Here is a 72,089-nt window from a genome sequence, read left to right on the forward strand (position 1 = left end):
ACTCCCAAGTCATGCAGTGGTGACCAGAGCTAGGATTACTAACAGGATCATTGCTTTAGTGAATAAAACCAATTTATAATGAAAATTTAATACAACAACAAGAAAATCAATGTTTATGATGCCTGGGGATGGCAGTTCTCTTAAATCAGGCAGGCATCTGCCTGGTACCTTTGTTTGTCTCTAATGCGAGGGTCAGATTCAATTCAGGTTATGCCTAAATTGTCAGGAACTCAAAATGAAAGGGACATATTTAAATGAGGATTATGGTACTTTCAAGTTGCTCCTGGTGTCTCCCTCAACTGGTCAGGACCCCAATTCCTACCATTTCAGAATCAGTTCCTATGACTCTCACCAAAAGTCTACACTGCAGGACAGGGCGGCAGGGCTGGGTGTCTGCTTTCCCCACACCTGCTCCTGAAGCAGGAAGGCAGTGTCCCAAGGAACCTGAAAGTCAGGGGTCTGGGGAGATGAGCAAGCGTGGGAAACAGAGGTCTCCTCTGGAGTAGATGGGTCTAAAGGTTGGAACAGCAGGGAAGAAGCCCTCACCCATCACCTCCCAGAGGCCGGGTCAGCCACGGCCGAGCCCACACCACCTCCCAGGGGCCGGGTCAGCCACGGCCGAGCCCACACCACCTCCCAGGGGCCGGGTCAGCCACGGCCGAGCCCACACCACCTCCCAGAGGCCGGGTCAGCCACGGCCGAGCCCACACCACCTCCCAGAGGCCGGGTCAGATACAGCCGAGCCCACACCAGCCTCCCCTCGCACCCCTCTCCCCAGCTCACTCTGCTGCAGCCTCAGAGGCCTCCTTCTGGGGGCTTGAACATCAGGGTCTTTGTGCTCACTGTCCTCTGCCTAGGAAGCCCTCCTTCCCTGTTTCATTCCTTGGGTCTCAGGGTGACTGTCTCGTCCCCAGACGCCCTGGGAACACAGTACAGGCCCTTGGGTTGGGCCTCCGCTCATCACTCCCACCTCCCTCTGTGATGAGGGGCCTCTCTGTGGATTGCCTGGTTTAAGGACCATGTTTGCAGCTAGAATGTCAACTCCAGAGGGCAGGACCCTGTCTGTCCCACTGTCTTCTGCAGTTCCCGCTAAGCCCACCGGCCGGGATTTCCAGCACCTGCCACAGGAAGTCCCGACTCATGCCTACGGCCCTCCTGCCGGCAGGAGCATGGTCTCAAAGACACTGGAAGTTTCTGGAGCAACAGGGCAGAGTGGACCTCCCGCCGGCCCTGGGAAACCTGGACCAACAGCATCCGTGGCCCTGCTGCCTGGGCTGGATGGAAGACGGCGGAAGAGGAGAGAGCAAATCAGACCACTGGCAAAGACGACCCCGCTGCTGTCTGCACAACTGGAATGGAAGCCCACGGGCTCCAGACTTCTGTGGGAATAATAAATGCTGGCTGCATGTTCCAGAAACTCTAGAGTGTGTCCGAGTGATTAACGAGGGACAGTGGACCCTTTGTTGTTTCTTGGCCTCTGTATTTAAGACCCAGAAGGAAGCATTTCCATAACGCTGATGCTGCTCGCACTGTGGGCTGTTACAGTCCATCATCCCTTCGAATTCTCCAGAGACTTTGCTGAGGGTATTTATCCCCCTGCTCACCAGCCTGGGTCCGTCTGGTCTCATTCGGCGTGCACGTGTCTTCCACCTCGCCAGGACAATCACACTGGCTGTGGCATCACCGGAGGAGTGGCGGCTCACCACGGCCTCTGTTCCTGCATCAGCACAGTTAAGTGGGAGACAGCAGCTGAGAGTGGCACAAATCTGGCATTTCCAGAAAATGCAAAGCAAGCAGGCCTGGCCGCTCTTCCCTTGTCCTCACCCTTGCCTGGCTGGAAGGTGCGGGCTCATCCTGCCACAAGTCGGAAGAGGCCCTGGCGGCGAGGAGTGCGTGAGCCAAACACCAGGGCCTTTCCTCGCTCGTCAGAACAGCCACAAGCTACTTACCCAGACGTGGAAGAAACGGCTTGAGGGGCCACTCAGGATCCTCATTTCAGCTCAGGTGAAAACGGAGGCTGCCTTCTCTGGATGCTGGAGCATGAATACAATGTGATGTTGTATTTCAGCTGGTGATTGAAGCTGGATGGAATTCTCAGCCTTTGTTTTGTTTTACATCTCAGCAGAAGCTATTTTAAAAGCCTTGTCCTGAACTATGGCTGAAGTTTAGGGAAGCAGAAAGTAGGAAAGGGTGTTGCTCCCACCCGGACAAGAAGAAGAAAAAGCTGCAGGACTGCTCTCCTTGAGTCTGTGGGAACTGAGACTGACCCGGAACCTAGAGGGGGAAAGAGACCGGCGCCTGCAGGCAGAAGAGGCCCCGAGCACCTGCCTGGGAGGTTGAAGTGAAAATGGAAACGTGCTAGCCATGGACTGCGGGCTGGTGGGAGACTCAGAGGCACACACAGCAGCAGACCTGGGGCTCCACACCCGCAGGTTCCAGGCCTTTTCTCTGGGAAACCCAGCCGGGGCCCACAGGGAGAACTGGGGCCCATCCCGAAGCAGCGCTGCAGTGGGGAGGGCTGGGCTGCTGTGGAGACACCACCCAGGGCAGATGGGACCACGGCGCCAGTGCTGGGAGCCCCCGGGGATCCCACTGCAGATAGGGAGGGGAACAAGGAAACAAAAACAGCTCTGCCCTGAGAGAGGGGAAGGGTCACTTGGGATGCCAGACCCCAGATCCCATTTTACAGCTCCCCACTCCCATAAGGCCTGACCAGAGCATCAGAGAATGTGTTCCCACATCCCACCACCGTGGTAAGAAGCCACGAATAAGATGATCAGTGGACAGCAGTTGCTCTGAAGCGCAGCATGGAAGGGGGACCCAAGGCAAAGAGAGAGAAAATGCAAAGTGTCTCTGGTCTCTAGAGGAGTGGGAAGTCCCCAGTGGAGCAAGGTAACCATAGCAACAACAAACTTCAAACCCAACCGGGTTCCTGACTAGGTCAGCACAGGCCCTCACCCTAGGCGCCCAGAAGGAAAAAATTCCACAAATAGTGAAACAAAATCAGCAAGTCTAAAATGGCTGTACTTGGATTTGTAGATGGAGAAGAGAGAATGGGACAAAAAGAATATTTGAAAGAATGATCACTGCGAATTTACCAAAATTAGTGACAACAAATCACAAACCTAAGAAACTAAAGAACACCAAGAAGGATGAACAATGACAGCACCAAAAACAACACCGAGACACACCACATTCAAACTGCTGAAAACCAGACAGAAAGAAAATCCTGAACACAACCAGAAAGGGGGTGAACGGGAAGCATTCCCCATGGAGAAACAGGGATAAAAGTTATGGAATACTTCTCATAGAAATTATGCAAGCTTTTTTTCATATGTTTGTTGGCCACGTGTACGTCTTCTTGTGAAGTATATGTTCACGTCCTTGGCCCACTTTTTAATGGGGTTATTTGGTTTATTCTGGTAAATGTGTTTAAGTTCCTTGCAGACTCTGAATATTAGACCTTTGTCAGATGGATAGATTGCAAACATTTTCTCCCATTCTGTCAGTTGCCTGTTCACTCTGATGATAGTTTCTTTCGCTGTGCAGAAGCCCTTTCGTTTAATTAGATCCCATTTGTCAGTTTTTGCTTTTGCTGCAATTGCTTTTGGCATTTTTGTCATGAAGTCTTTGCCCGTGCCTATGTCCTAAATGGTACTGCCTAGATTTTCTTCTAGGGATTTTATAGTTTCGGGTTTTACATTTAAGTCTTTAAAACTCAACATCACTGATCATTAGAGAAACGCAAACCAAAGCCACAATGAGAAACCACCTCACACCAGTCAGAATGACTATTGTTAAAAAGTCAATAAACAACAGATGCTGGTGAGGTTGCAGAGAAGAAGGAGCACTTTCACGCAGTCGGTGGGAGTGAAAATTAGTTCAGCCATTGTAGAAGACAGTGTGGCGATCCCTCAAAGACCTCGAGGCACAAATGCCATTTGACCCAGCAATCCCATTACTGGGTATGCACCTAAAGGAATATAAATCATTCTATTTTAAAGGTACGTGCATGTGTATGTTCACCACGGCACTATTCACAATAGCAAAGACATGAAATCAATCTAAACGCCCATCAGTGATAGACTAGATAAAGAAAACGTGGCACATATACACCACGGAACACTATGCAGTCATAAAAAGGAATGAGATCATGTCCTTTGCAGGGACATGGATGGAGTTGGAAGCCGTTATCCTCAGCAAACTAATGCAGGAACAGAAAACCAACTGCTGCATGTTCTCACTTGTAAGTGGGAGCTGAATGATGAGAACACATGGACACCTGAGGGGAACAACACACACTGGGGCCTGCTGGAGAAGGGGTGAAGCGGGAGGGAGAGCACCCAGAAGAATAGCTAATGCATGCTGGGCTTAATATCCAGATGATGGGACGATCTGTGCAGTAAACCACCATGGCACACGTTTACCAATGTAACAAAACTGCACATCCTGCACATGTTTGGGGAAACTGAAAAGTTGAAGGAAAAAAAGAAGTTATGCAAGCAAAAAGACAAGTAACATCTTTAAAGTGCTAAAAGACTAAAAAGCTCTCAGAATTCTACATCTATTGAAAGTATCCTTCAAAAATGAAGGAGAAAGAAAGACTCTCCCAGGTAAACAAAACTGAGGGCATGCACTCAGCAGACCTGCCCTATGAGAAATGGTGAAAGAAGTTCTCCAAGCAAAGGGAGTATGATATAGGTCAGAACATGGAGCAAAAAAGGTATAAGTATCATAAGAATGGAATAAACGAAGATAACATATCTATTTTTTCTATTTTTAATTGCTCTGAAAGATCAATGACTAAGCAATACTAGTGCTATGGTTGGAATGCTGGTGTCCCCTGTACAACTCATTTTTTGAAATCCTAACCCCTGAAGTGGTGTCATTAGGAGGTGGGGTCTTCCGCAGGTGATGAGGTCATGAGGGTAGAGAAGCCTTCATGAGTGGGATTAGTGCCCTCATAAAAGGTACCCCAGAGAGCTGCCTTCCCCTTCCACCATTGAGGACGCAGTGAGAAGCTGCTGTTGGTAAGCCAGGAGGTGGGCTCTTACCAGATGCCAAATCTGCCCATGCCTTGATCTGAGACTTCCCAGCCTCCAAAACTGCAAGAAATAAGTGTTTGTGTTTAGAAGCCACCAAGCTGATGGTATTTTGTTAGAGCAGCCCAAAGAGACTAAGACAAATAGTACCAATGAATTGTGTGTACAACATGGAAAATGGAAATGCATGGGAACGACAGTGGCACGGGGATGGCAGAGCGGGGTGGGGACATCCTGCCATAAGGTCTGCACGATGGCAGAGGGCTTGGGGACATCCCGTTACCAGGTCCGCATGATGGCAGAGGGCTTGGGGACATCCCGCTACCAGGTCCGCATGCTTCCAGTGAAGCAATAGTATATTACTTGGAGGTGGACTCAGATTATTTAAAAAATGAATATTACAAACCACAATTCACAACCAAATGTTTTAAAACAGGTTCTACATAATATCAGCTGAGAAGATGAAATGGAATAATAACAAATGTACCATTAAACTCAGGAAAGGCAGAAAGAAAGGGGAAAAACAGAACAAATGGAAAAATACAAGACAACTGACAAGATGGTAGTTATTACTCTCGTTCCATCAATAATCCTTTTAAATGTGGGTGGTCAAAGCCACCAGTTAACATGCAGAGAATGCCAGACCGGACAGAAATAGGCAAGCATCAAATACAGGCTGTTTACAAGAAACCCATTTTAAACATGAAAACATACATCCGCCAGGAGTAAACCAAGGAGAAGGAATACTATGCTAACACCACCTGAAAGAAAGCTGGAGTGAAACATTGATTTCAGGCCAAGTGGACTTCAGAACAAGGAGATTCTACACTGACAAACAGGCACACGTGCCAGGAAGTCAGGACGATCCTAAATATCCACTGCCTAACAACAGAACTTCAAATTACATGAGGCAAAAACTGCCAGGACTGAAAGGGAAAACTGACAAATTCACAATTAGAGGACTCCTCTATTCTGCACTCTTGGAAATTGGTAAAACAAGTAGGCAGAAAATCAGTAAGGCTATTGATGACCTGAGCAGCATTATCAACCAACCACCTTGACTTCACGGACACTCCAGGACACTGCAGTCGGTAACTGCAGAATGGGCATCGTTCTCCAGTGCACAGAGGCACTCGCAAAATCAGGCCATCCAATGAAAACATGTAACTCATTAAAGTATGTTCTTGAGGCATAATAGAATTCAAGTGGAAATCAATAACAGCAAGACATCTGGAAAATCCCCAAATATTTGGAAATTGAACAACACATGTCTAAATAATCTAAAATCAAAGACGAAGTCTCAAAAAAATTAAGCATATAAATATACATAATAAGTGAATATATAAATAAAAACATAAAACATGAAAACATGTGAGTTGCGTTTAAAGCAGTACTGGACTTTTAGACCATCACAAGCACAGAGTAAAAAGAAGAAACTGTACCATTATTCACCAAGGCTGCAAACTCAACTACCTTCTCAGCTTCACTGTACCTCGAAGGAAGGTGCGGCAGTCATTTATTCTCCCGAAGCAGAACTTCAGAATCACTTCATCTTCTAAGGTAGACCCTCGAGAGAGCACACAGTCCTCTTTTCAATGGTAACCTGCCGTCCTCAACAAAGCAAACCACATCCGATGTGCCCACAGGTAGAGTCTGGGTTTGGACAGTTAGTACATTTTCTTCTCTGAATGGCTTACTATAGAATTGATTTTTTTTTTGGTAAATAAACAAGGATGTGATTCCTAAGCAGCCAGCACCCCTCCCGCTAGAGCATGGGGTGGGACTGATCTGTCCCAGCTGGACTCTGGCTGTGGAAGGACACCCTTAGATTTTCTGGCTTTGCTGGCCTTCCCCAGCAAATGGTTGTCACTGCATAGAACATTCCGGGGCCACGTGTGGTGCCTCAGACACACAAACCCAAGAAAGGCTAGTAATTAAAACTCCCCAACAATAGGGCTGAAACACACTCGTCATCTTTAAGGAGGAATAACCTGTCTTGGAAGGACAGTTGTCAGTTCCTTCTGTCAAGAAATAAAGCATCTGTTTCCACCCGAAGAAAGAAGATGCCTTCGATCCAGAAACTTCGCTCTAGCAGAGACTGCACAGTGGTGGCCACGGACATCTTGTAGTGTCCGAAGTATTTTTAGGGTCTGAACGGTCTGTTGTAAAATCTCTTTGAAATTGCACCAACTTTTAAGAATCAGATTTCAGGTCAAAACCTGGATTTCTGGCTTTGCTTGAAAATTCAGAAACCTGACAGCGCCAAGCCTGCAAGGAGCAGAACGAACCCAGCAGCGGCGGCCGCTGTCCTCGGTCAGGTGGGCTGCGGGTTTGCGCGCCCCCAGCACATACCGCCATGGCCTTCCTGGCCCTGTGGGCCTGCTGGCCGCTGACCGGGGCTACAGCGTCTCTCCTCCTCCACACACCCGGGGGATCTGGCTCCTCAAGCCCCGCTGAGCCGTGAATTCCGGACACCGTGCAGCTGGGCTCCGGCTGGACCTGCCCCTCCACCAGCTCCCCTGCTGCACTGGCCAGGACCATGCCGACCAGCACAGCTCCTGCAGCTGCTGCCTGGCAGGGTGGCAGCTCGGCCCCAGAGCTTTTGAGTGACTGGAAAAGGCATCCCTCCTTCTGATGGATGCAGCCCTTGGGCCCCTCTAGGGCTGGGGAGTGAAATTCGAGGGACACATGAAGGCCACCCCCACACCATGCCCAGTCTCAGGCTTCCGGTGAGCAAGACAGAGTCTTCAGGGTGGGAGCCGCTTCCAGATTTTTCTTTTTGAGACAGGATATCACCTTCTTGTCCAGTCTGGAGTGCAGTGGTGCAATCTCAGCTCACTACAGCCTCCACCTCCCGGGCTCAAGCCATCCTCCCACCTCAGCCTCCCAAGTAGGTGGGACCACAGGTGCACACCATGATGCCTGGCTAATTTTTGTGTTTTTTGTAGAGATGAGGTCTCATCATGTTGCTAGGCTGATCTCAAACTCCCAAGTTCAAGCCATCCACCTGCCTCAACCTCCCAAAGTGCTGGGATTACAGGTGTGAGCCACCACGCCCAGCCTGCCTTCAAATTTTAAATCTCCCTGGTGATGACCTCTGCACACGAGCCCCACAACTGTTGTCCCAGGGTTGATGGATATTAACACAGCGTGACCAGGGGGCTCTGGGGGTGAGAGCCCCCATTACCCTGGAAGTAACGTCTCCACAGGAATGACAACAGGGGCTCTAGACAGGCTGGGAGACATAGGGGTACTGGGTTCTTGGCGCTGGGCCCCACGCCGTGTGGGTGGTGAAGGAGCCAGGCAGAGCCACCTCAGAACCCCAGCTGTCACTGACCACGGTCACAAGTAAAAGCCAGATGACCAGGGCAACGTCTGAGACAGGGACCTATTCTGCCCAGGTCCTGTGGTTCTAGAAGGTTTAAGTCAGCAGGGAGAAAGGGAGAACAAGGAACAGCAGACTTGAATACAACTTCCCCTTCCCACCCTCTGTCACAGAACATCCCTCAAACCCCCTCCCAACTGACCACGCTTCAGCAGGAGTTTGATGACCGAGGGGCCTGGAGTCTGTTCTGAAGACATGTCGTTCCTGCATTTTGGTGGACAAGATGAATGGTCCTCCCAGACCTCCAGGAAGCGCGAGGACCTCTCACTGAAGCCTCTGACGCTCTTTAAAGGGCTGGGTTGGTAAAGCGATGGCAGGTGATCCTCACACAGCCCCTGGGAGGCGCTGCAGCCCCTGAACCGGCGGAGCTGAACCACACAGCCCCAAAAGCATCTCCTCCCCGCAGCTGACAGCGATTCACTGAAAGAAAAATCACTCACGCCTGTAATCCCAGAACTTTAAGACGGTGAAGCAGGAGGATAGTTTGAGGCCTGAAGTTCGAGACCAGCCTGGGCAACATGGCAGGACTCTGTCTCTATAAAAAATACAAAAATTAGCCAGGTGGGGTGGCACACGCCTGTGGTCCCAGCTACTTGGGAGGCTGAGGTGGGAGGACCACCTAAGCCCAGGAACGCAAGGCTGCAGTGAGCTGTGATGGCACCACTGCACTCCAGCCTGGGTGACAGAGCAAGACCCTGACTCTAAAAAACAATACTTTAAAATTTTTAAAAAGAAAAATCAGCCTTGCTCAGAGCTCTTTGTAGGTGCCACTGATGGAAGCTCAAATTCCACAATCCTTTCCCTTTGCAACAGTCACTGCCTCGCAGGCAGATCTCGCCTCAGAGCAGGTGTGCGCCTTGCCCTGGACGTGCGCACTCCACCCATTTGGGTCATGACCACATCCAGCTAATCAGAAACTCCTCCGGCGGAGGAAGCTGTCCTTGTTTGTGGCTCCCCCAGAGAGTGGCTCAGCCCCTGAGGGTGTGGCCAGGCCCTGACTGACGTGTAAGAGGGAACCTGGGCTGAGAGACGGCTGCAGCCAGGACCCCGCCCAGCTGGTGACCTCAGTGCTGTTCAGGGTCCCCTCCCATACAGCCCACTGCTGCCTGTGGACCCTCAGAACACAGGGCTCCCAGCAGGAGACAGGGCGTGGAAGGGAGCCCAGTCAATGCGGCCAGGACAGTGGGGGTCATGTGCACACAGCTGGCACCACCCCGACCTGCCCACATCCCGAACAGCAGCAATGATGGCCTCTCATTCTCTGTCCCCCTGCTAACTCCTCAGCCCAGAAGATGCCAATGAGCCAGATGTGGCCCCTCGTGTGTCTGAGTAGAACTTCAGGGAAGAGGGAGTAAACCCAGTCTCTAAGCGCCTGCCCCTGCTTCACGCCTCATCAACCACCAGGGCCCATGGCCTCGGTCAGCGCCACCAGCCGGGAGCAGAGGCAGACGAGCTTTCCTGTTAGAGCTGGGAAAGGAGCAAGGGAGGTAGGAGAGGCAGGGCTGGTTTTATAACGTTTATGAAATACACACGTGGAGGAGGCGTCTCAGTCCATTTGGGCTGCCATAACGAAATCCCTCAGACTGAGTCATTGGAAACAACAGAGACGTGTTGCTCACAGTGCTGGAGGCCAGGAAGGCCAAGGTCAAGGGGCCAGAGGCCTCCATATCTGGTGAGGGCTCTCGGGCGCCCTCTCACTGCATCCTCACAGGGAGAAGGGACAGGCGCTTCAGCAGGTCTTGTATTAGGCCGTTCTCACGCTGCTGTAAGGAAACACCTGAGATGGGGTAATTTATAAAGAAAAGAGGTTTAATTGGCTCGCAGTTCCACAGACCGTACAGGAAGCATAGTGGCTTCTGCTTGGCTTCTGGGGAGGCCTCAGGAAACTCACAATCGTGGCGGAAGGCGAAGGGGAAGCCGGCATATCACACCAATGGAACACCGAGGGATGGGAGGTGCCACACATTTTTAAACAACCAGATCTCATGAGAACTCTGTCACGACAGCAGCAGCAAAGGGCCGGTGCTAAACCACTCATGAACAATCCACGCCATGATCCAACCACCTCCCACCAGGCCCCACCTCCAATACAATTCGATGTGAGATTCGGGAAGGGACATGGATCCAAACCAAATCAGGCCTCTTTTCGAAGGCCACAGATCCCATTCAGAGGGCAAATCCCCACGACCTCATTCCCTCCTGAAAGCATCACTCTTCAGAAGCAGCAGCTCAAAGGACAAGACCTCCAAAAAACCCAACTGTGCTGTGCCTCAGTCTAGGCCACAAACACAGGCCGGGGTCCTGCCCTATGGCCCACGACTTTGTGACTTTGGTGATCTGTTCACCCACTGGCAGAGACACATCACAGGCAGCTTTTCCTGTGGACCAGTGTCTAGCTCCCGGTACAGCCACTCTGGCCCTGATGCAGGGTTGCTGTGGGAGGTTTTGGTTGCGGGCACAGCCCAGAGACGCCCCTCGCTCTGACACGGCCCCAGGCCAACCTCAGCTCTGCCCTGACTGGAGGGGCCGGGATGATCAGCATTTTTCATGTATCTGTCAGCCCGTATGTATATACTATTATTATTTGTCAATTAAAAATAAAATATTTTGGTTTGAGTGGGAGTTGAAAGAAAAAACATTAACTTTAATTTGAAAATCAGAGAAGAAATGGGGTCAGGAACACAAGACCTACGATAAGGAGGACGTCAGGACTGGCAAGGCGCCCCCCTCACTGTCCCTGGGGGTCCTCCGCAGGCCACAGACGGGGCAAGGGAGCCTGTCAGGCATTCTCCGCACCCTGCGGCCTCGCTCTGGGAGTCCAAGGCCCTCAGAGGCACGGATGTGGAACCACAGAGCGGACAGGGCGGGCTCTGCTGCTGGCACCTCTTCTCTGCACAGCGACCACCCCCCCTTTTCTGTGGTTGGATGCTGACCTCACAAGGGGGTCATGTGATGCAGGTCTGACCAATCAAGCAACTCCATCCCATTCCCAGTGATTGGTTCTGGGACAAACATGTGACCCACTGTGGCCAATCAGAACCAGGCTGGGACTTGCACAGGGAGTGCTGGGAAAGAGCCTCCGTCTCTATCTAGGACCCTCAGAGCTGCAAGGGGGGACCAGTCGCCCTCAGGTGTCCATGCTGGGAGAGACCTGGGATGGATCAGGGCCCAGATGGGGGCTGGGCAGCGGGTCAGAGCCAGGACAGGAGGTGCCACAAAGTGGGGGTATGGGGTCACAAGACCAAGCCAATGCAGAAGATCAGCCCAGGCTGAGCAGAAACACCTGCTACCTCCACTGAGCCTGGAGCCCGCCGCCCCTGATCCCCCACCTTCTCAGAACTTAAGTCCATTTTACTTATGGGAGTTGAAGCTGATCTGCTATTCTTTAAAAGCTTCCTCTCTGTAACTGTGTCATTTGAAGAATATTACACAAATGGAGGCATTCACCCTGCAGCATTTTGAGACCAGCCTTTTGCACTATTCTCTTGCAATCTGTCCAAGTCGTTATGTCATCAGATGGGAGCCGTCCTGGTGCTCACAGTCAGGCGAAGCTGTTCTCCTGGTGAACCCACACTTTACGGAACACCTGAATCACACAGAGCCATCTGTGACATGATGAAGCAAGACAAAAACAAGAACAACTGTGATCATATCAGATTACAGACAAAACACGAGCATGTTCCAAACCACAAAACAATCAACGTTCCCTCTATCTTGGCCAGTGTGAGAGACTGCAGCCTCAGCACCAAGCACAGCCGCAGGCTTGCTCTTAGCTTCTATCTAAGAATTGTTAAGATGCCTGTCTTCATCCATTTTCTGTTGCTATAACAGAATACCACAGATTGGGACCAGGCACAGTGGCTCGAACCTGTAATCTCAGCACATTGGAAGGTGAGGTGGGCGGATCACTTGAGGTCAGGAGTTCAAGACCAGCCTGGCCAACATGGCAAAACCCTGTCTCTACTCAAAAAAAAAAAAAAAAAAAAAAATAGCCAAGCATAATGACGGGTGCCTATAATCCCAGCTACTAGGGAGGCTGAGGTGGGAGAATAGCTTGAACCCAGGAGGTGGAGGTTGCAGTGAGCTGAGATTATGCCACTGCACTCCAGCCTGAGTGACAGAGTGAGACTCCGTCTCAACAACAACAACAACAACAAAGGAATACCACAAACTGGGAAATTTATAATAAACAGAAGCATATTGGCTCACAGTTCTAGAGTCTAGGAAGTCCAATATCAAGGTGCTGGCATCTGGTGAGGACTTTCTTGCTGTATCATAACAAGGCAGAGAGACAGAGAGGAGGTAAACCATCATAATAGCATGAATCCATTCATGAGCTGAACACCTCTTAACAGTCCCACTTCCCAACGCTCTCACATGAGTTTTGAAGGGGGCAAACATTCAAACCATAGCAATGCTTAATCACAGAAATACCCCCCACTTCCTAACAGCATCTAATTCGAGAAACTCCACTTCGCAAGTCACTTAACACAGGTCCCAGTCCTACGCTAAGTCCTTTTGATGCTCTCTTACTGAGAAGTCCACACTTCCCCAAGGTATGTGTTCTCCCTCACCACAATAACATCAATAAACTGAGTTTATTAAAATACACACCAAGGGGCTCTCCCACACTCACATCCTGCCTCCATCTCTCTTGGGAGCACCAGGTAAGGATCCAGGGAAGACAGCCCCACTAGCATGTGACCCCTCTGTGTCTCTGACCCCTGGGGTTCTGCATCCTCATCCAGGCTCTCAGCGATCCGAGCAGCATTTGAGAAGAATTCTCCTCACTGGCTTTTAGGGCATCTGGCACCCCCAGACCCCTCAGAAAGTACATGCTCACATCATGCCTTTCCTTGGAAACACCTGTCTTTCCTTAGGGAGGCGGGGGTGATATTGCTCCCAGTCTTTCCATCCTCTGAAGAACTCTCCTTAAATCTCAAGTTACCATTCTCTGAAGTTAAAATTCATGGGTAGAGCAGGTTTCACTGGCTCTGGATGTGTGTTTATTGAACCTTCTGGACTCAGGTTTTCCGAAATTCCCCACCTAGAATAAGAGGCAGTTCATGACTGGAATCTCAGAGGCCAAACCCACATTTAGCCCCAGCGCATCTGACTTGTCTCCCTCACACCCGACCACACTCAGACGTCCTCCCTCCATCGTCTACCTGTGAGCTGCCGTCTGCCTCCCCCAGATACAAAGAAAGACTGCAGAGGAGGGTTGCTTCTCCTCTATCCTGGGTGAGTCTGCTGCCCCCAGGAGTTTGCACCCTGGGTTGGTGAGTTTATAGAGCAGCCATTACCAATGCTAAGTGTGATCAACACCAGATGTGTTGTTATTTGTGTAAGGAATATTAGAAGTGGGTATCTATGGGTGAAGTTGCTAACTTATTACAAATCATTACAGGTCTTAGAAAAGCACTTCTGTTAGCGATGAGGGGACTTTCTAAGATATTTTGGGATATGTCCCCAACCCTGAATGTACAGGTAGAGGAAACACAGGCCTGCTGGCCTGTGCCCACGGTCCCCACATGGCCCTGTTCAGCCTGTGGATCAGAGGATGGCTGAGCATGGTGCTGCCTAAGAAGGAAAGACCCTGCCCCAGGACTTCCCTTTTCCTTCCTCTAGCAAACGCTTCCGGCAGGGTGACGCTGGGTCAGGTTTAAAGAAGGAGATCAGGATCTTCCTGGGCTTACAGAAGAGTTTGATATGGGCCATTCTGTGTTTGCCTCCTAATGAATGTCCGTGTATACGTGGCGGAATTGGTCCAGAGTTGCCTTATCATAGATTTGTATGCGAACACATAACCGTCACCACTTCAAATTCTCTGGATGTAACTACTGTCCGCCAGAAATAATCTAATAGTTGTCCAAGGACAGATTTATTCAGGCCCTTTAACAACTGTCTCCACTCCAGGAGGGCTTCCTGCGAGGCCGTGGCCAGCGATTCAGCCCCATGAAACACGCCGGGACAAAACTGCATGTGGAGATGGGATTTTGTGCCTCCAGTGAGGGGAGCTTCTCAGATACTCTGAAAGAGGTTTCTGGAACTGGGGGAGGATGGATGGCAGATTTAGTTTGAAGTGAAATTAACCAGCAAGAGTTGATGGGATGTGACTCCCGGAACTCAGGCAAGAACGCCAGCTCCTTACAATTTCATTTCCAGAGCATCAGAACTGCCAAGAGCCTGGGGTTCCCTAAGGACATCTCATCTCCCTGGATCTGGGAATAGCTTCCGGATGCCTGGGCTCTGGACAGGTGTGTGGTGCAGTCCTCACTAGCCCACGAGGTGGTGTCTCCACGGGGCTGCCTCAGTTTATTCCCCCAGTGACCGCTCACTGAGCAGTGGGCCTGTCCATGTCACTTCAACCCCATGTGCTGCATCATCTCACCTCATCCCCTGCTGCCCCCGAAGTGGGCGCTGTGACCACTCCATCCTGCAGATGAGGAAGCTGAGGCCCAGAAAGCTCAAGTGGCTGCCAGGAGCACTCATGGGCACAGCTGCCTCTCTGCCCGCATTCCTCCCATGACACCTCCCAGACCGGGAGTCACTAAGTGCCTCCAAACAGATGACAGCACCTGTAAGACACCCAGAGCAGGAGAGAAGAAACCTCTCATCTGAGGATGCACCGTTGAAAAGGAAAATGCACCACAAGTCTGAACGGTACCTCTGCAGAGGCGCGATTCAAACCAGGCTCTCTGGAGAGTGGGATGCTTCTGCAATGAGAGAGATTGTGCTTTCCAGCATTTCATGCAGAATTTTAAGTCAACGAGAGGCTTCTGATGGATACTCTGTCCTGTTCAGAAACCCAGTGAGCTTCCTGAACCCGGCTGGTGCTGCCTGGCTTTCATGCTGAGTGTGGGGAAAGGCTTATATTAGAGTCAGACCCTGGGACTCAGGACTGTGGGTGAGCCCAGCATCCCCACGCTCCAGATGGGAGAAAAGGGAACAAATGCTGTCGAGCTGTGTTTGAGGAGAACATTCTTCTTGTAATTAGTCCCTCAACTTCTAACAGCATCCAGAATGAAAAGAACAGGCCAGAACAGTGGTCTGCATAACACGCTTGTTTCAGTGCGCACTCAGACACTGCCTTCTGTCAATGCTTCACCTTCAGGCAACCTGCACCAATGCAGAAAAGACTAGATTTCTCCCAGTATCATTATTCAGCTGAAACGTTGTCTCATCCTGAAGCTGTGAAAATGCCCAACTTCCTTTCTCGTCTCCAGCACTCTCAATGAGTCCTTTCCGTTTCCACTCGATGGTTCCTCAGCTTGGCTGAAACCAGCAGCAGCTTCCTGAAGACATTGGAGCTAAAGCTTTTTTTAATTTTCCAAAAAGGAAGGGAAGTAATCTTTCAAGAGCTTGAACACCTGACCTGGCCCTGCCCCACCATCTCATTCCCTTCCTGATTCAACTGTGGCCCTATCAGCTGCAGTTTCAAAACGGCAGCACAGACCTCAGACCCCATAGATTCCCTTCCCTTCTAACCAAGTACAGACCCCAGACCCCATAGATCCCCTCCCCTCCTAACCAAGTAACAGTAACCACCTGCCTGGTGCACAAGAGACTATATCATGTGTGCATTCATATAGTCACACGACTGTGATTTACTGGGCAGCTTTTTTGTACTAGGCACTGTGCTGACTGCCCAAAAAAGGGCTACAGGGTCATGATATTGGGCTCCATGTGTGACCACAGCTGTTTCTGGGAAGAGCAGAGCTGGAGTAGTTTCTCAATCCTTCTAGTCCTTATTGTCCAGGGCCTGGGAAAACCCAGCCTTATGCGCCACCCCCACTCCCACACGGGAACAAGGCACTGGACCCAGGTCATGAACATTCAGACCCTGATGTGATCTTACCCGTGGAAGTCACAGCCATCGGGGGTTGGGGGTGATCAGAAAACTCCTGCTTCCTTATCTAAGTGCCTCTCTGTAGCAGATGACATTGAAATGATACAGACTGAAAGATGAGAATCTGTAAAAAAACAGAACAGAAAATTATGTTGGTTTGTTTCAAGTTGCCTTTCAATCATTCTCCTTTTTTCTCATTCTGTGTTGAGAATGAACTTAACACTTGATAGATATAGACACTAAGAGCTAATACACTATGTGCACAGAGCAAATGTGAAATAAGATACCGCTCTCCAAAGAGCTTAGAATCTAATCAGATAGATAAGAAAGACACAGCCCCACACAACACAAGGGATAATGTGCATGACAATGAACGACCTGGGCCAGGTGTGGCCCTGCAGTGATGGAGGAGGGAGACCAGCTGGTCTAAAGACATGAGGAGGAGGTTGGAGAAGACAAGATTATCTGGAACTTGAAAAACGATGAGCGTCTGTTGGTGTGGCTGGAACCGCATGCAGTCCCCCTTCTCCTACAACTGAGCCTCATTTTCCTTGGTGAGCCACCCATCTCATCATTCTATGTGTTTAGCAGGGCTGATCATTTTCCTGGATCTAAGATGCTCATGTGACTCACACCTGGCTAACTGCATCATCAAAATCCTTACCAGAGACAGACTCAGGGACAGACATGTAGGCTTGGGTGGACCAGTGAGACTCTGTCCTGAATTTCATTGAAACTATCAAAAAAGAATAATTCTGGGCTTTCTAGGAAGATGCAAATACAGTTGGCCTTCTGGGTCTGCAAGAGTCTGCCATCTGTGGATTCAACCAACCACAGGCAGAAAATTTTCAAAAAAGAAAAAAAAATACAACAATAAAAATCACAAATTTTTAAACTATAGTATAATAACTATTGACATAGCATTTACATTGTATTAGGTACTATACATAATCTGGAGATGATTTAAAGTATATAGGAGGATGTGTGTGCATTCTATGCAGATCCTATGCCAGGAGGATGTGTGTGCATTCTATGCAGATACTATGCCATTTGCATAAGGGACTTGAACATCCATGGAATCTGGCATCCTTGGGGGCTCCTGGAACCAATCCCCTGAGGATACTGAGGGACAGCTGTATTAGTGAGACTCAGATCCAGGCAGCTATCTTGGTATCACTGGGGACAGCCAAGGCACAAATGAGAAATCAGATCTGTGAGATGGAACAAGACAACATCTCAATACTGTCACTTGAGCCCCTAGATCTAGCCATCCCTGAGGCCATCTCTTCGGATATTTTTGTTATATGAGCCAATAAATTATAGTTTTTGCAAAAGCTGCTTTGTGTTTTGTTTCTGCCACTTCAGACTGAATTAAAACCAAATAAATCTGCCTGATACTTTGCAATGCCATGTAAGAGTCTGTTTGAGGATTGAGAGTTGGAAGAAAGCTCTAGTATTAAGAATAAAGTTTTCCAAACTTGATCTGGATCACCCCCAAGAAAAGGCTCCACATTTAGAAACAGCCCTGGGAACTCTGGCCTAACCACGGGGCGCCACTTTCTCCGCCAGAGAACACCGTGTAGCTTGTTTATGGGCTGATGTGTCTCATGACTCTCAAACAAGGGCGTAGGAAGGTGGCGTTTCCCACCACAGGTGCTGGGGGAGCTTGATCTGGCACACACACGGAAACACAGCCCTGCCCGCTTCCCCACACCATTATGAACTTTGAGGCCAACCCTTCATGAATCTGATTCTAAATCTGAAAACACACTCCTGGCTGCTTTGGAAGTGGGGCATCGTCCACAGGGTCTGTGTGTGGTGCTGCCGCCCTGAGCCTCTGCTCTCTGCTCCTCCCGTCAAGGAAGGCCAGGAGTGAGGTGGGGAGATGGCAAAGGACCAGCTCCTTTCTCTAACCACAGAGCCTCTCCCCCAGGAGGATGCTCCAGAAAAGCAGCTCCCAATGAGGAAATTGCACATCTTGGATTCCTGGATTAAGGAGGGGAGCCGAAGAAACCAACTGAGCACGGCCAGGCCGTGCAGCTCTGGTTGCCATCCCTGACCAAGGGTCCTGCCAACCCAAGGGCACTCACCCTGGCAGAAGCCTCAGCCTGGCCCCTCCAGGCGGCAGGAGGAAAGTGAGGAGACAGGAAGGTTGCTCCTGGCTCCAGGGCCTGGAGGCCTCAAAGCTGGAGTTCTCCAGGGGCTTCTGGTGGCAGAGTCAGCTTCAGGCGACCTCTTGAGTATCAGATTTAATGACCTGGAAAAGAAGCTGCCTGGAGCTTTCCTGGCCAGAAAACTGTGCTTGCTTTAATTGTTGAATGGAACAACTACATTACAGAAAGTCTAGGGAACAGAGGGGAAATGGTGCCCAAATACCAGCAGCATAACACAATAAAATGTCATCTTGCTTATTGCCTTCCAGGGTATAAGTGTTTTATGATTGCCGTCCTGTTTTTCAAAAATGTGGCAACTTTTCTAACTGCTTGACATGAAACCATTTTCAATTTTATTGCTTTAACAGCAGCATGATTAATGAGTGCCTGTCAGTTCAATGAACTGGTGTCACCCCATCTCAGGAAATCATTGGTAAATAACTTGATAAATAACTTCTCCAACTTGATGGCCAGTGGAAGGCTCAGGAGTCCCAGCACAGGGCCTGGAGTGGACCTACGGCTGCAGCCATGGTGCAGTGTGAGGAAACTGGTTTCAGGTGCAGAGCTGGTACCTGGGCAGGTGCAAAGAGCTGAGCCCGCAAGTTTGCCTCATCAGGAGAAACTGATGCCCCTGAGGCCCTGTAGTCCGGCCCCGAAGTCCGTTGTGAACACACTCCAGGATTTCACACACGCAGCCTGGCACCAGTGACAGGCTCTGGAAATACTGCAAATAACACGAGAGCACAGAGGTCTCCCTCTGCAGAGCAAAGCAGACCGTGAGAATCGGCCAGCACCCGTTCTTGACGAGTACAGACATTAAGCCTTCACTTAACAGGGGACTCTAATGGGTTCGAGTCCTGCAGAGTCTCTAAGCTTGACCCTCTCTGGAGATTGAGTACGGCACCTCCAGACCGTCAGGGCATAGAAGACAGGCGTGGACCAGGACCGCATGCTCGCCGACTACAGCTGCAGGTCTCACCACTGCGAACATGAGAATGATGATAGAGACCACCCTGCGCTGCTCACATGTGGCTTATTTTTTTGTCTCCATCTGTTCCAGGAATTTATTCTGTTCTCTCTGTCTAAAACACCATCCATCCTGTGTAGCAAGGAAAATTTTAGGCCCTCTCAAGTCCTACCTTGATTTAAAATATGGACTTGTAATAAAGAGGAAAATGAAATGCAGAGATTCCTGGCAAGATGCTAAAATGTCTGGAGCTAAAACCTGAGTTGTCTGCGTAATAAGCCAACTTAGTGCCAGATCAGAAAATGTGCGCAGCCCATACACATTTCCCAAGCTCTAGCCACAGAGATTAAAGGTAAAGATGGAAAAGAACATTCTTTCATACCAGGATTTCATGACCATGAATTTTCCCCACTATCTTCCTAATTCGGGGTCTGCAGACACACTGAAAGATAATCTTTGTAAGGATGAATGGCCAGGCCAGAATGTTAGTGGCCTGTGTGTTCAGGAGGCAGTGACATGATCCTATTTGATCCCAGACTGTGAGGCAAGACTCCCTGGTTCAAATCCAGGCTCGAACACTCCATAGCTGGGTGATGCTGGGATGAGTGAGTTCACCTCTCTGAGTAAAATTTAGCTGCCTCATTTATAAAATGGAATGACAACAGTCCTCACTGCAAATGATTATTGAGGAAATGAAATAAGTTACCTATCATTCTTGGTTCGCAATATGAACTCAATGAATGCTAGTGGGAGGATGATGGAGGACGAGGAAAAGTCTTGTCACAGATACAGTATTTAAGATAAATAACTCTTTTTTTTTTTTTTTTTTTTTTTGAGACAGAGTCTCGCTCTGTCGCCCGGGCTGGAGTGCAGTGGTGTGATCTCGGCTCACTGCAAGCTCCGCCTCCTGGGTTCATACAATTCTCCTGCCTCAGCCTCCCGAGTAGCTGGGACTACAGGTGCCCACCACCATGCCTGACTAATTTTTTCTATTTTTAGTAGAGACGGGGTTTCACCATGTTAGCCAGAATAGTCTCAATCTCCTGACCTCGTGATCTGCCAGCCTCGGCCTCCCAAAGTGCTGGGATTGAAGGTGTGAGCCACCACACCCAGCCTAAGATAAATAACTCTTAAGGTCCCTATTGATGTCTGGTGGTTTGATGAATTGATTCATTCAACAAGTGATTATTGGAAAGATTAAATAAAATGATGCATGCAAAGTTCTTAACTTAGCATCCTCTAAATTAAAGTGTCCAATAGATGTTCATTGTGAATATGATAAAGATAATGGTAATAGTTATAATAATGATGGTGGTGATGGTGATGATGATGGTGAGGGTGATGGTGATGATGATGATGGTAGTAGTGGTGATGTTGGTGATGATCATAATAGGATGATGAGTATGGTGGTGATGATGGTAATAAGGATGATGCTGGTGATGATGGTGACGATGCTGATGGTGGTGGTGATGTTGGTGATGATTATCATGATAGTGAAGATGACAATAGTGGTGGTGATGATGGTGATAATGATGATGGTGGTGATGATGGTGATGATGGTGATGGTGGTGATGATGGTAGTGATGGTGATGATGGTAATGATGATGGTGGTGGTGACAATGGTGATAATGATGATGGTGGTGATGATGGTGGTGATGATGCTGATGGTGGTGGTGATGTCAGTGATGATTATCATGACAGTGAGGATGACGACAGTGGCGGTGATTGATGGTAATGATCGTGGTGGTGATGATGGTGATAATGATGATGGTGGTGATGATGGTGATGATGGTGGTGGTGATGATGATGGTGATCGTGGTGATGATGATGGTGATCGTGGTGATGATGGTAATGATGATGATGGTGGTGATGATGCTGATGGTGGTGGTGATGTCAGTGATGATTATCATGATAGTGAGGATGATGATAGTGGTGGTGACAATGGTGATAATGATGATGGTGGTGATGATGGTGATGGTGGTGATGATGATGGTAGTGATGGTGATGATGGTAATGATGATGGTGGTGGTGACAATGGTGATAATGATGATGGTGGTGATGATGCTGATGGTGGTGGTGATGTCAGTGATGATTATCATGATAGTGAGGATGATGATAGTGGTGGTGACAATGGTGATAATGATGATGGTGGTGATGATGCTGATGGTGGTGGTGATGTCAGTGATGATTATCATGATGGTGAGGATGATGATAGTGGTGGTGACAATGGTGATAATGATGATGGTGGTGATGATGCTGATGGTGGTGGTGATGTCAGTGATGATTATCATGATGGTGAGGATGATGATAGTGGTGGTGACAATGGTGATGATGATGGTGGTGATAATGGTGATGATGGTGGTGGTGATGATGATGGTGATGATCTAATGATGATAATGGTGATGATGATAGTGGTGATGTTGGTGGTAGTGATGATGACGGTGATGGTGATGATATGGCTGAGGAGGATGACAGATAAGAATGAGGAGAATCCAATAGATACATCTAAAATAAGTAACTACCTGTGTGACCCTGCTAATCACAGGTGGATTTAGATAAATTTGTCCATATTTATCAAGAACTCACTAAGGACCAGGTGCTCTGCTAGGAATTTTTTCATCAGAGAGGCTTCCACATGTGCACAATAACTCAGGTATAAAAGTATTCTCTGTGGCCTTGATGGTAGCAGCAAAATAGCAGAACTGTCCAAATGCCCATCACTAGGCAAGCGATGAAGACTCGGAGGCTCTTCTGCATTCTTAGCTGCCACATTCCATCAGATCCCAAAGGCAACACCAGAAGCTCCTCTGACATTTCTTCCCCTGCATCTCCCCCTGTGTCCAGTGAGGCTGGGCCACGGGCGGGGACCAGAGGGTCTGCCTAAGAACAAGGTGGGCTCCACTGTCTGCTTTCTCTGAAGAAAGCTACAGGAGCCACAAAGTCTGGGTGAGTGAGTGTGTGGGGGTTTTTAAGATGAAAAAGTTCCCAGGGAAGAGGATGAGGGGAGGGGTACCAGGAGGGAGAAGACAGCAAGTGGGAAGAGCCTGGGCTTTGGGGCCAGATGACACCCAGTTCTATTCCTGAGGCCACCCGGGCCAGCTGTGCAGTCTCAGAACATGGCTGAACCTCTCTGGGCATCCATGGTCTCACTGTGGAAAAACAATGAGTGCCTTCCTCATGAGGATGGATGGGTGGCCAGGTATATGTAAACTAAGACGTTTGATGTATGACGCTATTTCATATCATAACATTTTCTGATGTTACCCAACTCAAATCCACACCCACTTTTCTCTACTACCAGTGTCTGAACTGTGAGATGCCTAACAAGGTTAGGTATAAAATATGGGGATCCTGGTCCCATTTTACTGAAAATATGCTTCTTGGAGTTTAAGCTTTCTCCCTCCATTAAACATAGAAACTTTTCAGAGGGATCAGCCTGTGCTTTCTTCACTGGGGTTTTCATATAATGAGTGGAGCCTCCTTGTATTAGTCCATTTTCACACTGTTGATAAAGATATACCTGAGACTGGGTAATTTCTGAAGAAAAAGAGGTTTAATGAACTCACAGCACCAGATGGCTGGGGAGGCCTCACAATCATGGCAGAAGGTGAGAGGCACATCTTACATGGTGGCAGACAAGAGAGAATGAGAACCCAGTGAAAGGGGTTTCCCCTTATAAAACCATCAGAGTTCGTGAGACACGTTCACTCCCACAAGAACAGTCTGGGGGAAACCGCCCCCGTGATTCAGTTGTCTCCTACCGGGTCCCTCCCACAACACGTGGGAATTATGGGAGCTACAATTCAAGATGAGATTTGGGTGGGGACACAGCCAAACCATATGACTCCTGAATCTACATGAAAGACATGAAGTGTGCGCAAGGGGAGAAAAGGTTTTAAGCCAGTGAGCGGCTGGGGGCTGTGTCACTGCAGCACCGCACAGACTGCTCTGACTGATGCCTCTCCCATTCATTGGCACTGTGCAATGAAGCCTCCTGGAACTAAGATGTGGCCTCAGTTGAAGGTGGGATCCAAATTGACTATGATTAATTCCACCTTCCAATTAAACATGAGTTCCTAAAAGAAATCTGCCAGCATCACAAAAAGAAAAACAAAACAAATCCCTTTCTTCCATGTCCATGTTCTGTGATCTGGGACGCATGTCTGCTGTACCGGTATTTAAATTCTCACATGCTTATCCTTAACTCCACTCCTGGCTTCCTCGTGGGCTTCTGGAGGAAGGAGGGTATTTGTCATCCACCCCTGCTCACTGCACATTCTTGACAGGGCCTCGCATCTGACAGAAAATCAGGGGAAGGTGACCATTTGGCACCACTCCCACCAACTTCAGATTGCTTGAAGGCTGGATTAAGGCCAGGGTGAAATGTACGGGAAGAAGCCACTCTCTTCCAGGGGCCCTCCCTGCAGTGAGGCTTCGTCGTACTCTGCGTGAACCTCCAACTCTTTAATTAAAACTGAAGGTTGAGGGAGCCCAGCTGCCTGCAGACTATCTGACTTTGGCTCATAGCCAGTTCCAACCCAGTTGGAGTAAAATACGCAGTTCCTGGGCTCCTGATAAAATTAATTAAGAGAAAGCTGACAGAGAGATAGATGGAGGTTGCAGGACTCACAGAACCAGCCAGCGATCCATTCGTGGGGAGCTTGTGTTGGGGACCACAAACTCAGTCTCCTACCAGGGCTGCTTTGGTGACATGAAGTCCTCAGACCTAGCCAAGGGCTGTCAAGAAGGAATAGAGCCCAGGGTGCCAAGCCTTACTGCTCACCTGGAGAAATCACATGGTGTTGACATCTGGTCCAGGTTCTTCCTAAACAGGCCAAATTCAGCAGGTCCAGGCTGGACTGGGATGACAGGTCACTGCCTTGTGATCCTGTCTGACAAGCTACAAGAAACCGGTGCGCCTGACCAGAGAGACCAGGATGAGGTGAGCTCCATGGAGGCTCCCAGCTCACTCAGCTGAATTCACTGCTGCTTGTGAATTGTGTGATGTATGTGCATATATGCGTGCATCTGTGTGTTTCTGTGTGCATGTGCACACCTGTGTGTGCATGTGTGTGCATCCGTGTGTATGTATGCACCCGTGTGCACGTGTGCATATGTGTGCATCTGCGTGTGCAGCTGTGTGCATCTGTGTGTGCATGTGTGTGTATCTGTGTGTCAGTATGTATGCATCTGTGTGCGCATGTGTGCACGTGTGTGCATCTGTGTGCACGTGTGTGCATCTCTGTGTGCATGTGTGCTCTATATTTCAAAGGGGGGCCAGAGGATGCCACACAGAAGGCCCCATGCAGAGCTGGTCATGGAGGAAGGAACATCAGGCCCGATCCCTCTGCATCCCCGCAGCGTTTTTTTCTGGGAATTCTAACACAAACTGAAGCCCTTCAGCCTCACTGCATTAATCTACTTGCCCCAGGAAGCTCCAGCTCGAGCCATGCACCACCCACGCCCCTCCAGAGCTCAGCAGCCACACAGCCCCGCCCCATTTTCCATGCACCTAAGCTGCCCACGGCTGTGCTACAGTCAGCCCCAATAACTGTGATCAATGGGCCTGGCGGGGGAGGTGCCAGGGTACCAGCGGGCAGGGGAATGGGAGGAAGCCCATGAGGTGGGACCCTTTCCTAGAAGAACCACTGCTTTTGCAGGCCTTATTTAGAGGGACCCCCTTTATGGGGCTTTCCACCAAGAAAACGATCACCTGGATTTAACCAATGCCCTAAGAGGCAGCTGTTCCCATCACCTTCGTGAGTGCCACAATTCACGAAATGTCTCCTTTATGCACGGGTATTTAAGCTGTGGGGTTTGGAAACGGGAGCATTACTGACAGAAGCAGGCCTGGTCAGCAACCCGCTGGGGGCTGGGTCCAGCTCTCAAACAGCTTTGCCTGCACGCAGTAGTGCCTCAATCCTTTTTTATGTCCATGCTTTCAGGTAGGTCAAGCATTGCCCTCACTCCCCCTGTGCCCCCTCCTGTACCCAGCCACTTCACAGCTCTGTGTTCCCTGTCTGGTCTCAGAGGGCAGGTGGGTTTGCAACCCCTGACCAGGAGTCGGTCCTGGTCCCAGCATTCCTTGGAGAGACTACATTTCCCAGCATTCTTTGCAGCTAGGTCTGGTCCAGTGCTGGGTTTGGGCTAAGGAAGCAACAACAAAATGATGTAAGCAAATTCCAGCCCACAGATCTGTAAGGAAGCTCACTCTCTCTTCCCCAACCCTCTGAGCACATGTTGCAGGGAAGCAACTTCAGACAGCTGACGAGAACAGACTGGGGCATGGCAGAGACTTCAGTCTATGACACAATTCTCCCATCCCTCTCCCTCTCCTCAGACCTTGCTATTCCCTGTGATACAATAGTATTGAAATTAGGCCAATTAATAACCCTACAATGGCCTCTAAGTGTTCAAGTGAAAGGAACGGTCGCACATCTCTCACCTTAAATCAAAAGCTAGACATGATTAAGCTGAGGGAGGAAGGCATGTGGATAGTCGAGATAAGCCAAAAGCCAGGCCTCTCACACCGAACAGCCAGCCAAGTTGTGAATGCAAAGGAAAAGTTCTTGAAGGAAATTAAAAGTGCTTCTCCAGTAAAACATGAATAAGAAAGCAAAAAGGCTTTTCTTTTTGCTGATACGGAGAAGGGTTTAGTGGTCTGAATAGAAGATCAAACCAGCCACAGCATTCCTTTAAGCCAAAGCCCAATCCAGAGCAAGGCCCTAACTCTCTTCAATTCTGTGAAGGTTGAGAGAGGTGAGGGAGCTGCAGAAGAAAAGCTGGAAACTAACAGAGGTTGGTTTATGAGGTTTTAAGGAAAGACACCATCTTCATAAGATAAAAGTGCAAGGTGAAGCAATGAGTGCTGATAGAGAAGCTGCAGTAAGTTATCCAGAAGATCTAGTCAAGGCCATTGATGGTGGCGGCACTAAACAACAGATTTTCAGTGTAGACAAAACAGTCTTCTAACAGGCATTAGAAGATGCCATCTAGGACTTTCACAGCTGGGGAACAGAAGTCAATGCCTGGCTTCAAAGCATCAAAGGACAGGCTGACTCAGCTAGTTAGGGGCTAACCCAGCTGGTGACTTTAAGTTGAAGCCAGTGGCCATTTACCATTCCCCAAATCCCAGGGCCCTGAAGAATGATGCTAAGTCCACTCTTCCTATGCTCTGTAAATGGAACAACAAAGCCTGGATGACAGCACACCTGTTTACGGCATGGTTTATTCAATATTTTAAGCCCGCTGTTGAGGTCTACTGCTCAGAAGAAAAGATTTTTTTCAAAATACTACTGCTCATTGACAATGCACCTAGTCCTCCCAAGAGCTCTGATGGAGACATACAAGAAGATTCATGCCTGTAAACACAACATCCGTTTTGCAGCCCATGAATCAAGGAGTAATTTTTTTACTTTCAAGTCTTATTTAAGAAATACACCAGCCTGGGCAACACAGGAAGACCCCCATCTCTATAAAAAAAATTAAAAATTAGCCAGGCATGAGAAAGACACCAGGCCTCGCTATTCACAGGCATGTTCTTGTCGTCCCTGCTACTTGGGAGGCTGAGGTGAGAGCATGGTTTGAGCCTAGGAGGTTGAGGCTGCAGTGAACCATTATTACACACCACTGCACTCCCACCTGGGCAATAGAATTAGACCCTATCTCAAAAACAAAAAAAAAAAAAGGAAATACATTTTGTAAGACTATAGCTGCCATAAACATCAATAGTGATTCCTCTGAAGAACCTGGACAAAGTACATTGAAAACCTCTGGAAAGGATTCACCACCCCACGTGCCATTAAGAACATTCACAATTCATGGGAGGAGGTCAAAACAGCAACATTAACAGGAGTGTGGAAAAAGTTGATTCCAACCCTCATGGATGACTTTGAGGGACTCAAGACTTTAGTGCAGAAAGTCACCGCAGATGTAGCTGAAATAGCAAGAAAACTAGAACTAGAAGTGGAGCCTGAAAAGGGACTGAATCACTGCAGTCTCATGAGAAAACATGAACAGATCAGGAGTTGTTTCTTATGAATGAGCAAAGAAACTGGTCTCTCGAGATGAAATCTACTCCTGGTGAAGATGCTGTGAGCATTGTTAAAATGACAATAAAGGATTTAGAATATTTCATAGACTCAGTTGTTAAGCAGTGGCACGGTTTGAGTGGATTGACTCTAATTTTGCAAGAAGTTCTACTGTGGGTAAAATGCTATCAAACAGCATCACTTGCTACAGAGAAATCTTTCTTGAAAGGAAGAGTCAAGCAATGTGGAAAACTTCATTGTTGTCTTATTTTAAGACATTGCCACAGCCAGCCTAACCCTGAGCAATCAGCTCTCTGATCAGTCAGCAGACATTCACACTGAGGCAAGACCCTCCACCAGCAAAAAGATTAGGACTCGTAGAAGGTTCAGATGAACCTTAGCGTTTTCTAGGAATAAAGTATTTTTAATTAAGGTATGTGCATTTTTTTAGACATAATGCTATTGCACACTTAATAGTCTATGGTATCTTCTAAATGTAATTTTCATATGCACTGAGAAAACAAAATATTCATGTGACTTGCTTTATTGCAGTATTCGCTTTACTGTAGTGGTCTGGAACTAAACCCACAATATCCCTGAGGTGTATTGGCCTCAGTTTCTTGAAATATTCTTTGGGGTCACTAAAGTGTGTTTTGTTTGCTCATTAAAAGCAGATATCAACTATGCACAGCTCATCTGTTGGCCTAGCACCCCCTGGCCCTGTATCTTTTAGGACAAGCTAACCCTTTCCTTTGGGAAGCAGGCTCTCCTCACCCCAGAGGCTCTGGTGAGAACCAACCATCACTATCATCCTTTCTCTTTTGCCACAGAGGTTTACCCTAAGGCACACCACTCAAACAGCGCCAGTCAGAGCCTTCCCCAGGATTTAGACACAGAAGTCTGGGAGAACAGGACCAATGAGAGCCCTTCCCTGGGATTTAGACACAGAAGTCTGGGAGAATGGGACCAATCAGAGCCTTTCCCTGGGATTTAGACACAGGGCTCTAGGAGAACAGGACCAATCAGAGTTCTTCCCTGGGATTTAGACACAGAGGTCTGGAAGAACAGGACCAATGAGAGCCCTTCCCTGGGATGTAGACACAGGGCTCTGGAAGAACGGGACCAATCAGAGCCCTTCCCTGGGATTTAGACACAGGGCTCTAGGAGAACAGGACCAATCAGAGTTCTTCCCTGGGATTTAGACACAGAGGTCTGGGAGAACAGGACCAATGAGAGCCCTTCCCTGGGATTTAGACACAGAAGTCTGGAAGAATGGGACCAATCAGAGCCTTTCCCTGGGATTTAGACACAGGGCTCTAGGAGAACAGGACCAATCAGAGTTCTTCCCTGGGATCTAGACACAGAGGCCTGGGAGAACAGGACCAATGAGAGCCCTTCCCTGGGATGTAGACACAGGGCTCTAGGAGAACAGGACCAATCAGAGCCCTTCCCTGGGATTTAGACACAGGGCTCTAGGAGAACAGGACCAATCAGAGTTCTTCCCTGGGATTTAGACACAGAAGTCTGGGAGAATGGGACCAATCAGAGCCTTTCCCTGGGATTTAGACACAGGGCTCTAGAAGAACAGGACCAATCAGAGTTCTTCCCTGGGATTTAGACACAGAGGTCTGGAAGAACAGGACCAATGAGAGCCCTTCCCTGGGATGTAGACACAGAAGTCTGGAAGAACGGGACCAATCAGAGCCCTTCCCTGGGATTTAGACACAGGGCTCTAGGAGAACAGGACCAATCAGAGTTCTTCCCTGGGATTTAGACACAGAGGTCTGGAAGAACAGGACCAATGAGAGCCCTTCCCTGGGATGTAGACACAGGGCTCTGGAAGAACGGGACCAATCAGAGCCCTTCCCTGGGATTTAGACACAGGGTTCTGGAGGAAAGATGCTCCCCCAGTCCTCTGGGGCCACCAGCTGGGGTTATGGACACCCAGATATGCTACAGACCTGCCTCCCCTCCTGCTGCCAGCACACAGTAGGACCTCGCTCCCCATTGTGGGCTTGGACAGGCAGCATCAGCATCACTGGGATGACTGATAGAAGTATAGCACTCTGAGCTCCACTCAGAGCTCCTGAATCAAAATCTGCACTGTCAGGAGTCCTCATGGGAGGTGTCACACCGGAGCCTGAGAAGTGCCCAGAGGAGAACATGAGGCCGGTGCACGCCCTGTCCAATCCACGGCGCATCCAGGAACTTCTCCGATGCTCCCTTGAGTCTGAGGTGGGGTGCCCTGTGAGGGAGGCTGGCCCTCCTCTGCTAACTGTGCCCCCAGATGCCCTGGAGTTCAGCCAACACACTGGGATTCTCACATATAATCCCATTCACAAGGCCGTGAGGGCAAGTGCACAGCTTGAGAAGTCACCCTTCATTTATTTGTCTTTGGAATGAACTCCTGAGCCCCTTTCTGGAAGGGATCCCAGCTGGCGTCTCACTCTTTTGTCTCTTGCAGGGCAAGGACTGAATCAGCCAGCAGTTGGCCTCTCTGGAAGTTCCCCAGAAATTCACTGAAGGATTTCTGTAAGGGGCTCTGGCTCTGGCCCTCTGCTCCTTTTGCTCTCTCCCGTCCACTCCGCCTGACTTTGCTTTGGGAGAAGTGACCTTCCTCTCCTGGACACACCCAAGAACTGTCCATCATGGCAACCCCTGCCTGCAGCCAAGTGGTGGACATGTGACTCAGGCTGGCCACTCACCCCCTGGAATGTGATGCCAGAGCGGAGGGACCCCAAACTCAGGAGCGTGGAGGTAATTCCAGGGATCTCTGTTCAGAAGTGTTTGGCCTCCAGTATTTCATTACCTTTTTTTATTAATAGAGACAGGGTCTCACTGTGTCACCCAGGCTGGAGTGCAGTAGTATAATCACAGCTCACTGCAGCCTCAACCTCCTGGACTCAAGTGATCCTCCCACCTCAGCCTCCTGAGTAGCTGGGACTACAGACACACACCACCATGCCTGGCTAATTTTTATTATTATTATTTTTTTGTAGAGATGGGTCTTGCTGTGTTGCCCAGGCTGGTCTCAAACTCCTGGCCTCAAGCAATCCTCCTGCCTCAGTCTCCCAAAGTGTTGAGATCACAGGCATGAGCCACCACGTCCTTTTTTTATGGCCGGATAATATTTCATTGTATGCATATACAATCTTCCCCCTTCATCTGCAGGGGATAAGTTCCAAGACCCCCAGTGGAAGCCTGAAACCATGGATAGTACTGAACCTTATATACACTGCTTTTTTCCTATACACACATAGCTATGATAAAGTTTAATTTATAAATTAGATGAGGTAAGAGATTAACAACAATAACCACTAATAGGACAATTATAACAATGTACTGTTCACAATGTCACGGAAAGAAGATTCATTCTTACTGTAGATCCTGGCAACCTCATTATGTGATTGTTTTTCTTTCCTCATTAAGTACAGAACTTTCACATTTTACTTAAAGGAAGCACTTTATGGCTTTCTTGGACATGTGCAAATTGCCGGCACCACTAGCCTTGCGCTTCTGGCTGTTCATTAAGTAAAATCAGGTTTTCTTAAGCACAAGCACTGAAGACACAGTCCAGTGACGCCAAGGCAGTAAATCTGATGACCAAAGCAGCTACTAAGTGGCCAGTGGGCAGATAGAGCATACAGCATGGGTACGCTGGGCAGAGAGGTGATTCACATCCTGGGTGGCATGGTAAGCGTTAGTCACGCTACTCATAATGGTGTGATGACTTATTTCTGAAATTTTCTATTTAATATTTTTGGACTGTGATTGACCATGAGTAACCAAAACCTCAGAAAGCAAAACCTCAGATAAGGAGGGGCTCCTGTGCTACATTTTGTTAAACCATTTGTTATTTGATGGACGTGTGGGTTGTTCCCAGCTTTTGACTGTTATGAATAAAGCTGCCCTGAAGGTTGGTGTACAAGTTTTTCTGTGCACATTATGTTTTGCTTCTTCTTGGGTACGTAACTAGGAGTGGAGTTGCTGTGTGGTGTGGTGACTCTATGTTTAACCATTTGAGGAACTGCCAAACTGTTCTCCAACGTGGCTGCACCATCTTCCACCCCCACCAGTGGTGATGAGGATTCAGATTTCTCCACATCCTCGGAAACATTATTATCTGATTTTTTATCATAGGCATTTTAGTGTGTGTAGAGTGGCATGTTACTGTGGTTTTGATGTGCATTTCCCTGATGACTAACTGTGCCAATTTTTCTTCATGTGCTTATTGTGTATTTAATGTGTCACTGTATATATTTTCCTTGGAGAAATGACTATGCATATCCTTTCCATTTTGTAACTGGATTATTTGACTTATTGAGTCCAAAGAGTTCTATGGTAGGATTTGCAAATATATATATACACACACACACACATACACACACATATATACACACATATATATACACATTATATATACACATATATACATATATATACACATATATATAATTTTTTTTCTAAATATAGAGACAGGGTCTTGCCATGTTGTCCAGGCTGGTCTTGAACTCCTGGCCTCAAGCAATCCTCCTGCCTTGGCCTCCCAAAGTGCTGTGATTACAGGCATGAGCCACTATGCCTGGCCCTCCACTTTCTTGCTGGTATTCTTTGACGCACAAAGGTTTTTCATTTTGATGAAATCCAATTTATCTATTTTTTTCTTTTGTTGCTCATTATTATTGTTGTTGCTCATGGTTTTAAACCTTATCTAAGAATTTTTGGCCAAATCCAAGGTCAGTAGTATTTTCCTCTAAGAGGTTTTATAGTTTTAGCTGTGACAGGTAGGTCTTTGATCCACTTTGAGTTAACTTTTGGGTATGGTGGGTGGTAGAGTCCAGCTACATTCCATGGCATGTGGAAATCCAGTGATCCCAGCACCATATGTTGAAAGAACAATTCTTATCCCATTGAGTGGTCTTGACACCATTATGGGAAATCAATTGGCCCCAGATATATGATTTTATTTCTAGAGTCTCAATTTTATTCCATTAATCTTGATGTCTATCCTTGTGCCAGTACCACCCTGTCTTGATTACCACTGCTTTACGGTAAGTTTTGAAAGCGAAGCTGTGGGCTGTCCTACTTCATTCTCCCTTTTCAAGATAATTATTATTCGGCATCCCTTGCAATCCTGAATGAATTTTGGAATCAGCTTGTCAGTTTCTACAGAGAAGTCAGCTGGGATAATGATAGGGATTGTGTAGAATGTGCAGATCTGATTCAGTAACATGAGATGCTTTTTCACTTATCTAGTTCTTAAGTTTTTCTAAACAACATTCTGTAGTCTTCAAATTATATATTTTATACTTGTTTGTTGTTAAATTCATGTCTAAGTATTTTGTTCTTTTTGATGCTATTGTAAATGAGATTATTTTCTTAAACTCATTTTTTATTTTCTATTGCAAGTGTATAGAAAGACAATTGATTTTGTATATTAATCTTGTATCCTGCAACCTTGCTGAATTCATGGATTTTTTGTTTTTTGTGGGTTTTTTTTTTTGGCAGGGGTCAGGGGGACAGTCTTGCTCTGTCACCCAGGCTGGAGTACGGTGTCATGATCTCTGCTTACTTCAGCCTCCACCTCCCAGGTTCAAGTGATTCTCCTGCTTCAGCCTCCCAAGTAGCTGGGATTACAGGTGCATGCCACCACACCCAATTTTTGTGTTTATTAGAAACGAGCTTTTGCCATGTTGGGAAGGCTGGTCTTGAACTCCTGACCTCAAGTGATCCACCTGCCTTGGCCTCCCAAAGTGCTGGGATTACAGGCCTGAGCCACTGTGCCTGGCCCACATCTGTTTTTAATATCAACATTTTTTCCTTAACAAATGTCAGATCTAACAAATGTCAGATAACAAATGTAATCTTCGGCTCAACTTGTACCAACTAATTTTAAATCTCATCTCTTATAGCGGGGGATATAGGGGTTATAATGGCCTAATGGTAAAGATCTTGCTTGACTCAAAAGCATTCTCTGGGTTAGAAACACTTCTCTTCACTGTGTAATTCCCATGCAAATAAAACAAGGCCATTTATGTGGACAGCATCAATAACCACTTATGTGGCTAATGTCAATCAGCTGCTAAAATTTCAACTGCTGGTGTTACAGGAAAGGGGTCCCGATCCAGACCCCAAGAGAGGGTTCTTGGATCTCACACAAGAAAGAATTCAGGGTGAGTCTGCAGTGCAGAGCAAAAGCAAGTTTTTTTTTTTTTTTTTTTTTTTTTTTTTTTTTTTTTGAGACGGAGTCTCACTCTGTCGCCCAGGCTGGAGTGCAGTGGCGCGATCTCGGCTCACTGCAAGCTCCGCCTCCCGGGTTCACGCCATTCTCCTGCCTCAGCCTCCCGAGTAGCTGGGACTACAGGCGCCCACAACCGCGCCCGGCTAATTTTTTGTATTTTTAGTAGAGACGGGGTTTCACCGTGGTCTCGATCTCCTGACCTTGTGATCCGCCCGCCTCGGCCTCCCAAAGTGCTGGGATTACAGGCGTGAGCCACCGCGCCCGGCAAAAGCAAGTTTATTAAGAAAGTAAAGTAGTGAAAGTACAGCTACTCCGTAGACAGAGTAGGGCATTTCTAAAAATAAGAGAAGGAAGGCGACCGCCCTAGGTACGGTGCTTGTGTACACGGGGAGATGGGCCCTGGGTACGGTGCTTGTGTACATGGGGAGATGGGCTCTGCTACGAGGGTCTGTGGTAAAGGATTAATTTTCTTAATTACTATATTTTGCAAGGATCGATATTAGTATCTTTAAAACAAAATTAGGAATGCCTTTGTTCTCCAGATTTCAGAATATCTGCACACTCCCAAGTCTGGGTCTGTTTAGTAAACATTAATTTGTTCCCTTAACTGTAAATATCTAGAAAGCCAGGAATGCCTAACTTTCTGGAAACGCATCCCAGTAAGTCCTAGCCTCATTTTCCAGCCCTCACTCAAGATGGAGTCGCTCTGGTTCAAACGCCTCTGACACTGGGGTAGAACAGACTGCCTCGTGAGACAAAACACATGCGTACAGGATCAAGGTGATTACACATAATGAATCATGCGAGTTGGATAGAGAAAAAAGGGTGATGCTACCAGACAGAACAAAGTGACCACAGGGAGTGGTGGAGACTGCAGTAAGTCAGAGTGCAGCACTGCCCCTGAGCTCCAGCCCATCATCCTGAAAGTCGGAGGGCACGTGTCCTCTCCAGAGTGCGGCACTGCCCCTCAGCTCCAGCCCATCATCCTGATGTGGCCCAGGGGCAGCTTACTGCCCCGTTATTCAAATGAACCTATAAATCTAGCTTTGCAGTGAAATCTCTCAAATGTTAATGTTAGCAATGAATAAAATCTGGGTTGGCCGAATAACAAAGACCCATGGATTAGATGTAGCCTGTGGGTCACAGTGTGACTCCGCCGTGCATTTTCAGCCAGAGGGCTCAGTCCCCATGAGGAGAGCTTCTTGGAACTCCCCAGCGGGTTGTTCTAGTTTGGGGGAAGGGGTGGGCGTGGCTTTGGGGCAACGTGTGCTTGCTGCCTATTGGCTGGGGGTGCAACCACAGGAGCATGGGAAATGATCGTCCTGCTGACTGAGTCTCTTCCAGGTGGGGCCACAGGAGCAGCTGGCAGGATCAGATGGAGCCATCAGTCATCGGGTATGCAAAAAACCTGAAAGGTATCTGAAAAGGCCAATCTTACATTCTACAATAGTAATGTTATCTGCAGGAGTAATTGGGGAGTTCCATGTCTTGTGACCTCTGGAATAATGGCTGGCAATGGTTTATGTCTACACCTGAGAACAATTCAGCCTGCTCTATCCTCCCAGCCAGGTGGTCTCTCATTAGCTTTACAAAGGCAGTTGAGTTTGGGGGAAAGGCTTATTATCATTTAAACTATAAACTAAATGTTTCCCAAAATTCGCTTGGCTTAAGCGGAGGAATAATTGAAGGCTAAAGGCAAGAGGGGGGTTGACTAGATCAGATCCCCCGCACTGCCACAATTTTCTCACTGATATAATTTTTGCAAAGCGATTTCATTCTTATCCCCCCAGGGGACTCGCTGCCTCAGTGCAATCAGAGTGAGTCTGGGGCAGACAGAATATTCCTGTATGGAGCCATTCTTCAAGAAAAAGAATACATGGTCAAGGTGTAGACCTGGAATCCCAAAACTCCAACCTCACTTTGTGAGAAGCCAAGAGGAACCACCACATGTCACCCATTGTGTTACCAGAAAGGGGTCCCAATCTAGACCCCAAGAGAGGTTCTGGATCTCTTGCAAGAAAGGATTCGAGGTAAACCCGTAAAGTGAGAGCAAGTTTATGAAGAAAGTAAAGGAATAGAAAGAATGGCTACTCCATAGGCAGAGTAGCCCTGAGGGCTGCTGGTTGACTATTTTTAGGGTTATTTCTTGATTATATGCTAAACAAGGGGTGAATTACTCCTGAGCTTTCTGGGAAAGGGGTGGGCAATTCCTGAAAGGTTCCTCCGCCTTTTCAGACGATACAGGGTAACCTCCTGATATTGCCATGGCATTTGCAAACTGTCAGGGCGCTGGTGGGAGTGTCTTTTAGTAGCAAATGCATTATAATTAGTGTATAACAAGCAGTGAGAACGACCAGAGGTCACTTTGGTCGCCATCTTGGATTTGGCAGGTTTTGACTGGCTTCTTTACTGCAACCTGTTTTATTAGCAAGGTCTTTGTGACCTGTAACTTGTGCCGACCTTCTATCCCATCCGTGACTTAGAATGCCTAACCTCCTGGCAATGCAGCCCAGCAGGACTCAGCCCTATTTCACCCAGCCCCTGCTCAAGATGGAGTCACTCTGGTTCAAACACCTCTGACAATTGGTTCCACAGATGAGACTGCACCAGTGCCCTCTGGCTGGCAGGAGGTGCCCAGCCTGACCCTGTCCAAGCAAAGGGCTTTGAGGTACAAGTGTGTGAAGCACAGAGTTAAGTGAATCTCCCAGGAATGACAGAGCCATTCTCCAGCAGAACCCAGCCCCGTGAGCCTTGATGAGGATCCTGAACTAAACAGAGCGGGAACCTAGTTTATCAACTCCTCAGGTTTTCCAGGAATTCCTAAGCCCAAACACGGCCAGGGCTGGGAGGGAGATCTGGTGACAAATGAGGCTAAAATTCTGCTCTGTCCACCTGCAGCTGAACCTGGGGAGGACCGGACGCCTGGCTGTGAGGAGACTCAGCCTCTGGCTGTACTTGTAGCCCCTCCAAATCCTCACCTCGGGTCCGGGGGAAGGCAGAAGGGAGGCAGGGCACGCAAAAGGTGTACTTGTAGCCCCTCCAAATCCTCACCTCGGGTCGGGGGAAGGCAGAAGGGAGGCAGGCCACGCAAAAGGTGTACTTGTAGCCCCTCCAAATCCTCACCTCGGGTCCGGGGGAAGGCAGCAGGGAGGCAGGCCACGCAAAAGGTGTACTTGTAGCCCCTCCAAATCCTCACCTCGGGTCCGGGGGGAAGGCAGAAGGAGGCAGGCCACGCAAAAGGTGTACTTGTAGCCCCTCCAAATCCTCACCTTGGGTCGGGGGGAGGCAGCAGGGAGGCAGGCCACGCAAAAGGTGTACTTGTAGCCCCTCCAAATCCTCACCTCGGGTCGGAGGGAGGCAGCAGGGAGGCAGGCCACGCAAAAGGTGTACTTGTAGCCCCTCCAAATCCTCACCTCGGGTCCGGGGGAAGGCAGAAGGGAGGCAGGCCACGCAAAAAGTTCTGCACGGCCATGTTCCCGTGTTCCGCCCGCCGTCCCTGTCCTCCTCGCCCTCCCCTCAGGACCAGACCCTCTCCGCAATCAGGGAGGGCCTGTCAGCTTGGGGCTGCCCCTCCTCCATTTGACGTTGGCATTTCAGTGGTCGGTTTTGCTCTTTTTCGCTTCCTGTTTACAGAAGCTCTTCCCACCTACCTCTTCTGTCAGCAACATGGAGCCTTCCGGGAAATCTCCAAGAGGCCTCTGTGAAAACGTCTCACTTGGACGTTCATGTTTTTCTTCCTCCCAGATGTGCATCTGTATCATCCTGAAGGCTTCTCTTGCTACATCTGGGGAGGGGGACAGGCAGTGGCAGCACCGGGCCCAGGGCCCGTCAGGGAGGTGACACCAGGGTGGACAGGCCCGAGAGCCTGCAGGGTGGCCACGGCCCTGATGGGCAGGAGTGCCCTGGTGTCCATACAGGCTGGAACAGGCCATAGCCGGGGCTGTGACCACTGCGGTCCCTGTCCTCAGCTGTAGGACTGTCACCGCCCTCCAGGGTGTCCCAGATAGCAGGGACAGCTGTACCCAGCCCACACTCCCTGCCCATCAAACACCGCGCCCAGCACAGGGTGGACGTTCCGTGAGTCTCTCTTAAGTGAATGAATCCACAGCGTTAATGAATAACTGTTCTGCTTTGTACTACTTCAAAGGGATGCCAACTCAGCGGGCTGAACTGAGATGAAGTCACTGTAGGTGGTGACAGACGCCATAGCAGGGACAAGACAGCAGTGGCCTCAGGCTGGAGGCTGACACCCCCCACCAGCTCCACCTACTATGGTGGCTGTCGGCTCCAAAGCACAGGGTTGGTCTCTCAAGTTCAGACCTCTAGACCTCTGTGTCTGACCCTGGGCTCCAGGAGCCCAGAGCTCCCCAGGCAAGGTCCCCAGAGCACCCATTCCTGAAGCGTGGTCAGACACAGGCCAACGCTCGGTCAACATGTAGTATTCTCGCTTATGTTTAGCAGCTGTTCCTACAGCAAAAAACCCAGACCTGCTGATCCTCAGGTCTACAACAACAATGCCCACATCCTGCACCAAAACTCAGCCTCGGCCAGAGCTCTGGTGCAGCGGTTCTCAGAGTGTGGCATCAACCAGCAGTGTCAGCATCACCCGGGAACCTGCTGCCTCACACTGCTGGGTCAGCGGTTCCCAACTCTGCTGCAGGTTAGACTCACCCGGGAAGAGTTTTAAATCCCTGCGGCGCAGGCCCCATCTGATACCAGTTATAGCCCATGTCTGTGTGGGAAGCAGATGTCAGTAACTGGAAAAGGCCCCGGGGTGGTCAGGGCAGTCTGGGAGCTACTGATCGTGGCGCAGAGGCCCTGCAGGTGATTCTGATGCCGCTGCTGTGTGGGCAGCACCACCTGTGCCTTCAGCCGCAGGCCTCCCACCTGCAGATGGCAGCTCAGCCCTCGCTTACCAAGGCGTGGGCAGATGATGAGCGTGCCAGGCTGCGGGCAAGCAGAGAGGGGGCCCAGCCAACTCCTGCAGGAGCCGAGTGAGGCCAGCCAAGGCAGCCGTTCTGGAGCCAGCAGCGCTGCACTCAAGGACTGGATAGCCTGGAGGGTTTTTTCTCAGCCTCTGTGATTCACAGCCGACTGAATCACTCCTGGGGTTACAGGAATCCCACTCCCTCTGTGGGAAGGACAATCCCTGGCTGTCTGAGGTTGGGGTAGGGGGAGGCCTAGACTCCGCAGCCTGCACCTCCCCTTTTAGTGGGGCTCATTTTCCCCCGCAGGCCCTGGCATCCTCCCTGGGACCCAGCGCATGCAGGAGGCAGGGCCTCAGCCTGACCCGGGGGGCTGCGGCATCGTCCTGGCCCCCATCAAGAGTGGGACAGCTGTTGCCGGATACCTGTGGCAGCGCCCCTGGAGGGGCTCTGCGTGCTCTCAGGCTCAGAGACAAAGCAGAGGGGCCGAGGCCGGTGGAGCTGCCTGTGTGGAACGCTGGCTCGGGCCTTGGCAGTGAGTTCAGATTTCCTTAGGGCCGGACTTCCCTCTCCACGGGCACCATGGCTGTCACGGGAAAGGTGGGCACTATGTGGCCAGGGAGACAGAAGTGTCCCTTTCCAGGTTCATGAACTCCCCAGGAGAGGGGAGAGGGCAGTCACAGGGGAGCCCGCCAGCATCCCTGAGGATGTGGGAGGACTTTGAGGACACTGGGCTCCTGGCCCCTTGGGAGAACAGCCACAGTCTCTGGTTCTCTTTCCTGGCTTTTGTCAAACCATCTCAGCTTGGGTCCTGAAGTAAGCCCATGAGGTGGGCATCATGTACGGCCAAGAGGACCTTGAAGACCTGGATCTCCCACAAGCAGGAGTATCCGAAGCTCCTTCCTGTAGCCTGGTGATTCCTGCACAGCAGTCTCAATGGCACTAGGCAGGCTGCGAGCGGTCCCAACAGGAACCCACCCCAGGACGCCTGGTCCTCCACCCGCTGTGCTTTACCACGGCTGACCCGCCCACAGAGCAGAGCGGGCAGTGACAATCTAGGAGATGCTGCTGGACCTCGTGACCGCGAGTCAGTGCCAGCAGCTACAGGGCAGTTTCACAGTTAACCACAGCCTTTCCCCAGGCGGGCAGGGGCAAAGCCAGGGACCTTAGAGCCCTGGGGTTGAGAGGAGCAAGCCCCATAAATAGCTCCATCAAAGGACATAAGATGGGTCGTCTCTGACCCCATCTGGTTCGATTTTCCAGAACCTTCTGAGGAATCGGCAAAGCTAGCAATGGTGGCCACATTACATTGTCCGTCTGGTGGGTGCATCATGCCCTGCCCTGCTTGACAGTAAGGTCAGAGATTGACGTGCGATGAATGAGGCAAACACAGGGGTCGGGGGGTGGGGGCACCGTGGGCTCCTTCTGCTCATGCAGAGGGCAACTGGAAATTAAGAGCAGGAAGGTCACATTTTCCCACAGGGAGCCGCGCAGGTCACAATGCCCTAATCAGCCAGGGGAACAGAGCCCTGGGTGGCCTCATCTCAGCATGGGGGTGAGAACCCCTCAAGGGAGCCAGAGGAAACTAGCAGGTGGCTCCTCGGCTCCTGCACAGGTAAGTCTACCCTGGACACCAGGCCGGTGAGTGACCATGACAACACGCCAACCTCGAGATCCAGCAATCTGTGTCTACACAGAGAAAGGATCCCACATGTGCAGGAGGAGGGGCACAGCGTGATTCCGGAGCGAGCTGGAGACAGGACAGGTGGAGATACCAGCATGTGCGCCGGGAGGGGTTTGATCAGGACACCTGATGCACCTGGCTGCATCCAGACGACCTCGTGTCAGGGAAAAAACAAGCTGCAGGGCTTAGAGGAAAGATTAATAAAGACCCCAACATGCTCAAGGTTGTGCATGAATTTGAAATGTACATAAATGGACAAGAAAGTCACACAGCACTCACCACAGTCACTGCCTCTTAGAGCAGAGAGGCCACGGGGTTTCCGGCATCCTCTACAATGTCTTACTTGTTGCAATTTTTAATGTGAACATAAATATTAATAATTTGAAATTATGAACAATAGGTGCATGCTTTTGCTGTAACATCCCTTTCAGTTTCTCTGTTATTAAAATGCCTTTAAAAAGAGAACTCAACATGCTACTTTGCTTTTACCAAAACCAACCTGTGCTTTTCATCCATAAATTGTTTCTCCAAAGTTGGATGGCTAGTTCAAAAAGAATTTGCTCCCAAATCTTCCAAGTTTACAAATAAGTAAATAAAAACAGATCTGTAGCCCACTGAGTTAATCAGGGCAATCCCAACAAAGCCCCAGGGTCACTTACTCACTTTGCAAATGGCCAGATGGATGCCTTCCTAAAGGTCACAGCCGGGTAGAACGTTCTGTGGACATAATGGGGCATGTGCCGGGCACTGCAGGGCTCAGCTCTGTGTTCCCCAGGCTTCGTGGGACAGAGATGAAGCAGGCTGGGGCCCCCACCACAGCACCCCCAGTCAGCATCTTGCAATCTCCTGGGCCTCTGGGGACAGGGGAGTAGAAAGGCCCTCTCTGATGGGGGCAGCACTAGCAGGGGAGGCACAGCCCGGGTGGATGCTGCTCTGAAGCAGCAGGAGGGGGAAGCTGGGGGAGTGAGTCCAGGCACAGGAGGATGCCCAGGTGCTGGGGAGCCCTAACCACACACACGGTGATGGGCTGTCAGGCGGGGTGTGAACTGGAGGCCCCAGATGTGTTGTTTGCCTGTGTGGTGCTGTAAATGTTAAGAAATTTCATGTAAAACTCACAAGATCTACAACACTGGGCCTGTATCTGCATGGACCAAGCCCAGGGAAAGGCGGGTGTGGGCAGGGCTGGAGCTGAGCAGCCGCTGAGGGTCCAACAGCCTCCCCATCCCTCCACCCCCTGGTCTCTCCTGCTCACTGACAGCACCCTCCCTGGCCCCAGGGGAGCTGTTTTCAACCCCGCTCAGACCATGAGAGCCACGCACAGAGCGGTCACGTCCAGAAGGACCTTCTCCTGACCCACTCTAGCCCCGACTGTCCTGGAGGCATGTGTAGGTACAACACAGTCACCCAGGAGGCATCAGGGTCAAAGACACCATGAGCCTCCTGGAAATTCAGGTTTTCTCTGTCTGTTCATCGTCGATCTGGGATGCCGGTCTGGTGGCAGACCCACCCTCCAGTGTGATCTGAACTCTAAACTGTGTCCCTCCTCCAAGGTCCCCAAGTCCCTGTCTCCTCTGTGAAACCTCAGGAGTCCGGTTTGAGAAGAAAGGGGCCCGCAGACACCTGATTCTCACGCTCGGTTTATGCGCAGGTGCCAGCCTGCAAGCCGGAGAGGCACACAGAGAGGAAACTGCGTTGCTGTTTTAAAACACAAAGGAAAGAAAGAACTCTGAAATTGCGTGGGGATCTGGAGTTAGGGCAACTTGCCTCGAAACTGAACAGAAAGTGTTTTCGCATCACCCCCTCGCCCCAGGTAGCACCCAGTCATGCGGTGCTCAGTGGAAAGCTCGGCACACGAAGCCAGGCCGGGACCCACAGCCCAGGTTCTGCATTTGGCATTTAGCACCTGCGATGTCTCCGAGAACCCTGCAGAGACGGAGCCCACAGAGGAGGGTAGAGTGTGGACCGGAAGCCACCAGAAGCCGGACGAGGCGGCTGAGTTCAGCGCTGTCAGCCAGAGGCTGGGGAGGGAGCACCCTGATGCCCGCATCCCCGGTGAGCCTTGAACCCGACATCTGAGCCTCCACCTCTCCTTCCTAAACAAGCAGGACCTGCCAGTGCACGTACAAGTTGCCTTCTATGGAACAGCAACGCTGAGGTCACTGGTGCTGAGGCCATGGGGCTCGTAGAGGTGTTCTGTCCGTAGGGGAGAAGCCCTGAGCGTCTGGGAGCCACGAGGAGGAATCTCCAGAGACAAACGTGAGACTTAACCACAGAGGCCCCGCCCCATTATCATAACTCTGCTCCACTCGCAAGACCCCGCCCCACTCAAGGCCCCTCCCCACTCACATGACCCCACCCCACTTACAGCACCCCACCTGTCACATGGCTCCTCATCTACATGACCCCGCCCCACTCACATGGCCCCGCCCCACCCACACGGCCCCACTCCTCTCGAGGGGCTCCACACCCTCTTACATGGCCCTGCCCCTGATGGTGAGACCCACAGCCCCTTCTCAGGCCCATAACCCCAGAACTTTTCTCCACCATCCTGGATGGCAGACTCACCCTTGATTCTCCAGGCCATCCCCTGCAAAGGCTCCACGGCCATATGGGCAAGTCACGAGAGACCAGCCGACCTATAAGAATGCTGCCTGTGGTCACATGTGCTCCACACTCCAATCAGCTAAGGCTGTGGGTGGGGCCAGGAAGGTTCTGCCCAGGACAGTGCTGTGGGTGGAGCCTTGTGGTGACGGACACGCCCTCGTCTCCCTGGCAACCAGCTTTCCTCCCACCTCGGCTCACTGCGCACCTGGCTCTCCTCTCAGCTGGATGATGCAGCAGCTTCCACCCCTGTCCCCCGCACCGAGTCCCCGCAGAGCAGCAGGTCAACTGCCAAAGCGTGGCTCAGACCGCCTCTCCCTGCAGAAAGCCCAGGGGCTCCCAGCCTCCGACTACAAACCAAACTCCTACTCACTACCCACCCACAAAGCCTGCGCCCCCTCTTCCTCCTGAGCTGCGGACACACGACCCCCCCATTTCAGAAAAGAAAAACGGTGTCGCTGCCCTTCGTCTCTGTCTGTATAAGCGGACTCAGCACCAGGGGGTATTCGCGGGGGCTGCGGAGCTGCCTGGAGACCCCTGCCCAGCCACAGAAGGCTCTGGAAGGAGGCGGTCTCTGCTGAGGGCCTGGTTTTGCGGTCACCCCCTAGAATGCTGGAGTCTTGCCTCCTACAGGTCGCGAGCCCATGGTCATCCCACTCGGGTGTGACAGGTCCCCCAACGCTAAGCAGAGACGTGGCCCAAAAGGGCTCCAAGGATGCAGGGGGTGCCCAGGGAGGCTCATCCCAGAGGGAGCATTTTGTCTCTGGGACAGGATGTTCATGCTCAGAACAGACCTGCACACGAACAGGCCTTTGCTTGTGGCTTCATCTCTGTGGGAATAGAAACCTCCACATCGGATCGTCGTGGATGAGTGACGCTCTGAATTGTCTGCAAATCTGTACACAGCAGGAGGTCCATGATTGCCCTGCATAAGAATTCCAGCAATTAAACTGCAAAGGCAACCTTCATGCATTAATATGTATGGTAAAAATTCACAATAACAGTTTAGAAAGTATTTGGCAACTGTCAACCCACTTAAAATATTTTCACATTATTGCCTTTGCAGGGCACAATGCTGAGTACAAAATGTGATACTAGAAGCACTTCTGGGATAGCAGAGTAAAGGCTTCCAAAGTTCTCTCCCTCCATAAAAGCAATCAGAATACTGGAATAAATGTCAAAAGGCCTGTTTCAGAGCTTCGAAAACTAGCTAAAGGCTTGCAATAATCTGAACAGCATGTATTCAAAATAATAATAATGGCCAGGCCTGGTGGCTCATGCCTGTAATTCCAGAACTTTGGGAGGCCAAGGGGAAAGGATCACTTGAGTACAGGAGTTCTAGACCAGCATGAGCAACATAGCAAGACCCCATCTCTACCAAAATAAATAAATACATGTTTTTAATTAGCCAGGCATGGTGGCACACACCTGTGGTCCCACCTACTTGGGAGGCTGAGGTAGGAGGATTGCTTGAGCCCAGGAGGTCGAGGCTGCAGTGAGCTGTGATTGTGCTATGACATTCCAGCCTGGGCAATAGGGTGAATGCGTTTCTCAAAATAATAACAATGGCTGAATCTTGGTAAGAAAAGCAAATTGTGTGGCGTTTTAATTTGCCCAATTTCAGTCCTCTTCTTTCAGCCCCACAGTAGTCCTAAAAAACAAGGAGTGGCTGTAAAAAACCAGCAGGCTGGCAGCCCCTGGAGGAACACAGAGGACTGGAACTCTCCACAAGGCCCATTTCCAGTGAATCGCAATCATCTGACCACGCTGACAGCTTCCCGAAGAGCTGCGCTCTCACTGAAGAACTGCTTTATCCTCGCTACTTGACCTCATCAGAGCTTATTCTGTGCACCAGCCCTACCTATCCTAGGATATTTGTCCTAAAAAATCAGTGGGGATTGTTTATTACCGTAGTTGCCTGAAGCAGCAATACAAGTTGAAGCTGAGAAGAGGCTGGCCCAAAAAAATTAAAAGGAAGTACTGTGGAATGACATGTTCTTATAAAGCTTTGAAAAGCTCTGATATATTCCTGAGAACTTAGAAGGCCAGGTGCACATGCAGGGAGGGCTGTGTGTCTGCTGGGAGAGAACTAAGAGGGCCCCTGCTCACCTGGGCTGACTGGGAAGCTCCCTGCCAGCGTGGGCACCAGCTAAGGCAGAGCTGTAAGCCATCTGCCAGGATGGTGAAGGCATTCCCCAACACACACCCACACAGCCCTCAGCAAAGTCTGAGAAAATCCTCATTTCAAGGAATTTGAGGAAATCTCTGTTCAGTCATTATCTGACCACTAAGCTCACCAGGTACATTTCTGTGTCTTCACAAAACAAGAAAGCAGACTGTACAGAATTAGTCCAGGGAAGTCTAAAGCAAGAAAACAATGACAGCAATAAACAGCTCAAGAAACAAACACTGGCGGGGTGGGAACTGATGTCCAGAAAAAGACTGTATTCATTACATATATAATTTATTTTTTGAAACAAAGTCTGTCTCACTCTGTCACCAGGCTGGAGTGCAGTGTCACGATCTTGGCCCACTGCAACCTCTGCCTCCCAGGTTTAAGCGATTCTCCTGCCTCAGCCTCCTCAGTAGCTGTGATTACAGGCATGCACCACCATGCCCAGTGAATTTTTGTATTTGTAATAGAGACAGGGTTTCACCATGTTGGCCAGGCTGCTCTTGAACTCCTGACCTCAAGTAATCTGCTTGCCTCAGCCTCCCAAAGTGCTGGGACTACAGGCGTGAGCCACTGTGCCCAGCCTTGCAATTTATATAATTTTAAATGTCCAATTTTGAAGAAAACAAAATGAGACATGCAAAGGAAATATGGCATGTACACACACATGCATGCAAACACACACACACACACAAAACAGTCAATAGAAATTGTCCTGTGGAAGCTCAGTTGAAGTTTCTAGACAATTTTAAGTCAGCTGTTACAAATATGTTCCAAAAACTAAAAGAAACCACGTCTACAGAATTAAAAAAAGTATAAGCGCAATGTCTCCCTAAATATATCCACAAACATAAATTATTTTTTTCAGATCAAAGTAGAAATTATGGAGTTAAAAAGTACTAGAATAAAAAATTCACTAGAGGGGCTCAATGGCAAACTTGCACTGGCAGAAGAAAAATTCTGTAGACTTGAGGATGGCTCCATTGAGATTATGGAGTCTGAGAATCAGAAAAAAGAAGAAGAATGAATACAGATGAGCATGGCCTCAGAAACTTGTGGGACACCATCAAGCACATCAAATGCACAAAATGGCAGCCTCTGCCAGAAAGGAGAGAAAGGAGTAAAAGAATGTTGGAAGAAATAATGGCTAAAAACCCCAAATTTGATGAAAAACATTAAACTACACATCTACAAAGCTCAGTAAACTATGACTAGAATAAACTAAAGTATCTGTGCCTGCACATACCATAGTCAAGTTGTCAAAAGGCAAAGAAGGAATCTTTAAAGCATCAAGGTAGTGACTCATCATGTAAAATGAATCCTCAAAAAGACTACCAGGCAATTTCTCACCTGACACCACAGAGGCCAAAGGCAGTGGGAAAATATCCTCTAATGCTGGAAGTCAAAGCAGTCAACCAAGAATTGTACATCCAACAAAACTATCTTTAAAAAACAAAGGAGAAATAAACAAAAACTAAGGTAATACATTGGTACCACCTTTCTTCTATTAACTCACTTAATAAGCAATTGCATAAAGTTGTAGGTAATTGTATTTTGGGGTCTATAACATATTTAAATGCAATATCATCACAAAGAGGCAGATGAGAACAAAGCAGAACAAGATTAAGGAAACAACAGCAAATGGTGATATAATCCACAGAAACAAAGAAAGTGAACCAGAAAGAATAAAAGAAATGAAGAGCAAAATGGAGGAATATTTTTTGTCTAGACTGGCTAGACAAAAAAAATGAGGAAAGGAAAAGACAGAAGACTCTCCTTTCACAAAATCTTTTTTGTTGTTGTTGTTTGTTTTTTGTTTTTTGTTTTGTTTTTTGTTTTTGTTTTTTTGTTTTGGTTTGGTTTGGTTTTTTTGACAGAGTCTCTCTCTCTCTCTCTCTTTCTGTTGCCCAGGCTGGAGTGCAGTGGTGCAATCTCGCCTCACTGCAACCTCCACCTCCCGGATTCAAGCAATTATCCTGCCTCAGCCTCTCATGTAGCTGGGATTACAGGCGCTTACCACCACGCCTGGCTAATTTTTGTATTTTTAGTAGAGATAGGGTTTCACCATGTTGGCCAGGCTGGTCTCGAACTCCTGACCTCAGGCGATCCGCCCACCTCGGGATCCCAAAGTGCTGGGATTACAGGCGTGAGGCACCGCGCCCGGCCAAAAAGTCCTGGTAAGCATGAACAAAGGCGGAAGACTCACACTTCCCTTTGTGGAAACTAACCACACAGTTGCAGTAATAAAACCGTGTGCTATTGCCGTAAGGACAGACACACAGATCTGTGGACGAGAACTGAGAGACCAAAAACAAACCCTAGTATCTACGGTCAGTCGGTTTTCAACAAGAGTACCAATACAATTAAATGGAGAAAGAATTGTCTGTTCAAAAAGTCATATTGAAACAACTCGACATCTAGATGCAGAAAAACGAATTTGGACGCCTACCTCCCATTATACATAACACTATAGCTCAAAATTCATTAGACCTAAATGTAACAGCTAAAACTATAAAAGTGTTAGAAGAAAACACAGGAGGAATCCTTGTGATACAAATTCTGGATTGTGATTCTGGTGGTCACAGGATCTACACATGTGATTAAAATGCACAGAAATGAGTGCATATAAAGCCAGAAATCTGAAGAAGGTGGTGGACTCCATCAGTGTAAACCTCCTGGATGTGATGTACTGCAGTCATATATGATGTTACCCTTGGAGGAAACGGGGAAGTGTATTGGGGATCTCGCTGTATTATTTCTGACAACTGCGTGTAAATATTCAATTATCTTAAAATAAGTCTCAATTCACACACAATATATCATACCATTATATAATGTAATTCTTAATATCATCTTTATCTAATTTTCACATCTTCACTTTGATACATTGTGCTCCCCTTATCCTGCCGATAAACTACCTTTCTGCTCAGGAGAACCGGAGTCAGCATCTGTTGCTGACATCCAGACACCTCTAGCACCCCCTCACAGGCTGCTAGAAGCCTCCACTGAGATCATGTGTGTGAGCCCCTTGATGGTTCCTAACAATGGCAATAGTTAACCTTTTCCAAGCACCTGCGCTGCGCCTGGTCCTGCTGTTTTACCTGAGTGAAGTTATTCAATTGCTTAGCCCTTGCCAGCTGCGCACTCTTGCCCCACTTTACAAATGAAGGCACGAAGCCACATGGTGGTTGGAGGACTCGCGGCAAGTGACAGAGCTGTGAAGTGGCCAATTCAGGACTCAGGTCAAGACCTCCTGGTTCCAGAGCCCCACCCTGACCCACATGTCACTCAGCACAGGTGAGTGACACCTGACCTTTATCTGTCTCTTCATGCCGTGGGGATGGAATTTTCCCAGAATGGCCGCTGGCTCCCCCGGCCTGGTACATCATGGACTTGTAGTGCATGGCCCTGCCCTCAGATGCCTGTGACGTCAGAGATGGAGGATGGGCCTGCTGGGTCCCCCGGCTCTGTCGGCTCCAGGAGCCTCGGGGTCGGGGGGACGATCCACAGGAACCCACGTGCCTCCCAGAACGTGGAAGGCCATGGCCCCAGAGCATCCAAATTCCATCTAACGGCATTTTTCAGGAGTAAAGAAAGAGGCAGAACAGAAAATCCATACAGCTGCTGTGCCCAGAATGAACGTGTTTTCATCGGAAGAGCAATCCCTCCTAATCTCAGGGCTGAAGTCGGGCAACAAAATCAATATCTGAAAACACCTACGAAAGTGTTAGAGCTTTTCAATTTGGCTTCTGGGCCATTGCTAGCTGAAATTTCATCCAGCACATAGAGTTTGAGGGCTTTTTTCCCCTTTGTTCTTTTTGTCATTAAATTAGCCAAAGCGTTAAGTCCATAGGACCCAATCTATCAGTGTTTATTTTCTTTATTCAGCCAAAACTGACCTCTACTCAATTTACATTTATAAGATACACAAAGAAATTAATAAGATGGGAAAGAACCCATTGCTAATGCGAGAATGTCTCTGCATGTAAACAGAAGCACATTCCCCTGCGGCTTCCAGCCGGAGGGTTTAAGGAGTAAAGTATTAGACGGCTAACGGCTGCCTTTCTCTAAGCCATGTCAACAAGAGGCGGCCTCCAGAGACACGCGTGCTACAGAAGTGTCTGTCAATAGCAGTTAGATAACAAATCTTGGCCTAAATATTTACCCAACAGCCTCAGCCACATGGTCCTTCTTCACACTGGAAAAGTCACATCACCAATACTGAGAGTGGCCAAGCCCATCCTACCGCAAGCCTTCCCTCCCCGCCCCGTCTGGTGGGTAAGATGAACATTCTGTCATTCCTAATAGAATATCTGAGATTCTGGTCTGTCTAATGTTGGGCCAGAGGCAGACAAAAAAACCCAAATGCCCGGAGTTGACCGTTCGAGCCCCACGCATGAGACACAAGCAGGCGTCATCAAACCCAGCAACACGGTTTTCCGGAAGACAGCGGGCTGCGGTGTGCAGTCACTCAGCCCCACTCGGCCCCAGCGCCTGTCCAGGGCTCCACCTCCGTGGGAGACTGAAAGCAGCACCGGGTCCTGGTGCTGTAACGGGCTCCCCTGTGGTCACCCTCACGTGGCCAGAGGTGCAGACACTCGGCACTGGGTGTACCGAGGTGGCCAAGCCGTGGCTACTGTCTGGAGAGCTTTGTCACATGGGAGAGTTGGCAAATGGAGTTACTGATCTTTAGACGTGATACAAACAGCCTGGGAGAATGAGCTTACTCGTCAGCCATAACGGGCTCAGAGGGGAAGAACCTTGGGAACAGCAAAGGGGCAGCCAAGGACACGAAGGTCATGACAGCCAGGAAGGTCCGTGAGCCTCTGCGAGGCGGGTGGGCAGGCTGGGCACCAGGCATCCCTGCTGGCTGTTTTCTGTGCACGCTGGCCTGGCCCCCAGCTGACTGCTGTTCCTGGTTCTCTAATTAAAGGACCAAGCTCCTGGACGTGATCCCGAGTCACTGCTCTTTGCACGGGGAGAGGGGATCCTGAAGGGCAGCCTCATCGGTGCCTATCCTAGCAGCATCAAAGAACTCCCAACTGAAGGAGCCGTGGCGCCGCGGGTGGGACGTGGGACGGTGGTTTGTTACACGCATGCCCCCTGCCCTCCCCGTGGGCTCTCCGAGGGCTCCCACGGAAATGGGACCTGTAGCCCCACCCCCAGGAGGGTGTCTGGTGGATAGCAGACCTTCAATCACTATTGAGCAAGATTTGTGGATAAAGAATAAACAAAATGTCGATGGTCAGTAAAAGCTTATTGAAAAATACACTACTTTCTTACACAAATGGACACCATGGTATATGTTTTATCTACTCTTTGTGTCTGTCTTCTCTTCTTTCTTAAACATTTTATTTAGAAGCAATTATCTTTTTTGTTCCTCTCTTTCTCCATTACTGCCTTCTTTTGTCTTCAATGGTTTTTTGTTTGTTTAGTGTACCATTTTCATTCTGCTGTTTATTTTACCATGTTTTTGTGACCTGCTTACTGGTTGTCCCTGGAGCTTCCCAGGTGAGATGTGTGAGTGTCCCAACAAGGGAAGGTTTCCACCTGTGTTATCAAACCACCTGGGGCAGGAACTGAGGGTCTGTGGGGACATCCACTTACCGCCATATTTGGAAACATGAGAGACAAACCTCTCCCTCATTTACTGATAAAAACAAACACACACTCGGTCTCTCACACACACTAACAGCCGAGGAATCACACCTTTAAACACGGCTGGCCTCCTCCCCGCACCCTGACCCCCTCACTCCCATCGCAGACTCCAGCCTGGTCTCAAAAGGGACCCAGAGCCTGAGATCTGTACAAGGGAAGCTTCCAACCCAGGACAGATCCACATCAAGAAACAGTGACAGGCAAGGGCCCGTCTCTGACGCCTCCTCCCACAGGACAGGGGTGACCAAGGGCCCGTCTCTGACGCCTCCTCCCACAGGACAGGGGTGACCAAGGCCCGTCTCTGACGCCTCCTCCCACAGGACAGGGGTGACCAAGGCCCGTCTCTGACGCCTCCTCCCACAGGACAGGGGTGACCAAGGCCCGTCTCTGACGCCTCCTCCCACAGGACAGGGGTGACCAAGGCCCGTCTCTGACGCCTCCTCCCACAGGACAGGGGTGACCAAGGCCCGTCTCTGACGCCTCCTCCCACAGGACAGGGGTGACCAAGGGCCCGTCTCTGACGCCTCCTCCCACAGGACAGGGGTGACCACCTCTGGCTCCAGAGGGAGCTGGGCTCTGGCACCGCACACCAGCCTCGGTCAGCGGCTGCGGCACACGGAGCCAAGAGTCCACATGGAGCACGTCTGAACGGCCCCGCCCCAAAGCTGCCCCTGCGGCCCTCATGACAGCTGCCTGTCAACTGTGGATGACAAATGACAAGTCTGTTATTGCAGCACCTGAGCCTTCTCCATGACTGTTTTTCAGACAAGGTTCACTCTGGTTCAGAAATCAAACCAGGCACGACCAACACCAACAGGTATGCTTTCTCTTGGATCGATCACGTCCCAAGCCATGCTGTCATGCTGTTTTCTCTCACCTCTACTGAGCCACCCACCTGGTGCAGAAAAAAATCAAAACCCCGACACCACTGTCTAACCATAAAGCAGATCGCAGGACAGCATCTGTCCTGTTCTGAACCCGAGGAAAATCTGTCGAGAAAGGACTTCTGAGAGTGGACAAGGGGGTGGACGAGGCTGGGAGAACAGAGATGACTTCCAGTCTAGACCTTCTGTCCTGCCCCGCAGGCCTGCCCACCGCGCACCAGCTGGAGATGAGAAGGAGGAACGCTCAGGCCACTGTGCTTACAAGGGCCAGCTGAACACTCGAGGACTAACTGGTTCTCCGAGAAAACCCTCTCTCCTTTTGTTTCTAATGCAAGAGACAAATGCAAGAAACATTAGGATTTTCTTCATTCATTCAAGCACCACCAATTTCTTTTCTACAGAAAACTACAGGGTCCTCGTGTTTTGACTGTCTCTCCCCATTAGAAGATGGATTTTTTTAAGGGTGAGGTCCGTTACACTACTGACGCACCATGGGCCGGGCAGCAAGTCTCCTCCGTTCTCAGACAGAAAGCCATGCTTCCTTTTCCTGCATCCACAGATGACGTCATCACCAGGCAGTCTATGCACGAGGTGTGGCCGCAGATGCACTCAAGGCACAGGTAGCATTTGATGCCTGTAACCAGGGTCCAACTGAGTCCCCAGGAAACCATCTCTAACAAGAGTACAGTTGGCAAATAAAAGACACTGGCAGCCTAAAGGGGGTACACTGAGCACTCCATGTAATGTAGTCCAGTGATACTCAGTTTATTTTTTATTTTATTGTTATTTTAATTTGGGATTCAACGTCTTTAGCAGGTCATGCACATGCCCTTGCCACCCTCCCTATTGTGCTCACCTGTCTCTCTTTCCCCTAATTTATGTTTCCTCCCTGGCCCCTGGAGACATCTGAATCTTCACCCGTTTTAGATATGCACAAACAGATACATATACGTAAAGAACTGGAAAAGACTCAGAACTGGCAAAGGCTCAGGAAGTCCAACTCAGAAAGCACAATCAGGAGAAAAAAAATAGAACTGAAGGCCCATGTACGAGCTTGATAACTACCCTCTATCCATTTCTCCATCTACCAGTCATCCATCCATCACCTATCCACCTGTTTGTCCATCCACCCACTCATCTATCCACCTGTCCATCCATCCATCCATCCACCCACCCACCCATCCATTTATTCATCCACTCACGCATCCACCCACCCATCTATCCATCTGTCCACCCATCTATCCATCTGTCCATCCATCTATCCATCCACCCATCCATTCATCCATTCATCCATCCACCCATCCATCCACCCACCTACTCATCCAAACATCCATCTATCCATTCATCCATCTATCCATCCACCTATCCATCCTCCATTAATCTATTAATTCATCCATCCATTCATCCACCATCTATCCATTAATCTACCCATCCATCTACCCATCCATTCACCCATCCACCCACGCATTCATGCATCCACCCATCCATCCACCCATCCATCCATCCATTCATCCACCCACCCATCCAACCATCCATCCATCCATCCATCTACCCATCCATCCATCCATCTACCCATCCATCCATCCATCCACTCACCCATCCATCTATCCATCCATCTGTCCATTCTTCAGTTACTGAGTCACTGCTATGTCCCAGCAGCATTCCAAACCCTGGTGATGCACCAGAAACAAGAGAGACAAACATCCACCCTCCTAGAGATATTCTTCTCATAGGAAGGCAGCCCCTGTGGAATTATGAAAATGACAGGTCAGTCAGACCTAGGAGGCAGGTTCCAGCTCAGCAGTGCATTAGCTCTGTGACCTTGGACTGAAGCTCAACGTCTCTGAACTTGATTTGCTGGTGTGGAAACAACAGGACCCACTTTGTAGGGTTGTGTTAAAATAAAATTGTCTCATCTGACTGTGGAGTGGATGATGCCACCTCAGCATATTAACTCAACTTCCTGCCCTTGCCTGCCCAAGGCTGTGTCCCTTCCTCCTCCAAGCCAGGTTCAGTATTCCTCCCACCCAGGTTCAGTATTGCTGCTGGAGGAAATGCAGCTGGCTGTGTCCCACCTCTGCCATTATACTGGGACTTTATTCTCTTGAGCTGGATTCTGTTTGTGCACATAGAGCTGACCACCAAGTAAGTAAGTGAAGGGGCAGCAGGTAACAGATTGCTATTGATTCCAAGAGGACCCGTGTCTAAAGTTCTCAAGAGGCCAGGCTGGATGTGGCATGGGCCCTCCTCCCCTTCCTCAGGACATAATCCCACCCCAGGTCATTGAAGGAGGCAGCCCCAGGGCATTTTGGGGGCCGTGGGTACCACACTGAGAGGCTGGGGCTCCTGACCATGGGTCCTGACGTTTCGAACCTCTTTATAATTACACCACTGACCTGCAGGATTTGGTCTGAGGCCTGCAATAGTTGGGGCTGAGGGAAGAACATCATGACACGGACAGCTCCGAGCTGTTTCACGAGGTTGAGTCTCACGGGGGTGTCCAGGTCCCAACAGCAAATGTTCCGTTACAGGATGGAAATGTTCCATAAAAGGCACTCTAGGAGGAGGGGACTTCAAGGCTCCGTCCACTCTACCCAGGTAACATGGGTGGATGGACTGAGTCTGCAAGAGCCCAGAAGACACATCCCATGAGCTCGGCCCAAGGGTCAAGCAGAAGAATGGTTGAGATGGGCCCTGAGCATCTAGGGCATGAGCAGGCAGCAAGATCGTTAGTGATTTTATATCCCACATCCCAAAGTTGTCCACCAAAGGAAGCAGCAGCAGCTCTTCATAAAAGCAATTAGCAGGAAGAGGGGAGCAGACCTAGATGGGAGGAACCTCAAGATCCTTGCCAGAGGGTGATGAGGTTGGCCATGGAATGAGAACTAAACTCCGGCATTTCTGCCCTAGTGCTTATGGGAACCACTAACCCCATGAGCTCTGATTGACAAGCAGCACGTCCAGGGTCAACCTCACTGGTAAGCACACTGCGCTCAACTGTGCGGGGGGTATGGTTCATATCCCTTCTGCCTAGGAGGTGCCCATGGCAGACAGGTGTAAGGATTCCAGAGACCAGCCCGTCTTCCCATTCCTTGGTGTGTCTACCTCCTGAGGGACAGGTGGGTAAGATGGAAGAGGGGCCAAAAAGGAGACATCTGCTGTTCTCCAGGCATGGGTGGGGGTCTGAGCTCAGAGCTGGTGGAGCAGGTGGGAGAGACGGATGCACTCTTGTTCTAATATTCGATCTTGGCACCGTGTCCATCTGGACTTTGTGGCCACCTGAGCCCTCCCCTCCACCCTGTCCATCTTGGAGGTCAGTCCCCTTCCAAGATCTCTGTGATCCAAAAGTATTCCTCAATCTGCTAGACTGCTCAGATGCATCCCATCCACGTCTACATGCCTCAGAAAGAAGTCTTCGCACAGGTTAGTGGCTGAGAAACAGATGCGGTGCAGGTCTGCAGACTCTGGCTGTCCTGGATCGAGCACGGCCAGCTCTGCAGTGAGCTCAACTCAGGTTACTCACACCCTGTTACCAAAGCATCATCTCTCCTCATTTCATCCCACACCTCAGTCGGACAGCACGGGTAATCCAGCTTCCATCAGTGTTCTTCTCCCTCCCTGGCATCCCGACCCTCGCCGTGCAGGGACTGTCCACGCACGGGAGCCCACATAGGGTTGAGTTGTGACCAGTTCCCCACCCCGGACAGTCTGGCTGGGCCCCTCTCCTCCTGGAGCCACAGCTGCATCCATGCCCCGCTTGCTTCCTGAGGCACATGCTTTGATTTTATTAGGAAACAAGTATCCCAGGTACAACCTGGGTGGGAGCCCAGAGGGCAGTCGCTCCAGCCAGTGTCATCCGGGGCCCCCACGGCCCTGGGTCAGAGTCTCGCCTCCACCCGTTCAGAAGCCTCACTGGCTGCCACCCTCGGGCCTTCTCTAAACTCTTCTCTCCCAGGGCCTCTTGCCCCTAGAACAGGTGGGTTACAAATCATTTAGGCCGGGCACGGTGGCTCACGCCTGTAATCCTAGCACTTTGGGAGGCCGAGGTGGGTGGATCATGAGGTCAGGAGATCGACATGGCCAACATGGTGAAACCCTGTCTCTACTAAAAATACAAAATACAAAAATTAGCCGGGCGCGGTGGCGGGTGCCTGTAGTCCCAGCTACTCGGGAGGCTGAGGCAGGAGAATCGTTGGAACCGGAGAGGCAGAGGCTGCAGTGAGCCAAGATCGCACCACTGCACTCCAGCCTGATGACAGAGCCAGACTCCGTCTCAAAAAATAAATAAATAAAAAATAATAATCATTTGGTCTGAATTCCTCCAAAGCCTTCTGCAGACTACACTCTCACATGCTATTCACACTCCATGTGAGAAGAAGGAGCTGAGAGAGGTGGCTTCAGAAAGACCCTCCCGGCCTTCCTATGTGGACTCCTCCCCGCACCAGGACTCCTGGGGGCTGGCTCTGGGCACCAGCCTTGATGAGGACGTTCTTACAGCAGTGAAGGGACGGGCAGTGGCCCCAGCACCAACCTTCCCAAGTGGTCCTCATTCCCAAGGCCATTTCTCAGGAGACGCAGCTTTCTACAGCCAGAAAAAAAAATCTTCCTTCTAGTTTATTAAACTGCTTTATAGGCTCTAACCTATGACCAAAGGAGTTTATGATCGATACAGGTAAATTACGAATCTGCCTCTCTCTCTCTTTCTCCCAATCTTCTTCTGTCTTTCTCTTAAATGGCCTTCAAATGGGAAAAATATTGTTTTAATAACACAAAGTCCACAACAGGCCTCCCTAATACATCTCCTTGAGAGAGGATTAGTAGGTAATCATACTCTCAACTAGAGGTACAGCCCCCGTGGGGGCAATACCAGCACCTCCCAGGGGGCATCATCATCTTACTTCTGCAATGTTTCCACTCCTATCAGAAGGCTGACAGGTTTCAGCTGCTGTGAAATGCTGATCCACATCCCTGCCTGGCTCTAGGGCTGTCCAGGTAAGATACACCTGTGGGATTCTCACACTTCCCAGAGCTCATGCCCCATGGAAGAGAGTCAGTTCCACCCGGGGTGGGGAGCAGGATTCTAGGAGCTGCCCACTCACGGCCAGAGCTGCCTGGGGAGGTGACAGTCAGCACGTCCCATCCCTGGCTTCCTTTGTTCCAGATCTGCCCCTTCCAGGTTCCATGTGAGTTCAGAGATGGAATAGTTGAGCCCAAACTCCCCAGGCCCTGATCTCAGAAAGATGCTTTTCTTACACCCACTGAACACACAAACACCTTCCCCTCCATTTCCCCTTTCTCTTTAAGGGGGATGTTTTAAATGTAACCCCAAACCATAAGACCCTGTGGGCCCCAAGATCAGACAAACGTCTCTAGGACCCGGAACGGAGAGGCAGAGGGAAGCCTCCTGGCCGGGACTCCGGTCTGGACAGGACCCGGAATGGAGAGACAGAGGGAAGCCTCCTGGCCTGGCCGGGACCCGGTCCGGACAGGACCCGGAACAGAGAGGCAGAGGGAAGCCTCCTGGCCAGGACTCTGGTCCGGACAGGCTGGGGGCTCCTCTGGGGAGTCGGCCCCTGAGGGTCATGAGACCTGTGGGCAGCTTCCGGAGTTGGCCCCCAAGGGCTACAGGAGCGCCGCCAGCCTGGGGCGAGCTGAGAACACAGAAGACACGCAACGCCACCTACAGCCATGAAAATGCTAAGTAACCTTCACAGGACACTGTGTCCCACCAAAATTTAAAATCTGATGCGGTGCTGTGATGCAGAGTGACCCTGACCCCTCGCGCTGCTGGTGTGGGTGTGGCCACTCTGGAGAGCGACACGGCAGACACCGGCCATCCTGATGCGTGGTCCTGTCTCCGGCCACGTGCCCAGGCGGGCACCCCGGAAACTCACGTGTACACTGAGACACACCGGCGGGATTACGGCAGCTTTGTTTATAGTAGCAAAAATAAAAATGAAGTGTTTGAAACTAGCCAAATACCTACCAGGAAGAAAACTACTAAATTAATGTAGAAAATACATATAATTAAACACTGCCCCTTTGAGGGAAATTTGTTTTTGAGACTTACCCGTGTGAGTGTATGAAGCTGTACTTTATTCATTTTAGCTGTTGTTATTGAGAGTTCAAACCAAAAAAGCAATTCTCTGCATGGTTTACAGACACACTCATGTACGGCAGAAGCGTAAGAATTTGCAAAGGAAAGACAGACACCAAATTCAAGGTAGGAGTTACATCTGGTTGAAAAAACTGAAGCAGAAGCGGAGAAGGCTTCAACTCTACCTGAACACTGCATCTCCTCAGAACACACCTCTGACACTGTCACGCTGTCACTGCTGACGGCTTCATCAGGGTACGCAAGTGTCTAAACACATCGAACTGCAGACGTTCAAAACAGGCAGGTTTGTGTCTATCAACCGTACCTGAAGAATGCTGTTAAAACTGCATCTGAAGGAAATGTGGCCAGATGTAAATGTGTGCTGGGGAAGGTAGTTGGTACGAGGCATCTGTTAGGATTCTCCCTGCTCCCTCCCAGAGGCCCCGCCCTGAAAGAGCTCAGGAGACCACAGCATCTCATCAGTCATGCCCATAAAGCAGGGAAAGGGGCTGCATGGTGGACGGCCACTGTCTGGCTGCTCAGCATCTCTGCACCCAGAGATTCCTCTCCCACTCCCCCCGGCTCCCCACTGAGCAGATTCCCCATCACTGGGTCTGAGCCAGTCGAGCCGCTCCCCTCCAGCTCCCGTGATGGTCGGGCAGTGGCATTATCAGGGTAGGTGAGATGCAGTGAGGCTCAGGCTGAGGAAGCGTGACAGGATCTTGTACCTCCTGCTCGGGACAAGGAAAGGGTGGCCGGGGTCCGCGGGGGCCACCTTGTTCTGACAGTGGGCGCAGTGCAGTGGATCCGAGCCAAGAGGGGGCTTCCAGACGCGCCACGTCAGCCCTGACCAACCCGTGCCTGCTGGGTTAGAGAACCCGTGAATCGCCTTTGTGTATCATGAAGCTTGGGTCAGATTTGCTGTCACCTGCCATCAATACTGTCCTGACTGATGCACACAGAAAGAGGAGAAAGCAGGGAGGACAAGGACTGGACGCCAACACCCTCACCAGGATCCCAAGGAAGAGAAGCCCGTGCCAGCCTTGGCAGAGGCAGGCGCCTGGTTGCCGACCTCCAGGAGAGCCCTGGAAGCTGCATTTAACTCCTCCGCGAAGGAAGCCAGAGCCCTCAGGGAGAACAGGAGAGCCCTGGAAGCTGCATTTGACTCCTCCGCGAAGGAAGCGAGAGCCCTCAGGGAGAACGGAGCTCTTGCCCCAGTTGGCAGCTGTGGCAGTTACAGAAGAAGAGCTCGCTTTGGGGACCAAGTTCAGGAACAGATGAGAAGACACAAGAAGGAACGGCAATGTGGCCACAAGGCCAGGGTGAAATGGCAGGAAGCCGGCAGGCCCCCACCCACAGCAGCCTCAGGACAGGGCCCTGAACGGGACGGGACTTGGTGCAGGGGGTCTCAGAGCACCTCCCTGCCACTGCAGCCCTGCTCCACCCCTCAGACATCAGAGCCCATCTGGATCCTGAACCAGCAGCCGTAAAGGAGGCTGGTGCTGCCAGAGGTGGAAAGTAAGCCCGTCTGGGGGGCAGCTCACAGGGCCCATTGTTCCTGGCCAGAGCTCTTTCCGATGTGCGGTGCACCAGCAACCCCCGCTCAGCTCTGCTCCTGCGAGCCCCTTCTCTCCGGGTCATTTGTCTCTCCTGGTCTGACAAACGAGGGTCCTGTGCAGAGCCCGGGAGCTGGAAGTTTTCAGATCAGAGCTCGCCCTGCACGGTTATGAAAGCCGTGATTTCTGAAGCACCAGGAGGAGGGGATCTCAACATAAACCATTTCATCCGAAAACTGAGAGGAATAAAAGAGCTTAGAAGGATCCTGTCTTAAAACAAGTTTGAGTTCTTGTAAATCCAAGCCTCAATTGTCCCCAAAAAGAAAATGTCCATTCCTCCTCCGAACAGTCACCTATTAGCTGAAAAATAGTAAGAGAACTCCAGGAAATCCAAACCCACAGCTATTACCAACACTGCCTGACTTGTTTACACAGATGATTTTCAACGGAAGTGGTCTGTTTAAACATAACTGCCCAAATCATATTCCAAACTGAATAATGTAAGAAAAAAAACGAAGTCTACAGTGTCTGGAGTTGACAGCAAACAAGGGGGACTGGGTGGATCCGGACACTGTTCGGAAGGCCCAGCACAGCCTGGCCCTGCTGGGGCACGGACCTGAGGGACCTGAGCACACCCAGGCTGTTCCTATTTACAGTTGGGGACTTTGGTCATGTAGTGGGTCACCAAAGGCCACAGGCGTGGGGAGCACTGTCCAGCGGGAACAGGCAGTGGTTCCTGCACAAACTCAGAGCATCGGCAGCCAACGGGTGATGTGAACACTTGGACAAGTGGGGCACCCCACTTTTCAGAGGGACAGGACAGACCTAGGGGCAGAGAAGCACCTCTCTGGGTCACGCCTGGGGCAGCAGTAGCCTCAAGTGACCAGACTCGAGTCCCGCTTCTCCAGGCTCTCGGCTCTGGGCTGAGCCCCGCGCTCACACCTCCCATGCTGTCCCCAACCTGGAGCAGGCATTGTCCACACTGACCCCAACACCCAGAGGGTTTCAGCCTACGCAGGTGGGGCACAGTGACTATGGTGTTCACAGACATAATCCAAGCAGACAGGCTCAGTGCCCATAGATACCAGGGGATAAACGAACGGTCAGATGGCAGGGCAGGAATACTAGCTCTGAGATGCAGGGGAATAGAGTAAACCCCAGCAATAAAAAGTGTGGGTTATAAAAGACCGAAGGTTGGGAGGCAAAGAGGATCCCAACACGCGGCTTCCCCCTGCCACCTGTCACCTGCCACCTGCCCTGGGCTCAGCGCACACAGGCCCCCTGCTGCTGTGAAGACGCTGGTCTAAGTGGACAGGGGAAGTCCAGGGCTTCCATGCTGCTGCTTCATTTGAACCCCTCCACAGAGGCCTCATGACCGTCCTCATGTCTCAACAGTTGGAGCAAAATGCACAGAGGAAAGGGGTCAAACCCCAAAACAATGCACAGAGTTTTCTCGCCTCCTCCTCACTGTCAACTCCTCACCAGCCCAGCCCTCCCATGCTGGCTCCTCACCTTCTGTGCCGTCCCCATGGGGGTGAGGTCTCCTACGGATCTGGAAAGAGACATGGACGTTTGCTGTTGGTGGGCTGTAGAATGTGGGCGCTATCGAATTTGGTGCCTCGTTTGTAATTTCCAGTTTCTTATCCTCATAGTTTTATTTTGAGGGATGGCAGAACAGTGCCGTGTCACTTTAGAGGGGCTCCTAGGCTCTGCACCAAGACCCACTGCAAGGAGAGAGGCCCAGTGCGGTGAGTAAGACCCAGTCCAGTGAGTAAAGACCTGCTGCCGTTAATGAGTGAGACCCACTGCAGTGAGTGAGACCCGGGGCAGCAACACCCAGAGCAGTGCAGTAAGACCCAACTCAGTGAGCAAGACGCAGTTTCCTGTGTGAGGCTACAGGGGCGAGCCCTGCTGCCCCAAACCTCTCCAGGAGCCAACCTCAAGGGGCCAGAAAGCGCCTGGCTCATACTGCACCACGTCAAATGACATGGATTTAAATCACAAACATGTTTTTACTAATAAGAAAAAATAAGGAGGTGGGGGACCTTCTTAGTGATAAGATATAATTCGCAGTGGCTGTAGCATGCATGAATCTCTTAGCAATAACCCTGCATTTCATAATTGTACAGAAATAACTGTGAGGATAAAAACCATATCTACAATATAATTACTCTTCTATAAAATGTCCGTACGCGGCCGGGCGCGGTGGCTCAAGCCTGTAATCCCAGCACTTTGGGAGGCCGAGACGGGCGGATCACGAGGTCAGGAGATCGAGACCATCCTGGCTAACACGGTGAAACCCCGTCTCTACTAAAAAATACAAAAAACTAGCCGGGCGAGGTGGCGGGTGCCTGTAGTCCCAGCTACTCGGGAGGCTGAGGCAGGAGAATGGTCTAAACCTGGGAGGCGGAGCTTGCAGTGAGCTGAGATCCGGCCACTGCACCCCAGCCTGGGCGACAGAGCAAGACTCTGTCTCAAAAAAAAAAAAAAAAAAAAAATGTCCGTACGCTTGTAACTAAGCGGTCCAGCGTCTAGAAAGCTGTGTGCTTCTCCTTGCTTCTCTTGTGAATGACACTGATCTTGTACAACTGCTCTCAGTGGACAGTCACTGTCAGGGGCCTCTGCAGTGAATCCACCTTCCAGTGTCTTAAAACAAGGAACTCCGCCAGCTGATTGAGAGTGCCTGTGTTCAGGAGGGTGGGGACTGAGGACGGGGAGCAGGTGGGGTCCAGGGACATGTCCGAGGTAATGTGACCAGGCTGGTGAGGCATGGACCTTGAAGGCAGTAAAGGAAAGGGGCCTGAAGGATGGAGCCTCTGGATCCACGCAAGTCGGGGGACTGTGGGCCCCTAGTTAGGGAGGACACAGGAAGGTCTAGATGGAGACCCGCTGTTTACTCCTGGCCTTGCTGAATTTGCGCTGCCCCTGAACCATCCACGGAGGCTTCGAGTAGCCACTGAATTCAGAGTCCAGAGCTAAATTAGAGGGGAACATTCTAGAGATATTATCTGGGGTTCACCAGCATATGGACAGCACTGAAAGCCCAGGGAATGGGTGAGATAAGTTAGGAAAATAAATATGGTGACACGAGAAGGTGACCCAGGAAGGGCCTTTGGGAGCACCCAACACCCAGGCAGAGGACATGTCATCTGGAAAGAAAACCGAGACAGAAGAGCCTGAGCCATAGAAAACAGCCAGGGAGTGGGCAGACACCGACACCAAGAGAAGAGGCTGCTGAAAGAGGAGGGGTCACCACTAGCATCTGACGCTGTGAGAGGCCGTGGCACACCCCGGAGGCGGCCCTGGAGATGAGCGCGTCACTGGCGGCTGAGCAAGAAGAGCGCGTGGGCTGAGGGTGTGGGAGGGGCCGCACGGTGGGCTGAGCACGTGGGCTGAGGATGTGGGAGGGGCCGCACGGTGGGCTGAGGGTGTGGGAGGGGCCGCACGGTGGGCTGAGCACGTGGGCTGAGGATGTGGGAGGGGCCGCACGGTGGGCTGAGGATGTGGGAGGGGCCGCACGGTGGGCTGAGCACGTGGGCTGAGGGTGTGGGAGGGGCCGCACGGTGGGCTGAGCACGTGGGCTGAGGATGTGGGAGGGGCCGCACGGTGAGCTGAGCACGTGGGCTGAGGATGTGGGAGGGGCCGCACGGTGGGCTGAGGGTGAGGGTGAGGGAGGGGCCGCACGGTGGGCTGAGGGCTGAGGGTGTGGGAGGGGCCGCACGGTGGGCTGAGCACGTGGGCTGAGGATGTGGGAGGGGCCGCACGGTGGGCTGAGCACGTGGGCTGAGGATGTGGGACGGGCCGCACGGTGGGCTGAGGGTGAGGGAGGGGCCGCACGGTGGGCTGAGGGCTGAGGGTGTGGGAGGGGCCGCATGGTGGGCTGAGGGTGTGGGAGGGGCCGCACGGTGGGCCTAGGGTGTGGGAGGGGCCGCACGGTGGGCTGAGCACGTGGGCTGAGGGCGTGGGAGGGGCCGCACGGCGGGCTGAGAATTAGGGAGCTCTAGGATACAGCAGTTGACAGTGAGGAGGAGGTGAGGAAACAGAGACGACCTCCGACAGCTCAGCTATGCAAGGAAAGAAGGGGACAGTGGCTGGAAGGTGGGAGACTGGGGAATGTTTTCTTACAGGACTGCTGCAGTTGCGGGGGGGAGGCGGTGGAATGCACTGGAAAGGGAGGGGCAACTGCTGTCAAGGATGAGGATTCGGACTCCAGCAAGGAGGGCACCCCAGAAGCCTGCGGGGCCAGGAGAGTGTCCCCTCAGCTGCAGCCTGCTCTTACCGTGCAAACGCAAGCCCGGTGTTGACAAATCCGTTGATTTTTCAAGAATAACTAAGACTCCTGCATTTTTGTTTGATTAGGACTAGAAAGGCACGCCTGCTAGAAAGCACCTGCCATGACAGTTCTGACGGAGAGGAAGGGGGTGGACGCGAGATTCTGAGTGGACCGAATGAGGCGATGCCACAAGGCACAAGGTGCAGGCGCAGTCACCAGAAGCTCTCGGCCCTGCTGTCACGGGATCAGGGTGTTGTCAGCTGCAGGGGCCACCACCCCGCTCCACATTCCCGCCCCTCTCCTGCAAGCGTCTTCCCAAAGAGAACTGAATATTGTTTCTCTGAATCATTGAAAATAGTTATTAAATGTCTTCATAGGCCAAAGAGCCCTTGTTAACAGTAAGCGGACGCATCACTCACCTGCACTAGCTGGTCCAGGCAGCAGCACTTCTGCCTCTGGGCCTCGGGGAGCCTCCCTGGCAGAAAACCCAGAGGCCTCCGACTCTAACCTGCCCACCAGGACACACCCTCTTCCTGCCACAGGGAATGTCTCCTTCTTGACACTAATGGCCTCCTGGAAAACTGGAGGACAAGATGATCGTAGATCAGAAATGAATCAAGAGCTATCCGATACGTGCTTTAGCGGACGACCTCCTCCCTGAGGGCACAAGGTCAAGCACAGATCAGAAATGAATCAAGAGCTATCAGACACGTGTTTTAGCGGATGGTCTCCCTCGGGAGGGCACAAGGTCAAGCACAATGCTTGCTTCAACTCTGCAGAGCAAGTCCGGGTCCGTTCACAGACTCAGCCTCATGTGTTGTACAGACAGTGAAGGGAAGCACAGCCCCGCAGTCTGGCGCTGATGCGTAAATGTGCTCTGCTCCTCTCAGGCAGATGCAAGTGGGTTTGGGTTCGAGAGCCTGGGCTCACTGATCTGCGCTGAGTCAGATGGTCTGAAGTGAATAAAATGAAGGAAGACACAACTTTGGCTCCTCTGGCCTCTCTCTCCAGCCGTGGCCGCCGGCGTGCGCTGTGTGGTCTCCCTTTCTGTCTGCACGCACTTCTGAGGCTGCTGTGGGCCTGGGTGCATGTGCGGCACTGACGCGTGAATTCTGCTTTGGTGAAGACAGGGAGAAAGACACGCTCTCCATGGTTTTTAGAAAAGAAAATAAAAAGCCTCTCGTCTGTTGAGCCTGGTTTCTGGGTCCCAGGGGCATCTGAGATCACCTGCTTTGTCCCTGGCCCTCCTTCAGTTGAAACTCTAAGACACCACGTTATTTGGCTTTCCATGCTTTTTTTCTTCAGTTCCATGAGCTTCCAATACCTGACTCCAATCAGCTGAGCCTGTTTCTGTTGCCTTCAAACAAAGGATGCTCTGGCACTGACCTAAATTTTTTAAACTGAAAAAGTCTCACTACTTCTCTAATGAAGTTCCCTCCTCCTGGAGGGTGAGAATTGAGTAAAGAGGCCAGCAGAGAAGTCCAACAAGCAATCACTTCTAACCCTAAATGCACTACTGTGCCTGCCACTACTGTTTAAAAAAAAAGAAAACTATAATAGAATTATTCTTGTCTAATACGTAAGTACATCACTCAAAAGCAAGGGGAGAACAAGTTCTTCTGAAGTGACACGGCACTGTTCTGCCATCCCTCAAAATAAAACTCTGAGGATAATAAACTGAAAATTCCAAATTCAATAACCCCCACATTCTACAGCCCACCAATAGCAAACGTCCATGTCTCTTTCCAGATCCGTAGGAGACCTCACCCCCATGGGGACAGCACGGAAGGTGAGGAGCCAGCATGGGAGGGCTGGGCTGGTGCGGAGGTGGTCTCTGGAAAGAGTTTCTCGAGAGTTCCACCAACACCACCAGAGGGAATGGAGGAGATGGAGCAGCATGTGAGCGGTGCCCTGGAAGGTGCATCTGCGGAGATGCGGAGAGAGAGTGGATTCCAGGGAAATTCTAGAGGTAAACTTACAGGATAGTGAGAAGTTACTAAGGGACCTCATCAAAATGAAAAACTTTTGCTCTGCAAACACCCACATGGAGAAGAGGAAAAGGTAAGGCACAGACTGGAACAGCAGTTTTACAAACCACATATGTAACAAAGGACTGGATCCAGAATATACGCTGCAACCTCTCAAATCTCAATTGTTAAAAGTACAAACGATCCCATGAGAAAACAGACACGAGCAGACATCTCACCGAAGACGGCAAGCAGATGTCGAAGAAGCCCACAGAAAGGTATTCAGCATCACCAGCCATCGGGAACGTGCACATTAAAACCACCGTGAGGCACAACCCTGCACCAATCAGAAAGGCTAAAATAACAAACGGAAACAATCCCAAATGCTGGTGAGAATACGGAGGAGCTAGACCACGCACACTGTTGATGGGAGGCTGAAATGCTGTAGCCGCCCAGGAAAACAGGCTGCCAGTTTCTTATAAAACTAAACATAAGACAATCATATGGTCCAGCAACTGCCCTTTTAGACATCTGTCCCAGAAAAAAAAAAAAAAAAAAAAAAAAAAAAAAAAAAACCTAACACACACACACACACACACACACACACAAACACTTACACAAAACATGAATGAATGCTGTCAGCAGCTTTAATGGCACTGCACTTTTGCAAAATATTATCTGAGGGGAAACTGGGTGGTATGCGTGGGCTGTCTCTGTACTGTGTCCGTACTGTGCCTGTCTCTCTACTGTGTCTGTCTCTACTGTGTCTCTGTACTGTGCCTGTCTCTACTGTGTCTGTCTCTGTACCGTGACTGTCTCTGCACCGTGTCTGTCTCTGCACCGTGTCTGTCTCTGTACCGTGTCTGTCTCTGCACTGTGTCTGTCTCTGCACTGTGTCTGTCTCTGTACTGTGCCTATCTCTGCACTGTGCCTGTCTCTCTACTGTGCCTGTCTCTGCACTATGTCTGTCTCTATACTGTATCTGTCTATCTCTGTACTGTGCCTGTCTCTATATAGTGTCTGTCTCTGCACTGCGCCTGTCTCTGTACTGTGTCTGTCTCTGTACTGTGCCTGTCTCTGTACTGTGCCTGTCTCTGTAGTGTATCTGTCTCTGTACTGTGTCTGTCTCTCTACTGTGTCTGTCTCTGTACTGTGTCTGTCTCTGTACTGTGCCTGTCTCTGTAGTGTATCTGTCTCTGTACTGTGTCTGTCTCTGTACTGTGCCTGTCTCTGTACTGTGCCTGTCTCTGTACTCTGTCTGTCTCTGTACTGTGCCTGTCTCTGTACTGTGCCTGTCTCTCTACTGTGTCTGTCTCTGTACTGTGCCTGTCTCTGTACTGTGTCTGTCTCTGCACTGTGTCTGTCTCTGTACTGTGCCTATCTCTGCACTGTGCCTGTCTCTCTACTGTGCCTGTCTCTGTACTATGTCTGTCTCTATACTGTATCTGTCTATCTCTGTACTGTGCCTGTCTCTATATAGTGTCTGTCTCTGCACTGCGCCTGTCTCTGTACTGTGTCTGTCTCTGTACTGTGTCTGTCTCTGTACTGTGCCTGTCTCTGTACTGTGCCTGTCTCTGTACTGTATCTGTCTCTGCACTGTGCCTGTCTCTGCACTGTGCCTGTCTCTGCACTGTGCCTGTCTCTGCACTGTGCCTGTCTCTGCACTGTGCCTGTCTCTGCACTGTGCCTGTCTCTGTACTGTGCCTGTCTCTGTACTGTGCCTGTCTCTGTACTGTGTCTGTCTCTGTACTGTGTCTGTCTCTGTACTGTGCCTGTCTCTGTACTGTGCCTGTCTCTACACTGTGTCTGTCTCTGTACTGTGTCTGTCTCTGCACTGTGCCTGTCTCTGTACTGTGTCATTTGTCTGTCTCTGTACTGTGCCTGTCTCTGTACTGTGCCTGTCTCTGCACTGTGCCTGTCTCTGTACTGTGCCTGTCTCTGTACTGTGTCTGTCTCTGTACTCTGTCTGTCTCTGTACTCTGTCTGTCTCTGTACTGTGCCTGTCTCTGTACTGTGCCTGTCTCTGTACTGTGCCTGTCTCTGCACTGTGTCTGTCTCTGTACTCTGCCTGTCTCTGCACTGTGTCTGTCTCTGTACTCTGCCTGTCTCTGTACTGTGTCTGTCTCTGTACTCTGTCTGTCTCTGTACTGTGCCTGTCTCTGTACTGTGTCTGTCTCTGTACTGTGTCTGTCTCTGTACTCTGTCTGTCTCTGTACTCTGCCTGTCTCTGCACTGTGTCTGTCTCTGTACTCTGCCTGTCTCTGTACTCTGTCTGTCTCTGTACTCTGTCTCTGTACTCTGTCTGTCTCTGTACTGTGCCTGTCTCTGTACTGTGCCTGTCTCTGTACTGTGTCTGTCTCTGTACTGTGTCTGTCTCTGTACTGTATCTGTCTCTGTACTGTGTCTGTCTCTGTACTGTGTCTGTCTCTGTACTCTGCCTGTCTCTGTACTCTGTCTGTCTCTGTACTCTGCCTGTCTCTGTACTCTGTCTGTCTCTGTACTCTGTCTGTCTCTGTACTCTGTCTGTCTCTGTACTGTGCCTGTCTCTGTACTGTGCCTGTCTCTGTACTGTGTCTGTCTCTGTACTGTGTCTGTCTCTGTACTCTGCCTGTCTCTGCACTGTGTCTGTCTCTGTACTCTGCCTGTCTCTGTACTCTGTCTGTCTCTGTACTCTGTCTGTCTCTGTACTCTGTCTGTCTCTGTACTGTGCCTGTCTCTGTACTGTGCCTGTCTCTGTACTGTGTCTGTCTCTGTACTGTATCTGTCTCTGTACTGTGCCTGTCTCTGCACTGTGTCTGTCTCTGTACTCTGCCTGTCTCTGCACTGTGTCTGTCTCTGTACTCTGCCTGTCTCTGTACTCTGTCTGTCTCTGTACTCTGTCTGTCTCTGTACTCTGTCTGTCTCTGTACTGTGCCTGTCTCTGTACTGTGTCTGTCTCTGTACTGTATCTGTCTCTGTACTGTGCCTGTCTCTGTACTGTGCCTGTCTCTGTACTGTGCCTGTCTCTGTACTGTGCCTGTCTCTGTACTGTGTCTGTCTCTACACTGTGTCTGTCTCTGTACTGTGCCTGTCTCTGCACTGTGTCTGTCTCTACTGTGTCTGTCTCTGTACTGTGTCTGTCTCTGTACTGTGCCTGTCTCTGTACTGTGCCTGTCTCTGTACTCTGCCTGTCTCTGTACTGTGTCTGTCTCTGTACTGTGTCTGTCTCTGTACTGTGCCTGTCTCTGTACTGTGCCTGTCTCTGTACTCTGTCTGTCTCTGTACTCTGTCTCTGTACTCTGTCTGTCTCTGTACTGTGTCTGTCTCTGTACTGTGCCTGTCTCTGTACTGTGCCTGTCTCTGTACTGTGCCTGTCTCTGTACTGTGTCTGTCTCTGTACTCTGCCTGTCTCTGTACTCTGCCTGTCTCTGTACTGTGCCTGTCTCTGTACTGTGCCTGTCTCTGTACTCTGTCTGTCTCTGTACTCTGTCTGTCTCTGTACTGTGCCTGTCTCTGTACTCTGTCTGTCTCTGTACTCTGCCTGTCTCTGTACTCTGCCTGTCTCTGTACTCTGCCTGTCTCTGTACTGTGTCTGTCTCTGTACTGTGTCTGTCTCTGTACTGTGTCTGTCTCTGTACTGTGCCTGTCTCTGTACTCTGCCTGTCTCTGTACTCTGCCTGTCTCTGTACTCTGCCTGTCTCTGTACTCTGCCTGTCTCTGTACTCTGTCTGTCTCTGTACTCTGTCTGTCTCTGTACTGTGTCTGTCTCTGTACTGTGTCTGTCTCTGTACTCTGCCTGTCTCTGTACTCTGTCTGTCTCTGTACTCTGCCTGTCTCTGTACTCTGCCTGTCTCTGTACTCTGTCTGTCTCTGTACTCTGCCTGTCTCTGTACTCTGTCTGTCTCTGTACTGTGCCTGTCTCTGTACTGTGTCTGTCTCTGCACTGTGTCTTACAGCAGCATGTGAATCTCCGACCATTACAGTAATATGTTAGAAACAGGCACTCTTCATTTTGCATGATTCTGATATACAGTAGTGTCAGTGCCAGGGTTGAGTTAATTAACACCTGTCCCCCAACCACATGGCTGAAACTTAATTTACCATGGCACATTAAATGTAATTAAGTGCACAGAATACAGAGTGTGCTGCTGGGTTTAGCCCACACATCGCTACGTAAAGAACTGACGCAATGATGATGGGTGACGAATCCCATCACTTCAGCCGACGTCCCTCAGTGGAGGCTCTCTGCACCTGCTACTTGGTTCACACCCACGAGGCCAAGCGTGTACGTCAGCTGCCCTCTTATCTCTTACTGAAACGAAGCAGAAAAAGATCAAAATAAGCCCAAGACAAAAGGAAGGAAGAGCAAAAAACCAATGAAATTGTAAACAGAAAAACAACAGAGAAAATCAATGAAACGGAAAGTTTGTTCTTTCCCCCCAGCTCTATTGAGATACAATTAACAAATAAAAATTGTATGTATTTATGGTTTGTAACATAGTGTTTTGACATAACTTGATATGAATGTATTTAATTTGTGAGAAAAACAGTTGATTCTTTGAAAAGATCAGTGAATCTGACAAATTCTAGAAAGACTGAAAAAACAGTGAAGAAACAAATTGCCACTATCAGGAATAAAGCAGGGAATATCACTAAGGACCCTGCAGACATCAAAAGGGTAATCAAAGGATGCTCATAAACAACTCTCCACACAAATTTTACAACTACATGAAATGGGCCAGTTTCTTGAAAAGCACAAATTACCATAATTCGACCCAACATGAACGAGATCATTGATTATTTCTATACCTATTAAAGAAGTTGAATTTGTAATTAAAAATTGTTGAAAAAGAAATTTACAGGGAAGATTATTCCACTGGAGTCTCCTATCAAAGGTTTACATAGGAATTAACACCAATTTAAAACAATGTTTCCAGGAAAGAAAAGGTAAAGAAACACTTTCCAAATCATTTCAGGAGGCTGGTATGACCAGACACTAGGTAATAGACAAAGACAATACGGAAAATAAAACAAAGGCCAACAACCTTCAGGAACATAGAGACAAAGTATTAGCAAATAGAACTCATCAATACCGGGGCACGGTGATGGGGAAGGGAGAGTATTTAAGGGATGTAAGAGCAGCTCTGAGTTTGAAAATCAATCAATGTAACCCATCACACTGTTAGAGAAGCGACACCATTTCAGTTCAGCTCCATCTGGAGACTAACAAGGCAGCTCCTCACCCGTCACGGTCCATGGTCCTAAGATGCTTGCAGTTGAGGAAACCACCTAAAAATACCTCCAAGGACACACTCCTCCAACAGTGAAGGGTCCAGACATCCCGGAACCCATAACAACATGCGCTTTCCAGATAATAACAGTTAGCTTTGATGTACTCACACGCTAAAATGTCAAGGGTAGTTTCTTTAAATCAATAGAATAATAAATTTGGTTGCGCAGTCTGCTCACCATCACGTAGCCACAGCTTACTCTTTACAAAGACGAGACCCCATATAAGAAAAACTCAAAAGAAAGACGGTGTGGGCCGGGCGCGGTGGCTCACGCCTGTAATCCCAGCACTTTGGGAGGCCGAGACGGGCGGATCACGAGGTCAGGAGATCGAGACCATCCTGGCTAACACGGTGAAACCCCGTCTCTACTAAAAAATACAAAAAACTAGCCGGGCGAGGTGGCGGGCGCCTATAGTCCCAGCTACTCGGGAGGCTGAGGCAGGAGAATGGCGTGAACCCGGGAGGTGGAGCTTGCAGTGAGCTGAGATCCGGCCACCGCACTCCAGCCTGGGTGACAGAGCGAGACTCCGTCTCAAAAAAAAAAAAAAAAAAAAGACGGTGTGTTCCTCTGCTTGCTTTCTGAGGGTGTCCTCCTCTACAATGAAGGAGTTTCTAAGAAGCCTGCTCCTTTCACTTCTTTCACTGGCCTGGAATTCCTTCCTGCACAAGATCCAGGATCCCTCTCTTTGGGTCTGCCCTTTTCGGGTAACAACACTAGTAGATTAAAGAATGAGGATATGATCATACCAACTGATTCAGAAAAAGACCCAGGAGTGGTGTTAGGAACTGTGTCCTCTCAAATTTCGTATGTTGAAACCTAACCCCCACGGTGATGGTTTTAGGAGGTGGTGCCTTTGGAGGTGAATATGATGGCAGCAGTGACTTTCTGGAACAGGAGCACCTGTGGGAGCAACAGTGGTGGTGGTGGGACCCCTGTGTCCTGTGTCCTCTGAGCACCATTCCCACCCTTGCACGGCCAGGCAGGACCTGCCCCCAGGCTCAGCGCCTCCACTGCTCCGGACCCTGGCCCTGCCTCACCACTCTCGCCCACCCTACTATGAGGAGGAGGCCTACAGTCCCCAGAGTCCACCCCTGGGAGCCCCCCAGAGCCTACTACCCTGGGGACCACTGCAATGGGGACCAGGCCAAGTCACCCTCCTACAGGCGAGCAGCACGGTCAGGCACTAAGGGGCCAGCAGAGAGGGTCCCCAAGGCAAAGCTGGGCTCAGAGTGGTGCTGCGCGTGCACACGCAGCGTGCCGGGGCTGGGCCCAGGGCGTGAGCTGGGGCTGCACTTTGGGGGCCTGGAGTGGGAAGTGGGAGTGGCACCCATGT

General features: G+C 50.2%; 1 long non-coding RNA gene across 1 annotated transcript; it reads right to left on the reverse strand.

The window, feature by feature from the left end:
* Positions 1–10,215: 10,215 nt before the first annotated feature.
* On the reverse strand, positions 10,216–42,890 carry LOC102138744 (uncharacterized). Its single transcript, XR_010579673.2, has 6 exons — positions 42,842–42,890; positions 16,286–16,400; positions 15,095–15,743; positions 13,376–13,474; positions 12,637–12,695; positions 10,216–12,032 (listed from the first exon to the last, which is right to left on the reverse strand). It is a non-coding gene; the product is annotated as an uncharacterized lncRNA (long non-coding RNA).
* Positions 42,891–72,089: the final 29,199 nt, after the last annotated feature.

This window comes from Macaca fascicularis, chromosome 11 (genome assembly GCF_037993035.2).
Source record: "Macaca fascicularis isolate 582-1 chromosome 11, T2T-MFA8v1.1".
NCBI lineage: Eukaryota > Metazoa > Chordata > Mammalia > Primates > Cercopithecidae > Macaca > Macaca fascicularis.